The 71,643-nt window shown below is 35.6% G+C and overlaps 5 protein-coding genes across 7 annotated transcripts; 3 read left to right on the top strand and 2 right to left on the bottom strand.

Annotated features, from left to right (window-relative positions):
- Nucleotides 1-5,972: 5,972 nt before the first annotated feature.
- Nucleotides 5,973-17,366, bottom strand: LOC107037924 (large proline-rich protein bag6-B). Its single transcript, XM_015256757.1, has 7 exons — nucleotides 17,111-17,366; nucleotides 16,886-17,006; nucleotides 13,907-14,024; nucleotides 12,281-12,714; nucleotides 8,651-10,337; nucleotides 7,644-7,810; nucleotides 5,973-6,888 (listed from the first exon to the last, which is right to left on the bottom strand). The coding sequence occupies exons 2-7, from the start codon at nucleotides 16,946-16,948 to the stop codon at nucleotides 6,124-6,126; spliced, it is 3,234 nt and encodes a 1,077-aa protein (XP_015112243.1). The 5' UTR covers nucleotides 16,949-17,006; nucleotides 17,111-17,366; the 3' UTR covers nucleotides 5,973-6,123.
- Nucleotides 17,367-25,019: 7,653 nt separating this feature from the next.
- Nucleotides 25,020-34,737, top strand: LOC107037911 (insulin-like growth factor-binding protein complex acid labile subunit). Its single transcript, XM_015256737.1, has 8 exons — nucleotides 25,020-25,656; nucleotides 26,361-26,529; nucleotides 27,976-28,109; nucleotides 29,068-29,329; nucleotides 29,731-30,003; nucleotides 30,074-30,319; nucleotides 31,630-31,831; nucleotides 33,732-34,737. Exons 1-8 carry the CDS (start codon nucleotides 25,220-25,222, stop codon nucleotides 33,947-33,949), a joined length of 1,941 nt encoding a protein of 646 aa, XP_015112223.1. The 5' UTR covers nucleotides 25,020-25,219; the 3' UTR covers nucleotides 33,950-34,737.
- A 2,982-nt stretch (nucleotides 34,738-37,719) lies between these two features.
- On the bottom strand, nucleotides 37,720-39,929 carry LOC107037910. Its single transcript, XM_015256736.2, has 4 exons — nucleotides 39,660-39,929; nucleotides 39,362-39,583; nucleotides 38,228-38,434; nucleotides 37,720-38,141 (listed from the first exon to the last, which is right to left on the bottom strand). The coding sequence occupies exons 1-4, from the start codon at nucleotides 39,817-39,819 to the stop codon at nucleotides 37,996-37,998; spliced, it is 735 nt and encodes a 244-aa protein (XP_015112222.1). The 5' UTR covers nucleotides 39,820-39,929; the 3' UTR covers nucleotides 37,720-37,995.
- An 891-nt stretch (nucleotides 39,930-40,820) lies between these two features.
- Nucleotides 40,821-43,708, top strand: LOC107037860. 2 transcript variants are annotated; one of them, XM_015256638.1, is made up of 4 exons: nucleotides 40,821-40,984; nucleotides 41,059-41,211; nucleotides 41,989-42,369; nucleotides 43,447-43,708. In XM_015256638.1, the coding sequence occupies exons 2-4, from the start codon at nucleotides 41,137-41,139 to the stop codon at nucleotides 43,588-43,590; spliced, it is 600 nt and encodes a 199-aa protein (XP_015112124.1). In that variant the 5' UTR covers nucleotides 40,821-40,984; nucleotides 41,059-41,136; the 3' UTR covers nucleotides 43,591-43,708. The 2 variants fall into 2 exon arrangements, with proteins under 2 accessions (XP_015112124.1, XP_015112123.1); XM_015256637.1 differs by having other exon boundaries at nucleotides 40,821-41,211.
- Nucleotides 43,709-45,356: 1,648 nt separating this feature from the next.
- Nucleotides 45,357-50,846, top strand: LOC107037819 (TBC1 domain family member 13). Of its 2 annotated transcripts, none has more exons than XM_015256580.1 (10): nucleotides 45,357-45,499; nucleotides 45,583-45,889; nucleotides 45,964-46,037; nucleotides 46,921-47,046; nucleotides 47,116-47,426; nucleotides 48,308-48,506; nucleotides 48,578-48,779; nucleotides 49,297-49,419; nucleotides 49,485-49,542; nucleotides 49,608-50,846. In XM_015256580.1, exons 2-10 carry the CDS (start codon nucleotides 45,870-45,872, stop codon nucleotides 49,683-49,685), a joined length of 1,191 nt encoding a protein of 396 aa, XP_015112066.1. In that variant the 5' UTR covers nucleotides 45,357-45,499; nucleotides 45,583-45,869; the 3' UTR covers nucleotides 49,686-50,846. The 2 variants fall into 2 exon arrangements, with proteins under 2 accessions (XP_015112066.1, XP_015112067.1); XM_015256581.1 differs by having other exon boundaries at nucleotides 45,357-45,526.
- The last annotated feature ends 20,797 nt before the right edge of the window (nucleotides 50,847-71,643 follow it).

Here is a 71,643-nt window from a genome sequence, read left to right as displayed (position 1 = left end):
ATACAATTTGAAATTTCATGACCCCTCCCCCAAATATTTAAAGCCCCCTCTCAAAAATGACTAATCAAATGTCCATGAAATACCGATTCCTCCCTATCATCGCGCACACCAATATGAAAGGAACTATTACCCCCACAACCGCAGGGCTTCACCCACATAAAGAGCAAGAGGGCTTTATCGCCACGGGTTTGATTCCCAATAGACGCTCCTATATGCAGCTTTACCATCGGAAAGAGTAGATCCACCAACACACTCGTATACGAGTTTAATATTCGGTGTAACATCATCCCAGAAAGAAAAGAGGAGGGGAATTCACAAAAACCTGGCCCTTTCAGAATGGAAAAAAGCGAGGGTTCTCCAATAGTCCTCAACATTTTTACCCGATAAAATTTCCGGGCTGACTACATCAATGCCTTTGACCCCCTCGAGTGCGCTGGAAAACTGAAAAATATTCCAAAGATCCAAGGGAACGAGACGAGTTGGAAATAATTGCGGCGGGAAAACACGGTGAAATCCCCCTCTGCCCACATAGAAGTGACTAATTCTCTTTGAGACCCTTGCGGTCACATACAATCGATTCCGTGAGCCACGTAATAAGCGAGATAGACTCGCTATCCTCTCCCGTATCCCTTGGAATCAGCGGGATACGCAAGAAGAATCCTGGAGATGAAAAAGAAAGGAAAAAAAAAGGTATGAAAGAGAGAAAAAAAGAGGAATTTATATAGAGAAGTGAAGCCAGCGTCTCGAAACGCTCCTCACTGATTTCCTTCTCTAAATATGGCCGCCTTCTCTCCTTTCTTTCTTCCTGCACTCGTTTTGTACTCTCTCCCCTTGTCCCACTTGCCCCCTCAACGGCTTCGTAACCACCCATAACCGCCCCTGCTTGCCCGAAGGTTCTACTTGATTGCCGAGGCATCTTAACCTCGGCCGCAGAGTCCGCGCGGACTCTTGTGTTTTCATTTTCCCCCGGTCGGTATGTACGAGTCACTCTAAACCTATAAGGATCCTCAATGAGTGTCATCCACCAACAAGCATACAGAAAAATTTACCCCACGCCCAGGTGGAATAAAGAGGCGTAACAACGCTGAAAAAATACCAATGACATTTGTGTTTACTTTACCATCGACCAATGAAATTTCACGAACTAGAGTGTGACGCTCGTGCGTCGAGTCCGCGCGGACTCGGGGAAGTCCCGACCTTTATTATGCTTTATATACGGATATACCGTCGATGCCTTCCAGTCCCAGAGAGAGTATACGAGCCCAAAGTCTTCGGTCTTCGGGGTAGTAGCGGCAAAGAAGAGAGGAGAAAAAAATATGTTGAGGGGGAAAAAAAATTGCATAGATCGAACGTTTCCGTGACACGAACTTCAAGCCAACAAACCGGTATACCGAGCATCACCGAACATTCACGACGCATCGACGCATCCCCCTCTCAACTTCTTTTCAACTAATTAATACAACCGCATACAAGATAGTAAACGCTCTCGTTTTTCAATCAAATCCAGGATTCGCGGGGTGGTTCGTGATATTTGTAGTCGTACGATGGTTTAATGTCTTGGGGGGAATTTTTTATTGAATAGAGTCGTGGAGGGTCGATGCATTTTTGACAGCGCAGGAATTTTCCGTTTTGTAAAGCATTCTTTTTTTGGTGGTTGCAGGGATGAAAACGTGTTTTCGTTCGTTTTTTGGAGTAATCGAAAAATTTAATGGAGTAGTTAGTACGAAAAATTACAACTAATGAATACGAGAGAACGATATTTTTCCATTTTGCGTGGAATTATTCATTGAATAAAGTTATGAAAAATCGAGTTGTACGGATTTTGAAAAAAAAAACATCTTCATTGTGTCAGAATGGAGAATTTTCATTTTTTTTAACTCATTCATTTTTAATTACTAGAAATCATAAAGTACGTATCCAATATTTTTCATTCAATTTTCATCTTCGGGAATAAAAAATTTTTTTATGAATTTAATGAGAGAAGAGATGAAAGGTCATATTATTCCACCGAATTAATTCAAGAGATTTACAATTTTTTCCTGGGATGATATTCGTATTTTCATATTTTTCGATTTAGCATAGAATTATTCATTAAATAAAACCATTAAAAATCGAAAAGTTTCAGTTAATTTCAGAAACATTTATAATTCATTGATCTGTAATTACTTATCAAAATGATAAAATACGTGTCCAATATTTTTCATTCAATTATCATATTCAAGAATTTTTATTTTATATGAATTTCTTGCATATGCCTGAGTAAATGTCGGCAGAAAATAGACTGATAGAAGAGGTCCTTTCATATTATTCCACTGAATTATTAATACAAGAGATCTACATTTTTTCCATGATAGAAAAAATTAGTTCTGCCGAAAAATTACATGTTCCCCTGAGAACTTTTCTCGTATTGAGCCAATTTACTTGTGGACAAAAAAGAAAGTTTCCACCAAAACGAGATAATTATCAACAGTTCGAATTCTTCGACGTATATTTCTGATGATCACGACAAAAATTCAATTTTTGTGAAAGATATTAAATTTCCTCCTCTCAATTTGGTTAACTCCCTCAAGTAAATCTGTTCCACTCCATCAAATTTCTCAGTGTACCCCACGCAATGCAGAATTTTTCACCCTTTATAACTCGTTCATTTTCAATTACTTCTGGAAATAATAAAATACGTGTCCAATACTGTTCCTTCAATTTCCACATTCCCGAGTGAAAAAATTAAACGAATTGTCGTTTATATGAATTCCCCGCATATGCGTGAATGAATGTTGGTGGAAAATAGACCGAGAGAAGAGGTCCTTTCATGAAAGTACATTTCACATATCCGCGAATGAGTTAACACGACGTCAAGGTGCCAATTATCATTCTATCATCCGTGCAAGCTTCTGCCTGTGTGAATCTTCCCAGAATTCACTTGACACTATGAAACAAGCCTTTTTCACAACAGTTGGCCTGTCTCTACTATTCTGTTAACCATAAGTTATATATGTGTACCCAACTTTCAGCCAAGTTGACAAACGGTTCCGCTAATAGACCACCACACGTAACTTCCCGTCAAATATAAACGTGCGCTAAGCTACATGGGAAAATTGAGGACGCTCTGATATCTATACATACATCGATGATTTTACGGGTTAGTATGTATGTAGCGTTTATCACTGCGCTGGCCCGAGTGGTGTGTCTCGCCAGTTCGACGCCAATTTTGACCACTGCTATAATAATAATTGCTGGTTGACGAATTATTTGTTCTGGCATGATGCCCATTTGCTTCGAAAATCGGGTTTTATTGGCAGTACGTTTAGGAAGGTCTTTCCGCTATATTGAAATCAATGAAACGGTTTATCCTTCATCGTTTCAGCACTGTTGATTGGACTGTATCGGGTATTATTAGGGATGGGCGACGCCAATAAAAAACATCGATGTTGTGAATCAATTTTTCAGGAAAAAACATCGTTTATTTGAAAAGTCGATGTTTATCTCATTACACAGGCGAAAAAATTAATTCTTTAAATAATTTTTTTCTTCTCGTCTTTATTGAAAAATTTATATTTAAAAAATACAATCCGAATAACTTGCGTTTTGGTGATGAGTACTGCTAGAGAGTTGAATCTTGAATCTTGAAACAGGGTTTTTGATTAATTAAAAAAAATATATTTAATATTTTCCGTTAGCTGCAATAATTGTTAAAAATTTAAATTTACAAAAACAATAGATGACTGAACTTGTTCACTTATCATTTTTAACATACATACTGTAGAAAATAATTATTTCTGATTGCGCATAAATTATTACTTTGTTTATTCTCAATCAATAAACATTATTATTCGACAAAAAAATGAAAAATTTTGAAACATCGATGTTGGGGCATGAAAAATCGATGTTTTCGATTAATCGACAAAAATCGATCATTCGTATTATTATTAGGGATAGGAACCTACAGTGACGGAGGAATGAAAAAAGTTCTCAAAAAAGACTTGTTTGGACCAAAAAATTGCGAATCAAAAATTACAAAAAATAATTTTGTTTTTGATTCGAACACGAGACGGTGCCCCTTCTGGATGAAAATTCGAATATCTATTGCTGTGTATTTGTTCTTCTCGTCCCTAATAACCACCTTCATGTACCATCGTCTCCTTCTTTCTTGTTATTCTTTTGTATTTGTTGTTCCTCCGTGGACGTGTCATTTCTTTTGTATCTTGCCATCATTTATATTGCCCCAAATTCTTTTAAAAAAGTAATTCATTATTAAATGACTTATGATGATTTGCTAATTCATTTGTGTCTTTTTATCGTTTATTTCGCCCCGAATTCCTTTAATAAAGTCATTTTTTATTAAATGGGCCCATTCTTTACGCTATTATATCAATGAGGAACGTTTCGTGAAGCTGTTTTATATCGAATTATATCGAACCCGCCCGACCATTGACCCTCAATTCTGATTGGTCAATGAGTCGCGTGAAATCAGTCGCTAAAAAAACACGCGGTATTTTCAAGTGCTTCAAACTCACAAATTAGTTTTTGTGTCATAATTGTAAATTTTTTCGTGTTTATCATGCACGAAATTGATGAATTCTTTCTTCTTGGATTGTCATTCATCATGTGTTTTCGTGAATCTCATTAATTTCAATTCCTTCAATTTTTCTTTTTTCGCGAATGATGTAAATTTGATTCTGTTCCATGTTTTGACTAGCATTTCTATAGGATTTTCGTATATGATATTCGGATATTTCTATACGGATATTTTTATACAAATTATTTCTGTACGATTTCTATAGGTTTGATCCTATACGACCCACTGCCAGAGCTATAGAAACATTTCGTATGGAGTTGCGACATTTCTCTACGTTTTTCTCTGGAGGGTTTAGACATCTTTCGTATGAAAACAAAAATTTATGTAAAAATTTATGAATAGAAATAATTCATATAAAAAATATCCGTATAGAAATATCCGAATATCATATACGGTAATCTATAGAATTTCTATACGCAATCCGTATAGCAAATTTCTATACGATTTTTTCATACGTGCGTTACCTGCAAATACAGTTCTATGGCTCTCCTGTAAAATCACGATTTATCGACTTATCACCCTTTACCGCTTCGCTACTGAATTGAAAATTCAGTATAATTTGGTACTGAATATCCACATTTCTATTTATAATTCAAGTAAGTTGCGGAATTGTTGTCCATCGTTTGCTCAAAAATTTGGAATTTCCTTTTGGAAAAAAATTGCAAATTCTGAAATATCAGTGGAAAATGTGAAACTGAGCTCTATTAAAACAATATGTTGTTATAAGAACATTTTCACATGGCCATCAAGTTCCCCATATTAATGAACGTATAATGCATTCAGAACTGATGAAAGAACCAGAATAAAAAGAAAGCAAATGGAATAATGGAGATGAAGATTAGCAGAATGGAAGAGTAAGGGAGTGGAAGAAAATTGCAGGTGCCTATGAGCGATGCCCTATTAGAGTTAACTCCGGTAATGGAAATATTATTTTCATTTTTTTTCCCCCTCTCATTTGCTCGCCCTCAAGCTGACCGCGTTCGGCTCCCACAAATTACTCGCTTCCACCCTCAATTGCTCTTTTTTCGTTGAGGGAACGGGCGAAAAAATTTCAATGCCTTTTTTGTCCTGATTTTTCCTACTCTGCTGAATATTGATGAATATTCCTAAATTGTGAGGTCCGCCTTATAAAACAAGTTGAAAAAATTATTCTCAGGGTAAACAATTGATTGTTTATAAATTATTTATGAAAAAAGATTTTTCTTATCTACCAACAAATTGTTAAACATTTCTGGCTGAAATATCCATTACATTATAGTTTCACTGAAATTTCAAGCAATTTCATCTTCGAAAATTACAATATTGGAAGCAACAAATGAATTAAAACTCCCGAGTCTTTCAACACATTATTATAAAAAAATTAAGAAGGATTAGGAAATAAAACAGACACCTCAAGCACCGTTACATTAATTTAATTCACACGTCTTACGCGTGGGATATTGAACTTCCTCAAAATACAATAGGTATGACAGAAAGAATAGTTATTAAATTATCAATTTTGATGTAATAAAGTTTTTCATTACAAGAATATTAAATATGCGAATGTCCTATTGTTTATCATGTCTATCATGATCGCTAAAGAACCTCGTAGCATTTGGAAATCTGAGTGGATCTGGAAAGTCAGGACTTTGATATCTGTTTGGATGAAGGCATTCCCTGATAGCCTCTCCAAATGCACGTCTGGCAGTTGAATCAGATGCAACAGCAGCAGCTGCCCCATCAACTTCCTCGACTCCAGCACGCCCAACACTCTCCCTGATCAGACGCTCCATGGAAGCTGGTATTGCTGAACTATTAGACGTAGGACTCGCCAAAAGCGTTGGCTTCTGCTGCTCCACCAATTTCCTTCGTTTGCTTGGCATTGTCGCCAAGTATGCATCGCTCAGTGTCGTAACACTACCTCCAGATAGGCCAAGCTGCAGCTGCCTCCTCTGTCTAGCTCCATCGCGTGCTATTATTGGAACCCAATCAGGCAGAAGATTTTCGTGACCTGGGAATGTCGTTGAAACCTCCTCATTCTCATCCAGCATCAGTGGATCTGGCCCTGAATCAGTCTCCATTGGCTCTGGTACTGATTGAGCCGTTGATTGGGGTGCTGGGGCCGATGACACGGTCGATGTTGCCTGGCTTGCTGCTGGCCATGCCTGAGATGGCCTCGAGTTTGTTTGGGGCTGATCCTTGTAGCACAAAAATTTCGTTATTTCCTCCGTCGGGGGAGATTGCACTGTTCGAGCATAACGACAAACCCATGTCAAAACTGTTTCCATAATCCACTCACGGAACAGTGGGGGCATGCCCTGTGTCATTTGATTCTGAAATCATAATTTAGTCCGTTTCATTCATTTGTCGTTAATAGTTATTCATTCTATTTATTTACTGGCCATATTCATGACATATATTCGTAGATTTTCATTGACATGAGGTATTCGGGGAATTTATAGGGAATCAAATGGTCAGGGATGAAACACAAACCATCAGAATGATTTAATGATGATGAATAATAAATTGGAGAGGCTTTTACAAGGGGAGAAGATTACAAGCATTGTAATCGTCCAATTTTCATATTCTCTAATTTTGATTGAAAATGATGTAGAATAGTCTGAAACGTAAATATATCTAAATGTAAAAATAAGTTTGGCGATCATGGCAATTTTTGCCAAATTGAGTAATTAAGTGGCTAAAATAATTCCAAAAAATCTGAAATTTTGGCAGATTATAGGACTTAATGAGAACTAACGCTGCGCAAAATTTTAATCCGATCGATGTAATAGTTTTTGAGAAAAAGCCATTCGTTTTTAAATTGTTTTCCGCAAATATCTTTAAAACTACTGGACCAATTTCGATTATTTCATTTTCAAAATATTCAGTTCGATGCCTTCTACCTAAATCAATCAAAACATATATACCCGTCCATACAAAGTTTTCGAGAAACTCCCGTTTTTGTTTTTTTATAAAAAAAAAACTTTGTGCGAAACTCGAGATATCAACTTTTCTTTTTCAGATCGAACCGCTTGGTAGGAGATATTGACAATGGAAGATGGAAATGTGTAAAAAAAATTTAACATACAGCAAATCGAATTGCGCATCTCTCAAATACATTCGGGCCAATTAGAGGTAGGGGTCCCACAAATTCATTAACACCACTGCTCAAAGTCAGACGACAGACTCCAATCAGATTACTAGCCAGTGCTTTTATGGGTTCGATGACAGCCTCAACGAATGCTGTACTCGTATCTGCAATGTGAAAGAGTAGTACTTATTTCTCAGGATATAAAATTGAAGGGGTGCAATAAATATACAAATGATACACAATTTTTTGTCTGTTGGGAATATCTTCAAAAAAATAAGGAATGCTTCTTGATTATTTGCATTCACTTTCCTCTTTCAAACTACTATCTTCTCGCAATTTAAAACATTCTTGTATGTCAACGTAAAAGTCATATTCAAACATAAACAAACTTCTAAAGCTTGAAAAAATTCTGTTGATAGGGAAGTTGCTGAAAAATGCAGTTGATCGAGAAAATCACGACAGCACTGTCGAAAAAATATTGTCCAAAATTTCCAGTACATTTCTTGACAATTTTCACTCCATTATAACTTTACTGAAATTTCAAAGAATTTCGTGATTAAAAATTCGAAACTTCATGGAAAAATCAATGGAAACTGCAAATTCCACATCAATTCAGTAGCGAAATAGTCAAACGGTTGAAGTCAATTTAGTCTTTAGTTGAGTTTTCCAGCAATATTTCCCAATTTAAGGGAAATAGCGAAATTTTCATAATAATCTTCATTGTAGAGTGAATTGAGTGCTACTAAAAAATTGTGTTATGAGAAAAAATTTGGTATCTCCATAGATTTCGAGATATTCCTTGAAAAACCGTTTGACCACTTCGCTACTCAATTACTCCCTGAAAATTGATATAAATCAGAAAAATTCAATTGACAATTTAACGTAATTTGATACTGAATATTCACTTTATTTCTTCCCACTAAATCACCTTCAATGTCATTCTCCCGAAAATGACTCCACTGAAACTCTATTATATCTAAAAGAAAATGGATGAAGATATTTACCATAATCAGTGAATATACACCTCACAATTTCCGCCACATGAACGTTCAAAACATTCTCAACAGTCTCCCTTAAAGCGACAGCAGCTCCCCGTTCATCATTGGCTATCCCCCAGTTAAAAGTGTACTCCAGATATCCCCTCAACTCGCGAATAAGCGTCTCAGCAATACGATTAGGTAAATCCCCCTCAGAAACGGAGGTGTTATTCTCTCGAAGAGCAATACGCAGTTTCCTCTGGATGCGGAGACTCAGAGGAGAGTAGTCCCCCTCAACAATTCTATACCAATCTCCAACAGATAATCCCGAAAGTACTCTATATATACTCATGTGAATAGTTCGTTCTGCTAGCCTAGTCGGAGGTAAATCTACAGACAGATAAATCCCCCTACTGGCTAAAACATCGCTGATCGAAGTACCTAGCGTGGGTCTCACATTGGCCATGCTCTCAGCCAAAGTGGGAGCACTGGAGTTGACGAGCTGTACCCCAGTTATCGTGGCAAATCTGGGCCCACGAATACCCCCAAGTGTTCCACCAGCTTGATTCTGCACAGGAGGATCTCCACCAGCCCCACCAGTCTGTGTCGATGCAGCTGTACTGGTCTGAGCAGGCTGACGACGCACGTGCTGAGATGTGCAGGGCAAAAATGGATCGAAGTCAATGCTGTCAGCAACATCCAGACCAACGCCAAGTGCCTGTGCATGCTGAAGCACATGAGTCCTCGACGTAGTTCTTGTCTGAGTCGAAGTTGTTGGATGAGTGTCTGTATTTCCCCTCGGCTGTGAGCTCGCTGATTCACCAGCAACTGTCCTCGGACGATGACGAAGACATCCAACTGTTGGAGTTGCTGATGTAGCTGTGGATGATGTTGTTGATGGAGCCCCTGTCGATGGAGCAGGCATTGGCACCCTTGTCTCTGCCATGTAGCCTGCCACTGCCTGCATCAGGTGTCTGATTATGTCAGGGGAGGGAGCTCCCCAGGAGAATCCAGCACTCGTGCCAGCGGCATTCGAAGTGTTGTTGTTATTTGCATTTGTGGTATTGTTGTTGTTTGTGTTGTTATTGTTGTTGTTGTTGGCCCCTTGGGGCTGAGGCTCAGAGGAGAAGCTCCAGACTCGTGGAGCTTGTGGACTCATTTCCATGACAACTTCGACGTTGTTGGGGAAATTGAAGACTTGACCGAATGGAGAGTCTGATTGGCCTGAACGCTCTGGATTGGATTGTGGTTGGGATGTCTGGGTTGATGAACCTGTTGCCTCGGTGTTGGCTGATGTTGGTTGGGGGGGCTGGGTGGGGGGTGGGTCGTTATCAGCGCTGTTGTTGTCGGTTTGGCCGTGGAGACTGATGTGGGCCTCGACTTGGATTGGCAAGCCAGCCTGGACAATTGCTGGGGGTCTGATGTTCATGGGACGACAACGCAGGGTTCTGGGGGGCGTCTGCTGCATGTCGATGCTGATGTTGCTGAGGGCGTGCTCGGCGTGAGAGAGAAAGTGAAAACACTCGGAGACACCGTCCATTATGCGCTGATTCTCCTCGGGGGTTGATGATGTTGGGGAGAGGATTCGATCCCTTATGTAGGGCGTTAGGCGATCCCGAGTTGTCAAGAGCTCTCTCACGAGTTCGGAGAGCTGACGAGGCAGTAGGCCTTCGGTTGGGGTGGCTTCTCCACTTGTCGCAGGCTCAGGCTCGTCCTGGACCTGGACCTGGGGATCGGATATCCAAGTCAGCGGGATTTTAGTGGTTTTCGGATGGAATTTCATGGATAACTGAAGTTTGTTTATTTTCGTTGAGAAGTGAAAATGCATAGTTGAAGTAGTAATTACAATTGCCGACTGATTATTGAATAAATAATTGCTTCTTGAGGGGAGTTTACTACCTCAGTTTTAATGGTAAACTGAGAAAAAATTTGGTTTTGATTTTGACATTGAGTGGAACGAGGCTTTACAGGAATGCAATCTTCAAAATTGTAGACATGACGCAATTCTCAAGCGATTGACTCAGATTTTCAGNGTTATTGTTGTTGTTGTTGGCCCCTTGGGGCTGAGGCTCAGAGGAGAAGCTCCAGACTCGTGGAGCTTGTGGACTCATTTCCATGACAACTTCGACGTTGTTGGGGAAATTGAAGACTTGACCGAATGGAGAGTCTGATTGGCCTGAACGCTCTGGATTGGATTGTGGTTGGGATGTCTGGGTTGATGAACCTGTTGCCTCGGTGTTGGCTGATGTTGGTTGGGGGGGCTGGGTGGGGGGTGGGTCGTTATCAGCGCTGTTGTTGTCGGTTTGGCCGTGGAGACTGATGTGGGCCTCGACTTGGATTGGCAAGCCAGCCTGGACAATTGCTGGGGGTCTGATGTTCATGGGACGACAACGCAGGGTTCTGGGGGGCGTCTGCTGCATGTCGATGCTGATGTTGCTGAGGGCGTGCTCGGCGTGAGAGAGAAAGTGAAAACACTCGGAGACACCGTCCATTATGCGCTGATTCTCCTCGGGGGTTGATGATGTTGGGGAGAGGATTCGATCCCTTATGTAGGGCGTTAGGCGATCCCGAGTTGTCAAGAGCTCTCTCACGAGTTCGGAGAGCTGACGAGGCAGTAGGCCTTCGGTTGGGGTGGCTTCTCCACTTGTCGCAGGCTCAGGCTCGTCCTGGACCTGGACCTGGGGATCGGATATCCAAGTCAGCGGGATTTTAGTGGTTTTCGGATGGAATTTCATGGATAACTGAAGTTTGTTTATTTTCGTTGAGAAGTGAAAATGCATAGTTGAAGTAGTAATTACAATTGCCGACTGATTATTGAATAAATAATTGCTTCTTGAGGGGAGTTTACTACCTCAGTTTTAATGGTAAACTGAGAAAAAATTTGGTTTTGATTTTGACATTGAGTGGAACGAGGCTTTACAGGAATGCAATCTTCAAAATTGTAGACATGACGCAATTCTCAAGCGATTGACTCAGATTTTCAGACATGCGTACATAATATGTGCACAAACATAACTGAGTGAGCTTTTTTGACAATATCTGTTTTTGAAATTTTGGATTTTTTTTTCTCTGAAAATGAAGCCATTCATTTCAGAGAAAAAAAAAGTGAAGGAAAAACAGCCAAAGCACTTGGATACCCTTAATTGAAAAATTTCATAATTTCATAATTTTAACGTTTCAAAATTTCACAATTTCAGAATTTAAAAATTTACAAAATTTCCAATGAAAAAGAAAAAATTAAAAAAGTTCAAGTGAACAGAATGTTTGAAGTTTGCAAGTCTTGAAAATAGCAAGTCCACTGTCCGTGGAATTCCATTTTGTTCTACCAGTGTGACTGTTATTGCTAATGTGATAACCTAAATTTACTCAACATGGTTAAATGATTTCAGTAGGGAAGTGGTAAAACGGTACAAGTTAATTTTGACTATTGGCCAGTTTTGAATGAATATCTCGGAATCTAAGGGAGATAGCAAAATTTTTGTTATAACCTTTTTTGTAGAGCCGATTGAGAGCCCCAACAAATATAATCACGAAAATTTCGCTATCTCCCTCAGATTCGGAGATATTCCTCAAAAACTCAACTATAACTATGAGATAAGTCGATTTAAACCGTTTTACCACTCCGCTACTGATTTAATTCGAACACTATGATTATACCGGTGTTGGCTGTGGATCCTCCACTGGCGTCGGGGTGGATTCAGCAGCTGCTCCATCACTTGGGGCAGACGTCTGCGGTGTTGTAGCTTCGTCAGAGGTGTCACTGGCGTTCTCCAGACGATCGATGACTCGATTGGCTTGATCCAGCATGCGACGAACCACTGTCAAGTGGCTGTTGGCGAGGATCCCACTGAATTGGGGAGTTGGCCACTCGGCGTCGTGGCGGTCCAGGACGTCAGCTGGGATTGACACTGATCCCACGTACATGGGGTTTCCATGGAACTGGGTTTGACGGTACTGGATCCTGGGACCTGACTGCCAGGTACCACCCTGGGAACTCTGGCTGTGAGAGTTATTTTGGCCGGCATTGTTGGGCCTCTGGTGGAGGGATGGGGGTAAACGCTGTACCAGGTGGATCACCTTGCCATTCACGTCTTGAATATAATTACAATTTGATCAGTAAACGTGGTATTTTACTCATAATACGGCGGTCCAATTTTTTTTCATATTGAAATCGACATTTAGAAATATTGTCGAAAGATTTGGAGTGCATCTATGATGAAAGGGTCTCTTCGGTGAGCTCTCAAATTAATTGAAAAGTTTTTATAATTTTTTTGCGGTAAAATCACTGAAATAACGGTAAAATTTTCGCAAATATTCCCACTCGTGAAATAATTTTTACGTAATTTTATTGAAAAATTAATGCAAAAAATTGCTGTATAGTTCTTCGTAATTGAACGCGAAATCCTTCAAGATTTCTAGAATCTTCCCGAGTCCTCTGGAACGTTCTGCATCGGAAAATTAGAGTTTTCCAGATGATGGGCCATGTTTCCAGAGGATTCTGCACCGTTCTGGAGATTTCTTGAATTTTTTCGAACCTTCCATGAATTTCCGGAGAAGTGATAGTAAGATTTTACTGCACACCGAGAGAAAAACGAACAAGTGCTCAAATAACTCTTGTTTGAGCCAAAAAATCACAAGTTGACAATTACATTTTCAAGTTTTAGTTCGGATTTCCGGTATAATTCGTGAAAATTTTTATCAAAATTCAGATCAATATATTTTTTGATTGAAAAGTCAAGTGAACTGCGCAATTCGCATTTCTGTGTTGCTCAAAAATGTAAAATTTCATTAAAGTTTCAGTGGAATTTGAAATTTATATTTTTTTCTGACAATACTAGTATTTTTCATTCAATATTCATATCCAGAAATTTGAAAAATTCATGCAAACCTGTCCCGAACATTTGATATTCCACAATCCGTGATAAATCAATTTGTTACACCTCAAGTCCAATTCACCAATCACTCAATCATATCCTTTGAAAGACTTTAGCAATGAGTGCTTCTAAAAATTAGACAAGAAACATTTTTCGTAACTGACTCACTTTCTTACAAAAAAATCTGACAATTCTGTGAAATCCTTCATTGTCTAAAAAATTTGTAGTTTAACATCTGAAGAATCAACTTATAGACTTGACGAATGAATTTCTCCACAAGTAAGTTATGTCAGCACGAAATTGAACATTTCATATCCCTCAACCCCAAGTACATCACAACAAATTCTCATAAACAAGATGTATCGCTTTTAATTTCAATAAAAATATCCCAAGTTAAAATCCTAATTACCGTATTCATTGAGATTTTTCTCATCTTGCAGCACACGGCCACAATAAATCAATCTCTGAAGGTCAGCTGGAATGCTGACAGTCTCTGCTATGTGTTCTTTGAATTGTCTAACTGTGATCTAAAAAACCAAATCGTACAGCTGCATTGGAAATGTCTTAATTACCGAATTAGCGGATGATGAAATTTGACAATTTCTCAGGACATGCAAACAGTTTGTCAATCCCTGAAAACTATTTGGACGCCATAAGAAATTATCTAAAATGACTACCGTCAATGTCCCAATCAGTGTCACTCGGTGATAGTTAAATTATTAATTTCTTTCATAATTCGTCAACTCGACGCACCAAGTGGATAGTTGATACTCTTTTTCATCGTTTGAGATAGTTTTTCCTTCAAACGAATGATTGAATAAATAAATATTTGAAAAATAGACAAAGTCCACCGTGTGCCGTTGATAATAATCATCGAAATGACATAGATTATCTATAAATTGCAAAATGAATCGAAAGCTGTCACTGATTTTCAGGAATCTATCAACAATTATTGCTGATACCAAACATGAAAAAAAATAATAGAAAAACCTGGCGCTTTCTTTAAGAACTTCTATTGGATTTCTATTGGAACTCTATAAGAACTTTCTTGCAGTTTCGTTCGAATTCGATTAAAAAATTGTATTCATTTCTTGCGTCATTTCTACTTGAGAGAAAAAAGTCAATAGGTTTTTATTGTTCTGGAGAAATTGTTGGGCGTAAATTTTCCAAGTTTTTTCCGCTGTTTTTTAAAATATTTTTTCAAATAGTAAAATTCAAGAAAAAAAATTGGGAAAATCTGCATATATGTCCTCCATCATTATAAATATATCATTTAGCTAACATATTATGTTAGCTTGCTTTCAAATACGAATAGCAGAAATGTGGACGTGCGTAATTGTGACGGGGAAGGGAGGGAGGGAGGGATGTGCCCCAGTAAGTGCCACTTTTCGACAGATTGCACTCTTATTTAATTTTGAATATTTGTAGGGTGAACAGGCCAATTGCTGGATAAACGAATGACCTAAATGGAGTTATAATAGCTTGTATATCTTCAGGAATGTTTTAATTAACACAAATAAACTATTTCAAGTGAAAACAACGCAACAAACAATAATTAAATTAAGAAACAGTTGAATGAGGCCGAAATCCCTAATTTCTGGACGACTGGGCCATATTTTTTTCAATTTATTAAATGTCGATCAATAGAAAAATGACTGATCACATGATTATACACGAGAAGTATTACTGAAAGTTGAAATAATCAATTCAATTTTCATTTTATTTATGGATTTATGGAATATTCAACAATAAATGCAAGTTCAAATAGTCCAGAAGCGAATCCCCCTTCATAAATTGACCTGTTTACTCTATTTAATTTTCAATATTTGTAATTCTGCTATTACAATTTTTTTCTGGCTGGGAAATAAAAAATTCCCGTTGTCTTAAGATGATTTGTATATTCTTCCTCGCTAAATTTTGAATTTTATTGATTAAAAAGTTGTTGAGTGTTGGACATTGACGGTACTGCGCTAGTAGTCCAGTCAAACTAGCTCTGAAAATGTCGTTTACATCGAAATTAACCAAAGGGCACCAAATTACACCAATCGATAGCTAAAAGTGTAATTATTAATGTTTTAAAAAGTATATGCTCAAATTTGCCGGGGTTACCCTCCATTTGTTATAAACAATAGGGCATTGCCGACAGGCCGTCTTCAATCCTAGATATCTTAAGTTAACCTCATCAGATGGGAAAAAAAAAATATTTCTTTGTAGCTGAGAAAATGTCCTATCGGGGGGAGTTAGGAACTTATAGCCCAAAATGTACCGTTAATTTACTATAAATTATAATAGCAATTTCGGAGCAGTCGGCGCAACGCGTCAGCTGTTACCCTCCCTGCGACAGTGCCATGAGTCACGTGATTGGCGCCATCCGCAACTTATTCAAACCTCCCAAGCAGCACAGTTCCGGAGGGTATCTGCAAGTATACCAAAAAGGCTGTCTAATGTCTGTCCAAAAAGATAACTTGTGTCTAGAAGTTAACTAAAAGTTATCGTATGACTGCAAGATACCTTTTGGACGGACATTAGTCAGCCCTTTTGGTATTCTTTCAGATATCTTTCGCAAGGTTTGCTACTTGGGCTCCTGCTGCGCTCAACGCAATAGCCCTCAACTGGATTTTTGATGAATATCTCTGAATCTGTGGCTAGTAGTCAAATTTTCATTATAAACTTTTTTGTAGATCTTTATTTGCTCTATAAAAATGGTTTTGACAAAAATTTTGCTATTCTCCAACGTTTTCGAGATATTCAATGAAAAATTAACAATATTCAAAATATTTTTCATTGAATATCTCGGAAACTTTGGAGAATAGCAAAATTTTGGTCAAAACCATTTTTATAGAGCAAATAAAGATCTACAAAAAGTTTATAATGAAAATTTGACTACTAGCCACAGATTCAGAGATATTCATCAAAAATCCAGCTGAGGGCTATTGCGTTGAGCGCAGCAGGTTTGAATAAGTTGCGCATGGCGCCAATCACGTGACTCATGGCACTGTCACAGGGAGGGTAACAGCTGACGCGTTGCGCCGACTGCTCCGAAATTGCTATTATAATTTATAATAAATTAACGGTACATTTTGGGCTATAAGTTCCTAACTCCCCCCGATAGGACATTTTCTCAGCTACAAAGAAATATTTTTTTTTCCCATCTGATGAGGTTAACTAAAGATATCTAGGATTGAAGACGGCCTGTCGGCAATTCCCAATTGTTTATAACAAATTGTGAATCACCCCGGCAAATTTGAGCATATACTTTTTAAAACATTAATAATTACACTTTTAGCTATCGATTGGTGTAATTTGGTGCCCTTTGGTTAATTTCGATGTTAAAAATCTAATTTGACTGGACTATAGTTTGTTACTCGTGGAACATATGATAACTCACATCGTCGTTCAACGAAAAGGTATGATTCTGAGAATCCAAGGTCTTCACCGTGAGATCGATCATTTTGGGGCTCGTGTAGGGAGAAAATCAGCTGCAACTATTTCCCTGAAGAATCTCTCTACTTCACACGATTAAAAAGCCATAATTCAATTAACTATAAATCCACGAATATTCAGGTGATGAAATTAGAAAGAGTGTGTGTGGCAATATTACACGTCCACTTACCGTATCCAACCGATGACAAGTCCAAAGCTAGAGTGCACTGATGAATATCGAAGGGCAAATAATTTTCACCGGATTACTATGCGATAAACTCATCCACTCGATACTATTTCATCATCACCCCCTTGAATAATTGGCCCTAAATGCACTTTATTCCTCCCTGAAGGTATTATGATGCGTCGCACACGTTATTTTACCCAGAATTCATTTTCTTCCTTGAAAAAACTAAAATGCCATACTGCCAACTCTTATTTTTTCGAGGAAGCAGCACGCTAACGACACTTAGCGGACATTCGCGTTCAGCTCCGGTGGTAATTCTCTGTTGTGTAATTCTCTGCATTGCCGACGAATTCAAAACTTTCAATTCGGATGTCGAAATATTCTTAAAAATTTTTGAACGTGATTATGAATTTATTTCATTTTATTTTTCATTTTATCGTGTTAAAAATGAAACATTCATTTGCAAGAATCAATCATAACATTTTGATTAATGTTTAATCATTTTATGATGTTAAAAATTAAACAAATATTCAAGATATCCTTCTTTTAAATATTTGAAAGTGATTACGAATTTATTTCATTTCATTTTTTATTTTATCGTGTTCAGAATGAAAAATCCATTTTCAACTATTCTATCCTGCGTGCCAAATTCTGTCTAATTTGGTAGTGACTATTCACGTTTTGATTGAAAACTCCAGTAAGCTGAAGAATTTCCGTTTCCTTTCTCGTTAAAAATTCGGAATTTCATTGGATTAAATTGAATTTCAGTGTTTCTCCATGGAATTTTAATGTTTTTCTCGTAGTGTATTATGAATTTCGGATGAGGAATCTGCGGCTCTAAAAATCTACGTTTGTTATTAATAAAGTTTACGTAAAATGAAACTCTTGAATTCCAATATCCACTTTCTCCCATTATGAATGTCCAAAAGCGCTGCTAGAATTTCAAATTCTATAAATTCCACTGTTGGGGGAATTTCGAATCCTCGAACGACGGAAAATACTTGGGCCTCGTTTCCGCACACGACTGGCCGTAATGACTCACTCCCGTCGAGCGAAATGATAAGAAAAACCCGAAAAAACGTAAAGAGCATTCCTCCAGGAATATATTCTTAGATTTTTAATCAATTGAAAAATTATTGCCATTTAGTACTGAATGATGTTATTCATATTTTTATTGATAATTCAAGTAATCTGGGGAATTGTTATCTCCCTGCTACTCAAAAATTTACAATTCTATTAGATTATCAATGAAATCTCAAATTGCATGACTTTCCCCCTAAATCGAAATTAATTATTCCCTAATTGTCCAATATCCACTTTTCCCATTACAATTCTCGCAAAAGCGCTACTAATTTCAAACTCTATAAATTCCACTGTTGGGGGAATTTCGAATCCCCGAACGACGGAAAATACTTGGGCCTCGTTTCCGCACACGACTGGCCGTAATGACTGACTCCCGTCGAGCGAAATGATAAGAACAACCCGAAAAATCGTAAAGAGCATTCCTTCAGGAATATATTCTCAGATTTTTAATCAATTGAAAAATTATCGCCATTTAGTACTGAATGATCTTATTCATATTTTTATTGACGATTCAAGTAACCCGAGGAGTTTTTGTCTGCCTGCTACTCAAAAATTTACAATTCTATTAGTAGATTTTCAATGAAATCTCAAATTACATGACTTTCCCCCTAAATCGAAATTAATTGTTCCTTAATTGTCCAATATCAACTTTTCCCATTACAAATCTTGCAAAAGCGCTGCTATAATTTCAAATTCTATAAATTCCACTGTTGGGGGAATTTCGAATCCCCGAACGACGGAAAATACTTGGGCCTCCTTTCCGCACACGACTAGCCGTAATGACTGACTCCCGTCGAGCGAAATGATAAGAAAAACCCGAAAAAACGTAAAGAGCATTCCTCCAGGAATATATTCTTAGATTTTTAATCAATTGAAAAATTATTGCCATTTAGTACTGAATGATGTTATTCATATTTTTATTGATAATTCAAGTAATCTGGGGAATTGTTATCTCCCTGCTACTCAAAAATTTACAATTCTATTAGATTATCAATGAAATCTCAAATTGCATGACTTTCCCCCTAAATCGAAATTAATTGTTCCCTAATTGTCCAATATCCACTTTTCCCATTACAAATCTTGCAAAAGCGCTGCTATAATTTCAAATTCTATAAATTCCACTGTTGGGGGAATTTCGAATCCCCGAACGACGGAAAATACTTGGGCCTCCTTTCCGCACACGACTAGCCGTAATGACTGACTCCCGTCGAGCGAAATGATAAGAAAAACCCGAAAAAACGTAAAGAGCATTCCTCCAGGAATATATTCTTAGATTTTTAATCAATTGAAAAATTATTGCCATTTAGTACTGAATGATGTTATTCATATTTTGATTGATAATTCAAGTAACCTGGGGAATTGTTATCTTCCTGCTGCTCAAAAATTTACAATTCTATTAGATTATCAATGAAATCTCAAATTTCATAATTTTCCCCCTAAATCGAATTTAATTGTTCCTTAATTGTCCAATATCCACTTTTCCCATTACAATTCTCGCAAAAGCACTACTAATTTCAAATTCTATAAATTCCACTGTTGGGGGAATTTCGAATCCCCGAACGACGGAAAATACTTGGGCCTCGTTTCCGCACACGACTGGCCGTAATGACTCACTCCCGTCGAGCGAAATGATAAGAAAAACCCGAAAAAACGTAAAAAGAATGCCACCGGGAATGCACGGAAAAGACAGATAGCGTGATATATACACACAAGAGATAAAAACTCGTAAGGCAGAGAGGGGTTACGTTGTGGGCCATCAAGGAGTCGGGTCCATCAGGCGCCAGAAGATGAAAAAAATAAAAAAGAGGAAGAAAATACGTGAAAAGGAAACGAATAGAGGGAAAAGAAACTCGGGGGGGGGGGGNGGGGCACGCCTCATAATGATGTAGCTGTCTCGATTTAGCTCTCGTTCCCTTGTCCGTCCAGTGGAGTACTTGGTTGGGGTCGTATACGCCTTGTTTTTCTCACATAGCCCGACTGTCCGGCTCCTGCGTGTCCGCCAACGGTTCCGGTATACACAGTGGCTTGTACGAGTGAAATGAGGTGGAGTATCGAGGCAAGTGGAATTGTCATTTTTATCTCCTCTTATTTATTTATATTTTTATTTAATGATCTTTTTATTAGACGTCTTCTTGTATCGAATGTACAGTTTTTCGATGTTACGCACGAACGGTAGGCGTTCATGCGGCTTCACTCCCAGTTCGTGTTTCGTTATGCGCGATCGTCCGTGAGGCGCCCAACAGCCCCTCGTGTACGTTGGCGCCAGGCTGCATTCTCGCATTTGTTTTATAACCAACACGCGAGACTCTTATTTTAATGTCTTTCTCTTTATTTTTCTCTCTTTATTCTTTATTCATTCACATTGAAACAAGGATAACGCCAGGGCCTTATTTTTCGTCTTTTGGAGAATTAACATTTGTAAATAAATATTTCAATTTTATCCGTTGTTCCTGTATCACTGATTATTTTAGTGGATTAAATGGAAAATAAAAAGAAATTATGAAATATGAATTTTTTTAGCTTTATTTTCATTCATTTATTTATTTATTTCTGCAATTTTATACGTAATATTATTTATGTAGGGGAGTTCCTGCTGCATAATTAATTAAAGTTAATGGTAATAATAGAAGTAACGTAAATCGTGGTGACAGATCATGTCCGGAAATTAATGATTGATACTCTGGTTTAGTTTCTGAGATTTTGTACTTGGAATATTTTTATTTTGAGTTATATTTGCATTTATTTGAAGTTGCGGTTGCGTTATGCGTTAAGTCTGTAACTTTCTATTTTTGTTCCTAATTGGCTCAATCACTGGACATTTATCTTTATTGTTTATTCATTAAGATTGAAATGAGGATAACGTCAGCGCCTTATTTTTCATCTTTTGCAGAATTAACATTTGTAAATAAATATGTTTCTTTATCCGTTGTTCCTGTATTACTGATTATTTCAGCGGATTAGATTGGAAATAAAAGGAAATAATGAAATATGAAGTTGCTTTCATGTCTTCATTTCATCACCGTTTGCAGAATTAACATTCGCGAATAAAAATTCAAGTCTTCACCCATCGATTCCTGCATCATTCACGATCCCAATAAATTAAGTTGCCAATGAAAATAAATACTGAAACATGAAATTTGATTCGCCGGAATTTGTACATGTAAAAATGGGATAGATGAGGATAGAGGAAAAGTCGACAGAAAAAAATTCTCACCGTTCCTAAATAAAAATTCAATTTCAATCCCTGGACTTCTGTATCACTAATAATTTCATTCAATCTAATTGGAAATAAAAAATAAAATAATAAAAATAAATAATGAAATACGAAAAGTTTCATTCAGACCTTTTTCTTTTTTCAGTCTTTATTTATTATTCATTCACATTGAAACGAAGTTATCGTCAGGACTTCATTGTTCATCACTTTTTGCAGTGAACTAAATTGTAACTAAAAAAAAAATTAAATATGAAGTTTCATTTACGGAAATTCCCCTCACGGATCCGTATATGCAGCAATGGGACGGATGAGGATAGAGGAAAAGTCGACGGAGGAAAAATTCTCACCATCCCACTAAATCATGAGCGATAGAGTAATGGAGACAGCAGTCGTATTTCCATTGATAAGGAGTATTCACGTTGCTCAACTTTTGACCTTTGTTTATAACGTATCGACATAACTGTCTAAGAAAATACACGATAAACTTTCGAGTGAAGACAACTCAATGGTTGACAAAATACAATATCAAGAAGAAATATCCCTTTGATAATTTCGTTTTTTTTTTCGGTAGTTTTTCTGCGTGAACACGATATTTCTCCGGCGTTCCATGCTACTTCGATCAAGTCAAAATACATTTTCTCCAAACTTCATTGTAAATTCAACTTTTTCGAGTCTAATTTTTTCCACCGAAACTTTCACCTGTTTTGAATAAAAAGTTTTTGTGCACTTCTTTCAGAAAATTGATATTCATCGAATTATCATTTTTGTTTACATTTGTTTTGTTATCATTTTAAGGCATGCTTGCAACATTTCTACATCATATTCAATTTTCATCGTAATCGAAGAAGAAATGAAAAGAAGGATAAATGTTATTTTTTGTAAAGTAATTATTTATTTTATTTGTATGACGTTTATTGCTTCTTCGCAGAGGGGAAGTTCTTGTTTTTATTGTTTATAAATAAAGTAATTGTTCGCAAACAAACGTTGAAATTTCCCCGCATTTTCCTCCCAACTTTCCCTCGATTTTTGTTTTTTAAATATTTTTTTTGTCAGTGGAATGTTGTGCCCACTGAATTATTCATTTATTTATAATTTTTATTTATGTACTCTCGTTTAAATGTGTCACGTGTTAGGCATTCCATTCCAAAAGCTGGGGACCATGTGAGGACGGATAAAGAACCTCAAAAAAGAATTTGAAAAAGAAAAAAAGAAAATAAAAAGAAAAGAAGAAGAAACATAGTAATAGAAATACAGTTCGACGTCCGCAAAGAGTGCGTGGAATGTCCAGTGGGTAGGAGGTGTCGTACGGCACACATAAATTTTCTCTTTGTTTTGTCCACCCAGTAAATTTTCGGCCTGTGACAAAAAAGATAAGAGAGAAAGAAAAAAATAAAATGGAGATAAAACAATTCGATGGTGAATTTTCGGGGTGCGTGACAAGGCGCGTTTGGAATGTCGCTTCCACGACGCCTCGTTGACGCCTCATCGTTTTTCTCGGGTACAAAATTCTCCTCCTGCATGTTGACTATTGTAAAAGGTGTTGTCTTCAATCGCTCACCATTTATATCAGTCAATGTATCTGGGCTCAATTGATAATCGAGTTACAATTAAGCCGATTAACCCTGAAGCCCTTTTACCACTGGTTCGTACTACGAATCATTTCCATCATCATTGAATAAAAGTATATTGACATAATGGAATTAGATTCTATGGAAATCACTTAATGTCGTAATCAATTTCACTCAGGTATTTTTTTTTTTTCAATTGAATCAAGTGCATTATTTATTTATTGGATCCTGTCATTTAGGAAAATTGCGAGGAATTTAATGTGTGAAAGAACAAACAAATAAATAGAGATTGAAAATATAAATTTAAGGATATCCAAGTATCTTTTACAGTTTGATACAGACTGCACAATAGATTTATTGATTTTCAATCATCAAATTTGTCTGTTAAATTGCGTAAGAAAAATTTGAAAAAAAATCATGAAAATTACGTTTTGCACAGAATTATTATTTTTTCAAACATTCGTTGTTTATAAATAAATAACTGTAATTGTTTAAACTTTTGGAAACCTTAATTTTTTTTAATTGCAATTTTTCAATTATTTCATCAATTTTCCTTAAAAAGTAAATTATTTAATTTGTTTTCAGATTTTTAAAATGTTTTTTAACGATTCAATATCGAGATTCAAATTCAAACCTGCAAAGTTTAAATTAAAAAAACTTTGTAAAATGCCTGAAAACTAAGGGTCAAATAGGGCTCAAATGAAAGCTCTGATGTTTAATACAAAATTAGAGATGCATTTCACTAGAGAAAAAATAGCTAAAGTACTTCGATGTTAAGAAGAAATTCACAGATGAAAAATTTCAAAGAAAAACCTAGCGAATTCGATAGAAAATGTCCAACAGAAACTATTTAATTGAAAAAGTCAGTAGAATTTCACTTTCCGCGCAACTTTTTCTATTGACATTTCCTCTAGCCATTTCTCGACATGGATTTTCTGTTCTTCCCACTCTGCCTTTCTCCCCTCATCATAAAAAAAAAATCAAACAAAAAACTTTTGAGAAATTGCGCCCAAGAATGTCTATAAAAAATATTCCACTCGAACAGCTTGTTGTCGTATCAAATTCAATTGGATTTTTTATAGAATATTGTCCATTGAGCATGTTCTATACAAAAAATGTAAAAATAGAACCAGCCAAAAACCAATAGAAAATGCAATAGAAATCCATAACAATGTTCAAGCGAATTTCCTAGATTTTTCAATAAAATTGTTCTCCCCGGATTAGTTTTGAGTCGACTTGTCGTCTCTATAATCAACAAACTGCAAACCAAACAATAACTAAACAAACAGTTGCGCCTAAAAATCGTAGAAAGTCTTTCCCGATAAGACAAGTTAATCCCAAGTAGCCTCCAATCAACCATTTCCCCAAGTCTTTCCCGCAAAGGTCCCATTTCCCATCGGCAATCAGTCCTGTTTGTGTTTTCGTACTTGCCATACAAACCTCGTCGGCGCAGGCTATAAGTAAGTCCCGCACGGCCAGCTACGATTTAATGTTGTCGGTGCGTTCGTGGCGCCAGCAGTTTGAAACGCACGCGTGACGAATTGCCTCCCATCAATTCCCCCGTCTCAATAATTACCCAATTACCCCAAAAAACCCCTACAAATGCACCCCAATTCCCGGATCCCCCTTAAACCCGAGAAAATTCAAAGTGACAAGTGGCTTAATCCTCCAAATCTAATAACCGTGACAATCCAAGTTGAAGTGTAACAAGAGTTGATGGCATGGAAGTTAAAAAATTGAACAAAAAGAATTGGAGACAGTAATAAAGAAAACGCACAGAGAAGAGAGTGAGAGGGACTATCGGCGTTGGGGAGAGGGAAAAAAAAATAGTGAGATAGAGGAGAGTGAGAGGGAGTAGGAGGTCAGGAGGATTGTGCCGGAGGTGGGGGAAAGCAGACTACTGGGCAAAGCGAGTCGGCTGATTGATTGTCACAAGGGGAAACACGGGGGGTGGGGGTGAGCCCGCAGGGTGGATGAGCCAAGGGGTGGTAGAAGGGGGGGCCGGGGTAGAATCGACGAAGATACTTGTCGGCAATTGGTTGTTTGCGGGGGGTGCGCGCATGGTCCGTTCCGGAATCATTGCGGATGGGGACTCTTGGTTGTTTGGATGGTGATTAGGATAGTCGGTAGCATAACGTTGACTAAGAGAGTACAATTACCCATCGGGCTGTATTGAATAATAAGTTTTGAAGGGAGAGAGAGAGAGAGAAAGAGAGAGTGGAAAAAAAATAATAAGTTGTTGATACAATGTCTGGTTTACTTTACACTCTACTCGGACTCGCCGCCAGTTCGAGTCTACATTGTGCTGTTAGACGTGAGATAAGTCCATGCACATGCAGACAGGAGGATTTTTCAAGTCCAGTTGTTGTTAATCCAGTATCAGTAACACCATCCACTGATCCGGGTAATGTTGGTGTTATTGTACCGAGTGGTAGTGTCAGTGGTGCTAGTGGTGGTGGTGTTAAAAATATTAATGCACATGGTCATGGTGAAAGAATTGAAGTTGTGTGCGAAAGAATGGAGTCATTTGGACAAGTTGCTGATGCACTCAGGGGTAAATTCACTGCTGAACAGCAGATTACTCTCAGAGTTTCGCACTCACAATTGCGCGATATATCGCGGCATGGTTTTAAGGAGCTCAGGATGTCGATAACACGGCTTGAATTGAATCATGATCATCTGAGGTAAGTGTCAACAGTGTCATTCATGTTTCGTGCCATTTGTTCGGTCAATATCAACTGCAAATGAGTGACCACTGCGTTGGTCTCCGTCAGCGTTTTCTCCCTTATTTTGTTGTAAATACAAATGGACAGAAGGTTGTACCACGTGTGTCTGACTATAGCATACACACCACTACTCACTTCACTCAAAGATGTGATAAATATAATTTTTCGAAGAAACTCTCCATTCATCTCCGACTCTCCCATAATGTGAGACGTGTGAATTACCAGTGTTGGGCCACATGCAGAGAGCACGTGGTTTTTTCATGCCCCTGTCTAGTCGAAAACAACAATAACACCACGTAAACCACATCGTTACACCGAGTCTGTTCATAATTCGAGATACCTCGGAACGAAAAATAAATTTTCGATAAAATAAAGCGTCTGCCACAGGCCGTTGCAACTTCTGGCGCCTCACAATAAATAAAGATAGGCTTAATCGTGCCTGACCTTTTTCAGATGACTGTGTAACGTGTTTATGTATGCATTTATCGCACTTATCAGTGGCAGTAATTAAATAATAAATCACAATGACCCTTAGGTTTGAAGTTTGTAAATGAGTCGATTATGGCTCCGGAAGTTTTTACCGAAATTTCGTATTTTTCACTGGATGAATTTTGAGGTAATGCCGATGGAATTGACGAGTGTATGAGGAATTTGTTTTCCAGTAATGTAGATGGGGAAGTATTCGCTGGATTGAGCCGCACGCAATACTTGAGTCTAGCCGATAACGAAGTATTGTCGATACCGAGGCATATTTTATCGCATCTGTCACTGCTTCGTACACTTGATCTCAGCAGAAATCGCATCAGTCGCATTGATTCTGATGATTTCAAGGTAATGGTTCGAAATTACTTATTAGTGTCGTAAATTATTCCTGAATTTTGGTGAAACGGACTTTCTTTAATCGTCAATGTCCTGATTAAGGCGCATCCCGAGATAATACCACCCAAAAGTTCGTCCCTATGGATTTCCGGAAAAAAAGTTTGAATTATTTAACTTATTGCATTCTCATAAGTTATTGATGACGACAACAATGACTGTTAAATAAGAAATTAAATTAATTAAATAAGTAATGATTAATTATTTAAATAGGTAGATAAGTAATGATTTCACGAAATTTCCACTTTTTAGAGTTGAATATCGCCGAACCTACGCAGTATAAAATTTTATAAAAAATTCATTGCATTTGAAATTTATTTGGAATTCATTGAATTTATTGTTTGGGGGACCCATAACTCCCGCTTGGTCTCTCTGAGAGGTAGTATAAACATTATCTATGAAAAACATGGGGACAATCCTGAGAAAAACCTGTTTTTTTAGAGATATACCTTGAATAATTCATGTCTCATTTTGAAGAAAGAATACCTTAAAATTTTTTTTTAAATGAGAAATTTCAATCTACTGTTCTCGAGATATTACGATTGAAGCATTCGATGCAGTAAATGTCTCACAAAAATAAATCCTTGAATTATCCCTTGAATTCTAGTTCAATATCTCCTGCTTAAGGTATATATCCCAAGACAATACCACCCAAAAGTTGGTCCCTAGAATTTCCGGAAAAAATTCTAAATCACTTGATTTACATCATTCTCATAAGTCATTGAGTTTTTCTGTCCTCATGTTTTTGGTGAAGGCAACAATAACTGTTTGAATCAAATGAATTATTTGTTAATTAATTGTACAAAAAACTGACCTTATTCGGAATTTATCAATCTACCCCGAAATCCTTTTTTAAGAACATCGTAAGAACCATTCTCTCATGAGATGGAAAAAATGAGTTCGGGGGACAATAACTCACGTTTGATCTTGCGTGCTAAAAGCCCGCGTTTCATTATTTATTATCTCCCAAGCTGTGTAGTACAGCTAGTTAGAATTTTTTCAATCCCTGGGGAATGTTATAAACATTATCTATGAAAAACATGCGGACAATCGTAAGAAAAACTTATTTTCTAGGGATATACCTTAAATCATGCGTTTTCAGTAACTCAAAAATGGGGAATTTTCATTTGGTTTTGATGCAGTAAACGTTTTACAAAAATGAGTCCTTCAATTATCCCTCGAATTAATAAAAAAATAATTATAATGTTTTCGTGAAATTCTTACTAAAATTGAATTTTAGGAAATGACGTTTTTTGTAATACAACAATATTTTCGTCAATTTTTTTACTAAAATTCAGGAGTAATTTGTGACGAATGTCTTCTCTCTCCATGTGTTTGATATGCGCTAATTCCCCAGTGTATGATGCAAGTGAACTGCAACAATCGCTATTAAATTTTCAGTACAATCCGACACTCCAGCATCTGTCAATGGCCGGCAATTCGATATCGGAAATGATACCCGGTTCGCTTCCACCACTCGTTCGACATCTTCATGTCGGTAGAAATCATCTCAATTCACTGAATCGAACCCTCCGGTATGTACAACATAACATCACTCTTAATATCCTGTTTACAATGTATCTCGAAGATGTCATTGGCTGATGAGTTAATGAGGGACAATTAAGCTTCCTCCTTCAAGACGATTCCATTAATCTTTCGCTTGACGTCTTATTGATTCAAAATGAAAACAATGTTTGCTTCTCTCACGTTCACAACATCACGTACGAAAAAATTTCATAGAAAAATTTAGCGAATTTTGTGAAAAATTCTACTGAACTTTTTATCAGTTTTTCTATTGAAAAATTATTTGCGTTTTTTTTTCAATTGAAATGTTCAATTATGAATATCCTATTGAGGCATTTTCTTTAGAAATTGGTAGACTTCATTTTTTGTTGTTATTTAAACTTGGAAAATATTAATTTAATGTCGAGGAATTTTTACAGAAAATACCTCAATAGAAAAAATTGTTTACAAAAATGAAATTCCACTCACGTTTTCTGTGAAATAGTTTCCATTGACGTTTTCTATAGAAACATTTAATAGAAAAAATTTATAGAATTTGATTTTTCTATAGAATTTACTCAGTAGATATTTTCTAGAAAAATTCCTAGATTTTGTCTATGACATAGCTTCTATTGGACATTTTCTATTTAAAAAAAAGGCACAATGAAGCTGTGGAATGATTCAATAGAATCAGCCAAAATCCTATAGAATTTCATTCTTCTATAGAATTTAGTTCACTGAGATATTTTCTATAGGCATTCCTAGGGTCAAATTTTCTGTTTTTTATTTAATTTGTTTTAAGGGAAAAAGAAAAATGGAGTAAAAAAAATTTTGAAAATTCACGTCAAGGAATTCCTACAGAAAATGTTTCCTGAAGATGAAATCTTACTGATTTTATCAATAATATAGACTCTATTAAAGATTTCAATTATTCATGATTTGCGCATTAATTCCACTTTTTCTAACTCAATTTTATTAAATTCCCACTAGCGATCTGAACCAACTGGAGTGGCTATTCCTAAATTCAAATGAACTCACGTCTTTGGACGGTGAACTACCAGCTTCTGGACACAATCTAAAGATGCTCTACGCCGCTGACAACGAATTGACTCATCTCCCAACGGAATTTCGTTATCTCCACAGACTTGAAACATTATTCCTTCAACACAATAACATTCACAGTCTCGATGGAACTCTGCAGAAGGCGCGAAGACTAAAGTTCTTAGAATTGTCTTATAATAATCTGCAAGAGGTAATTGATTCCCAAAAACTATACGCAGAGAAAAATTTACATAAACAATTCTTTTTTAATTTTTTTTAAATGTAAAATGTGAAGGACTTTAAATTATTTAATTTTCTCTGCAATTTCGAGATAAATTCCCATAAAAATGTTGTCTATCTGATAAAATAATATATCAACAAATATTCATTTTAAATATCAATTGAAAGTTAACAGAAGAAGATTTCGTAGAGGCTGTACACAAAAAAAAATTTACATAAAAAATTCCTTTTTAATTTTTTTAAAATATAAAATGTGAAGGACTTTAAATTATTTAATTTTCTCTGCAATTTCGAGATAAATTCCCATAAAAATGTTCTCCACCCGAAAAAATAATATATCAATGAATATTAATTTTAAATATCAATTGAAAGTTAACAGAAGAAGATTTCGTGGAGGCAGAGATGCTTGAAGATCTAGAATTGGGTCATAATTCCCTGAAATCATTGGGCGGTGATACAAGCATTGGTGGCGATGGCAACGGTAGTAACAGTGCTCTCTGGCCCCTGAGATCATTAAAGTGTTTAAATTTGACCCACAATGAGTTGAGTGAATTTTCATTCGCCTTGTTACGTGGACTCAAGGAATTACGTCTCCTCGATCTTTCTAGTAATCGAATTGTCCGTCTCTATCGTGGACCAACTGAGGTATGTCAGGCACACATTTTTCAAGGTTGAAACAATTGTCCCTGATTAATGAATTCATTGATTTACGTAGAATCTCGTTGAGGAGGAGGGAGAGGAGATACCTGGTGCTAGTATCCAAGACATGCGACTGCAGAATAATGAATTGAGTAGTCTAGAGGGCTCATTATTCATAGGAATGCGGGAATTGCAGAGGCTCAATCTGAGTCATAATGCACTGGGGCCAACCATTGGACCGCAAGATCTGAGGGGTCTCGAGGGACTGCGTGTCTTAGATCTTTCTTACAACAGACTTACGACACTTGAGGACACATCGGAGGTGAGTGCATTCCATTATTTTTGCATTCTCTTCTGTTGTTCTCATGTGAATGATTCTTTTTCCCTTCAATGTCGACAATTTTTGCCGGTAATGTCCTGCTACAGCTTTTGGGAATTTTTAGCATATTGTTTCTCTGAAATTTTGAGGAATTTCGTGATTGAAAATGCAAACTTTTATGGGAAAATTAATGGAAAGTGGACGTTAGTAGAATTATTTCATGGCAATTAATGGATGTCAGGTAAATTCAGGTGAATGTATTCTTGAATTTTGAATTGATTGCAAAATGTGGGGAATTTTATTTCATTCAGTTCATTTCTTTTTTATTTCGTAAAGAGCCAACAGGAGATGGCCAATTAAGGGATCAAATTAAATGATCATGAAGGATCATAAAGAAATTAATAAAATGAATGGATCAACATAATAATCAGGATTATTCATTTTTTATTATTTTATTTGGCACTGAATATTCAGGTTTTGACTGGAAATTCAAGGAAATTGGAGAATTCTCATCCTCCTGCGATTAAAAAATTTTGAATTCCATTCAAGTATCACTGAAATGTGAAATTTTATATTTCATTCCTCTTGAACTAAATTTAATAATAATTAATTAATTGAAACCCATGAAACTTTCAATTGGTGTCAGAACGCATTTGAGCACAATATTATCTATATAATATATTGAACATTCAGGGGAATATATTCTTGAATGAATATATTTGGTACTGAATATTCATGTTTCGACAGAACATTCAAGTAAGCTGGGAAATTCTCATCTTTTTGTTGTTTAAAAAATTGAAATTCCACTGAATTCTCAGTGAAACCTGAATTTTCATGATTTCTTTTCCCCTATATCTAATTTAATGTCACTTTCCTCACAATTTTTTCCTAATAGTGTTCGTTCTATTTGCATTCTAATGCAAAAATTAATGGATTGAAAAAATTGGGACCCAAAACCCAGTATTATCTATATAATATATTAAAAATTCAAAATTTTACGAAAAAATGGAAAATTACGGTTCAATTATGGAAAATGCAAGTAAATTCTCATCTTTCTGCTGTTCAAAAATGTGAAATTTCATTAAATGTTCAGTAAAACCTGCAATTTAATGATTTCTTTCCTCCTAAATCAAGTTGAATGTCACTCTCCTCAACTTTTGTTTCCACCAGTGTTCGTACCATTTTCGTAGCAATGAAAATTGATGAATTAAAACCCACGAGTCTTCCAATTGATGTAAGAATTGGAATTCCAACCGAATATTATCGAATTCCTTTTCAACAACCGCTTTATTCTCTTTCATCACTGTTTACAGACGTATTTGCCAGCTCTAGAGGAGCTCAATGCATCCAACAATCGTCTGATAACACTATCAGAACGAGATTTCCGGGGTTTTCCAGGTTTATGCTGGGCAGATGTCAGTGCCAATGAGATAAGATCATTGACACCGGAATTGGTCGCTAATACACGATGCACAGTTCATGGAGTGCCCGATGTATTACGCATTTACTTACAAGGTAAATACTTTCATGATTCATATCACGCCACAAAACAAGACCAAACGATCGCCGCTCTGAGGGAATACAAATTTCAAGAGTCGTGTAGTGAATTATAATAACAATACTGCCCTTGTTATTGTGATTAATTGGTGTACAGGATGTCTCAAAATTGATCTGACATATTGTGACCCTCACAACATGAAAGCTCGGGGGATTATTTGAAGACGAATGATTTCCAGACATCAAATTTGTCAATTAAATTGCGTGAGAAAAATTTGAAAACAATCATGAATATTTAGCGTCATTATAATTACATTCTGCAGACAATTATTTTTTTTAACATTTGTTGTTTATAAATAAATAATTGAAATTGTTTAAACTTTCGGAAGGTTTCGGTAAAATTCTGAATATGAATAAATTTGTTTCGATTCCGAACAAATGATTTTCATGGTAGAAAATCGACTGTTTATAAATTATTTACTGAAAATGGTCGTAATTTTCAAACATTGCCATTTTTTTATTATTTCATCAATCTTTCTCCAAAAATAAACTATCTAATTTGTTTCTCAGATTTGTAAAATGTTTTCTAACAGTTCAATATCGAAATTCAAACTCAAACGTGCAAAAGTTGAATAATAAAATAATTGAGAAATATCCGAAAATTTCGAGTCGAATGGGGAAAAATAGCTGAAGTCCTTAGATATTCTTAAATGGAAGACGGAGTATGATCTACTGCCCTTTGCTCTTGATACCTTGTAAACAAAGCGTCGGAGACAGAAATTTTAAAAACTTTCATCTCCAAATGACCTTCCGCGAGCTACACTGAGAGAAAAACAAACACGTTGTCAAACAAGTCTTGTTTGGGCCAACAAAATCGCTAGTTAAAAATTGCCAAAAAAGAAGTTGTTTGGTTCGAATTTGAAAGTCTCAAACATGAATAATTGTTCTGCTTTCGACAGCAACAAAATATTTGGCTCAAGAGGCGGATAATTCACACCGGACGTTGCCTTTTCAGGATGAAAATATCTCATATAGAGGAAAATTTATCAACAAATATTTTATCCCTAAGTTACAAGATTGCTTTCATCTCATTATTATTGTTTCATTTAAGGGTTCATTTCTTGTCTGTGATTATTAGACAGCCGAAACGAAAAACTACTATCCCTTGTTCCGCATAAAACAAAGATGTTTCGGGAGCAAAATACCTATGGAAGTATCGAATAACGAAGGAGTAGTGCTAGAAATGACATTTCTTGCGTGTACAGAGAATGCAATTTTTTTTTAACTACTAAATCTATGTTCGTAACAAAAATGTTTCATTCCGACGTACTCTCTGCATGTTTGGCACAAAAAAATCCTTTTTTGATAATTTTCAAAAAGCTATTTTCTTGGCTCAAGTAAGACTTGTCTGAGAACTTTGTCGTTTTTCTCTCAGTGTACCCTCACGATACGTCAAATCCGTTTCGATTATTAAATATTGCTACTCATTGGGAAATGAATCTGCAGTTTGTTTTATGACATTTTCATGCCACCATTCATCCAATATTATTTTTCACTCGAATTTATTAGAACGATTAGATACCGGAATTATCGTTATTTCATGACGCCAGAGCCACAATAAGTCACTAAAATCACGAGATACGACACTTAGAAAACTATGAATGCGAGATAACGAGTGATTACTGAAGTGTACATTACCATGTATGAAGTTTCATTCAAGCGGAGTTTGACCTCGGATAAGGAAAAGGGGTTGCCAAATACAAAGATTCAAGAGTTACATCAATGTTGTCTGTTCCCTCCACCATTAATCCCCCTCAATTGTCCTTCCCTCGGCTCGACCCTTCCTTATCTTCATCATCCAAAATGATAAATTTTCCAGAAGCAGAAAAAAAAATAACAATAACACGCATTTTTACAGATAACCCAGTGTTGTGTGACGCCGGTCTGGCCGACCTAACGGTTGCACTGGAAGTCAACCATGCAAAGGTCTATGGGGTCACCAGTAACTGTCCAACGACGATGAAGACGCCAACTGAAACAACATCTACCCTGCCTCCATTACCGCCCACCCTTTTTATTGCGGCTGCTGCTGCCGCATCTGGTGGTAATGTATCATTTGCTGCGACACTCGAATAAAATTATGTACTGAGAGGATGAGAGGAATGCAGAGAGATAATGAAGCTTTAGTTTTTAGGGATGTTTTAGTGATTTTACAAACTTTAACGTACGACGAAAATTTTGTTGGGAAACGTAGGGCGTTCGATAGAAAATTCTACCAAAAACGTCAATGGAATTCGATTTCGCTGCACAAATAATTCTGTTGCCATATTTTCTAGTGAAATTCCTCGGCTCAAATGTTCTCAATGTTTTTTTGTTGGATTTTGGTATGAAAGAGAAGGAAAATAGAGTAGAGAAAACTCGGGAAATTCATGTCGAGGAATTTGTAGAGAGAATGTCTCGATAGAAAATAGTTTCTATTGGTCATTTTCTTTAAACAAAATTCAGTAGAAATTCAATCGAATTTGCTGTTGAATTCGCTAGGTTTTTCCGTGCTATTTATATTTTTTCGCGCGTGTTATTATTCATTTTTAGGGATTCTTGACATTAACTAGAATGACCCTAAACTTGAGGGATTCAATCGCTGAAATGTGGGGACAAAATCACACGAAGAATCATTGTTCAATCTAGGTAATCGGAAAGTGAAGTTATATTTTGCGAATTTTTATTTGAAATTAAGGAAGAATTGTGAAGCAAAAGATAAATTTATCGTTTAAAATTTTTTCGCAAATACTGTTAGAAATTTTGGCTTTTTTTCTGGTAAACTTCCGGAAAATGTTCATCACATTATAATTACTATAAAATAATTGAAGGAAAATGTAAATTTCGGTTCAATTATTCCATGAAAATGAATTAAAATCAGAATAATTCAGGTAAAAATATTCTTGAATTCTCAATCGATTGGAAATTCAGTTTTAAATATTCATATTTTCATTGAAAATTGAAGTAGGTTGGGGAATTCTCGTCTTTCTGTTGCTCACAAATTGGGAATTTCATTGAACTTCCAGTGAAATCTAAAATCTCAATGTCACTGAAGATTACTAGTCAACTGCTGATAAAATTTTAATTCTTTTCTAAAAGCGAACCAACAGTAAAATTTGTGAGTTATTCGTGAAAAACTACAAGAAAAACTGGTTAATTTTACTCCATTTTCGGCAGATTTTTTCATTTCTACTCTATTTTCTTTGGAATTCTTCGTTGATTTATTTCACCTGTCTCGGGAAATTAGCGATAAAATCACATCATTCTAGCATTTTCACTCATTAAATTTCAGCATCAAATCCCTAAAAACTAAAACTTTTAATTTTTCTGCGATAAGAAAGTCAAAACGATGGAGAAGATTCAAATTTATGTCGTGTGAATGTAAGAATTGTAGTTGATTATTATTATTATTTAGGCACAGGCATTGTTGTAGACATTGTAAATAGTTATCATTTTTTCCCCTATACATGTTTAAATTTAGGTTTCAGATATTATTATTTCCTAGTATAAACTTCACGCCTCTACTATCCAAAATGACGAATATTTTAGAAATAACTGATAGTTATTATCGAGGGATCAGATATAATAACTTGAAGCCAGAAAATATTGTGAATCAATAGGTACAGTTTGAGATAAAAAAATTAATGGGAGAGAACTCATGACTGCAGGTCAACTGATGAGTAAAATGAAATCTGTCAAATTGAGACTTGTTCAATTGTCAGTGGGCGAGATGTAGTTGACCTCACTACTTGACCCCGTGCCCATAAAAATGATTTGTTATTGACTCGGGCATTGCATACGTAATATATCCATCACAAATATTTCGAATTATTAATATTATTTATCATTCTTCATTCCTGTTAATTCGTTGCAGGCGAGAAAATTGACAAGTTGAAAATTTGAAAAATTCATCGTAAAAATCTCTGTTAAAAATGTACTACTGAAATTTCTGGTACAATTATTGAAAATTGAATTTCGTCATTGAAGTTTCAGAATTTTATGGAAAAGTGAATGGAAATTGTTAATTTTAGAGTTATCATTCCGTGGACCTTAACAGAATTCAAGAAGATTGAAGGAAATTAATTGGCACTATATATCAGCTAAATATCAATGTTTTGAAAATTCAATCAAGAAACTCAGGAAATTCTCGTCTTCCTGCTGCTCAAAATTTTGGAATTTCATTGAAATTTTAGTAAATTAAAACTTTGGGATTTATTTGCCCTTGAGACCAATTCAATGTCACGCTCCTGAGAATTACTAGGGGAATGTCCATGAAATTTCAAATCTTTTCCAAGAGTGATCAATGATATTGATTTTTAATAAAAATATCTTCTCAAGTTAGTTGTTAAAGACCGTTAGTTTAGGTATCCAATGACTTGTTGAAAGTTTTTTTTAATTCATGATTGAATCTGTTGAATGTCTTTGACTGAAATTTCTGGTACATTTGGAAATTTTCGTCACATTACAGTTCCACTGAAATTTCAAGGAATTTCAAATTTATTAAAAATTCATAATTTCATGGAAAAATCAATAGAAACCGTGAATTTCAGTTCGATTACTTCATGGAGATTAACAAAAATCAGAAAAATCGAAGTAAATACATTCTTGAATTTACAATTAATAGAAAATCTGGAATAATTTGGTATTGAATATCAATATTTTAATTGAAATTTCAAATAACTAGGGAAATTCTCATCGTTCTGCTGCTAAAAATTTTGGAACTCCATTAAATTTTTAGTAAACTCTAGACTTTTGGGATTTATTTCCACTTGAGTCAAATTCAATGTCACTCTCTCGGAAATTACTAGTCAACTCTCCCCGAAATTTCAATAGTTTTCTAACAGTGATCATCAATGATATCAATTTTTGCCCTGAAAATATCTCCCCAAGTCATTTTCTAAAAGCCATTCACAAAACTACTGAATCATTGGCTGAAAATTAAAGAAAAAAATCATCACAAGAATCACTATTAAAAATTTTGACTGAAATTTCTGGTACACTTCTCGGAAATTTTCATAACATTATAGTTCCACTGAAATTCCGAGAAATTTCTCTCATTAAAAACTCAGAAGTTCATACAAAAATCAATAGAAACTGAATTTCAGTTCAATTACTGCGCAGAAATCACCAGAAATCCAAGTAAATATATTATTGGATGTCCAATTAATTAAAAATCTAGAACAATTTGGTACTGAACATTAATGTTTTTACTGAAAATTCAACTGAATTCTGAACGTTCCCGATTAATTTCCCCCTAAATAAAATTAAACGTCGCTCTCCCGAAAATTACTAGTCAACTGTCCCTGAAATTTCACTAGTTTTCTAACAGTGATCCATGACATCAACGTTTACTGGAAATATCTCCTCAAGTCATTTGTCAGAAGCCATTCACTTAGGTATTGAATCATAGAATATTCGTCATAGTATTCAAAATAACTCATAGTCTTATTTCATTCAACAACTGGGTTATAAAAGTGAATGATACGACGAGGAAAAAATTCAGTAATCATGAATGATCCGATCAGCTTCAATTATCCAGAAGTCAAAGTCAGACCTATTGAACTGTTAAGTATTGTAAGTGAAAAATTATTTCATAGCGCTAACCATCGGAATACATATATGCATACATTACATCCATAATCTGAAGACAGATGACTCCAAATGAAATATTTATACACATGTGTGCATATATTGATACGATATGTAACATTCTTAGCTTCTAAGTAATTTATCAACGCTGTGATTTGCAGTTTTTTGCTTTTGTTTTTTTTTTTAAATCAATTTTCTTTTCTTCAATTCGAAGGTTCATGTTGATGATCGTTAATGGACCTCTAAGTCTAAAGAAAAATTGAATGGAATGTGAATCTATTATTGATCTCTGATAATAGAGAGATAAATAAAAAAAATATTATTGCAAAATAACGATAAAACGTTATATTTTGATAAGAAAAGCGTTCATGGTTGATCAGTGGATAAAATTTGACATGTATATGTAACGAATCGTGTGTCTGTGAACATGGAAAGGAAACAATGACGAGAGAAAAAAAAACAAAGTTTCTAGATATCCTAATTTTTATCAATAAAGGCTTTACTCTTCTAAAAAATATGAGTATTTCTTAATGTTCATTCGAATCAATAAAGTATTATTTATGGCTGACATAGTATTTTAAGAAAGTACTTCGTATTTGACATATAAATCTTGCAATATCGAGTGTCTCGTAATCTCTCGATAAATTCAATTTCATTTCGGTAAGATACTTGTCTTTCAGTGGTGGTTGAATGTTCGAGACTGAAATAAAAAAGTATCTCATTAAAACCTAAAGAGGATCTTTTATTTGTGTAATGCAAGGGAATGAACGAATGGTGGAGACTCACCTCGCCATGCTCCATGGGAATTCTGGAGGACTATGTAATAATTGTCTTTGTTGGGATTTGTGTTGAGGAAGAGGGTCACAGTTAATGTGTCGTGGTCGTCCTGGTGCTGAACGTCGATGTGGATGTTCAATTTCTCTTTGTATACTGCTATTGCCATCTTTATGGCATTCCATTCCTTCTTCTTTGCCTCCTTTTGCTTTGACAATTCTAGGAACAAACGAAAGATGATGTAGTTCCATTGTATGACTGTTTCAGGGACAATTCAATGACGAAGTTCATTGAAAATTAGTTTTTTCAGTGAATTTCAAACTGTAAAATGCCATTTTTTTTCAGATATTTTTTTTCATACCACTATTTTTCATAGCTGGAAAAGTAGAAATTTACTTTTTATTTTGAACCCTAAGGATCCTGGGAGCAGTGAATTTAGTTTAACGTAAGTTTCAGTTTAATAATTATGAAAAACTACTTTTAAAAGTGTTGAATTGGAAAGTTTTGAACTTCAATGAAAATCAAATGCAAAAATAATAATTTATTAATTGAATTTAAAATAGTGGAATCGAATTATTTCAAGACATTTTCTTTCATAATTTTTGGTCATAGTAATAAAAACAGAAATTCGGTTTGAGACTTGAGGATTCTTGGAATATTATATTAATAATAACATAAGGCATTATGGAAAAATGTCTTTAAAAAATGTCCTATTGAATTTCAAAAATTTGAACTGACTTTCAGCCATTTCCTCTCACTATTTTCGATAGTACAGTGGAAAAATAGAAATTTATCATGAGACTCGACATTATTGAAGTATTAAATTGCAATTAATTTGAATCTTAATTCAAAAATATCAAAACAACTAAATTTGAAACCTTGTCGAACTTTCAGGCTTCAACTCAATTTTTTTTTCGATGAATAAATTTTAAAAACTTCAAAACCTTAATCAAAGTCGATTTTCCTCACTCGCATTTTCTTGAACCAAAACATTCGAAAACTCTCCCAATAAATATTATTTAAATAATCATGTTATTATTCATTCCCCTCGCAATACTTCATAAATTGAAAATAAAAATAATTGACACTGATTTCCTAGAAATTATGTTAAATTATTTGAAATTAAATTAATATTAAAATAAATACCTTGTTGTAAATCAACCATTTCCAGTGTGAGCGCTTCCCTGCGAGCTTTTTCTTTGCTGATGTCGTCATCCAGACTTTCTTCAAATGCGATGGCATTAGCGATTTTCTTATTCAATACTTTTTGGTCCAGAAGCAAACTGTCCAGTTTTGTTTCCAGGTTTCTGGTCTCATTGGACAATTGTGATATTAATTCTACATTCTGCTCCAATTTGTTCCAAGTTCCTGAACAAAACAGAAAACATGTTATTTGCTATGAATTTTTATTCTATTAATTTGATGCCTAAATTCTATCACTTACCTTTATAATTATTCAACTCTTCTGTCAAAAAATGAGTTATTTTCGTTCGACAGTCATGCAGGTATGTGTTTAACCTCTTGAAATATGCTTTCTCCTCGTCAGGGCAGGAGAAAAGTGTCTCTACATCACACTCCAATCCACTTTTTGCCATCTTACACATTGTTTCATGAACATGGAATTACCGAAGTCAAGGAATAAAACAGAAGAGTGATTGGACAATCAAAATTGACAAGATAAAACTGTAGACATCCACTGTAAACACTCAACGGTTCATGCAGTTTGAAAATTCACTAGTGATTATCACCAACTCTCGAGAGGTGAATAACCCTAGGAAATTTTATAGGGATTTTATTTCAGCGCCATTTTTCCGCGGTTAGTTTTAAATATTTGCCTCCAAAACCCATAATGCTGAATACTTTCAATAATTATTTTAAACTCATCATTTATTTAATTATGGTATTATTTAGAGTTTGAAACGTTGTATATTTTAAGAAACAATTTCGTCAGAAAAGTCGGACGATGGTTGAGACAATCCTCACTTGTTGAATTTTTTGTATTATTTAGAATTTGAAATGTTGTATATTTTAACAAAGAATTTCTTCAGAAAATTCTGTCGACGATTGAGAAAATTCTGAGTCGTTAAATTTTTTCTCCAAGATCGGTTAGATAAAATTAGTAATTAAAAAATGATTACAATGATTAGATACTCTTGCACGTATGATTAAAGACGATTAAGCTAATGACTAGATACGATTTTTTTAAAATTCACTATGAGTTGGGAACGAATACCAACACTCGAGAGTTGAATAATCCCAGGGAATTTCATAGGGATTTTATTTAGACGCCATTTTTCCGCGGTGATTTTCAAGTATTTGCCTCTAAAACCCATAATTCCGAATACTTCCAGTAATAATTTGAAATTCATGCTTCATTTAATTATTTTATGATTTAAATTTGTGAATTTAGTATATGTTAGTGAAACTATTTCTTCAGAAAAGTCTTTCGATGGTTCGAGACAACTCACTTGTTGAATTTTTTGTCCAAGGTCGGGCTGATAAAGGCAATAAAAATTATTACAATCATTAAATATTTTTGAACGTATACTTAAAGACACGATAAAAACCGAACAAAGATTGACACCTGCAGAATCGGTCTGTTTTGCGGTATTCGTAAGGTCTGATTTTGTTGATAAATAATAAAAGAACATTATTCTTTTATTCTTTTTATTATTCTTCGTGATTCCAAGAAGAATTACGTCGCAGCTATTCAAATATCTGATGAAACAGTATAATTTGACAAACAACCGTGGGGAAGTATTTTGACTTGTTAATATCAAGGTTTTAGATAAAACGTATTTGCACAGATGTGACCTATATAACGTACATTTTGTCGAATTTAGGTGCAAATAGGCAGCGGCTTTCGGATCCAATAGTCAGTGGTTACTCAATGATAGAGGAATTCGGATTGGAAGATAAAAATGATTTTTAAAGTGTATTTCGTTGTTCTTCTTGCCTGCACTTTCATCCATGCTGGACCTGTGCGAATAAAGCAAGTGAGTGTCAAAGAAAAATCTTCAATTTATTCAGAATTTTGGGTGTTACCTCCACTTACAAATCATCATTATTGAGGGGAAGTGAGTCGGACCGCATTTCGCGGTTCTAATCCCCACCTCGCGGAGACTCATGATATTCGGCTGGTCCCCTCTCAGAGGTATCATTCATGATTAACTACAATGTTAGAAATTTCTGGAAATTTCAGTCACATCGTGATCAGAATTTTCGATGTTGTGAGGTTGAATTCAATTTCAAATGAAAAGCGTTCACTAAATTTCGCATTCATTTTAAAATTCAAGAAAATTGGGCTTTTCATGTTTAACAATCATTGGTTTTTCAATGAAAGCTTGAATATCCAAACTCATCGTGAAAATTGAATATCACATACAATTCAATTTTCAATAAACTGAGAATTCAAAAAAGTTGTTGACTGAATTTTCAAAAATTTCAAGGTTGTTCAGTGCCGTATGGACCTGAAAATCGAGAATTACTTGAACATTCAAGAAATTAACTGATTCACCAATGAAGAAATATCCAGAAATTTCATGTAACTTTGTCGTTGTTAAAAATTTCAAGTGTTTTTGCTTGAAATTTCCAGAGTAATTTTCGGAAGCCTGAATCCTATGGCATTTTAAAAAACTAATTCGTAATTGTTATTGTGCACATTTTTTCAAAACTTTGAAAAAGCGTCTGCACCTCAAAAAATGGAAATCAATACTAATCCAATAGAAATCCATTTCCGATTGATTTTCTTATGCGTATGTTCTTCCTACTAGCCCTCATCGCGAGCAATTTCGGTATTCGATGATGCCGATACCCATGTTATTGAGAATCTTGAAGATCTTCAAAGCAACACGTCCACAAAAGATGCTAATTCCGATAAAGAAGTCTCCAATGAATTCCAGACTGGATTCCCAATTCTGCCAGGATTTAATGATCAAATGACTGAGGCTCCCCATCCAGAAAATACGAATAAAAATGACATTGCGGTATCGGAGGAAAATACAAAACCAAATGTAAACCCAGATGTCAATCGAGTACCTGTCCAGGAAAGCCAAAATCCTCAGATTAACAACACCGCTAACAGTGAAGATGATGAAGATGGCGAGGACTTCGACTTCGACTTCGATTGGGGAGGGTCTGAAGACGAACCGCAGGTAATTAATCAACGAGAAAATAGCGTATTTCGATACAACTTTTCCAGATCACATGATCCGACTCATGCACGGACAGAAATTTTTGATAAAAATTATCCTACCGTTCTATAAAAGTGTATCATGAGTCATCGTTTCCTCATTTCTATCCCAAAATTTAGTAAAAATTGATATATGATGATCAAATTTTATTCTACGTTAGAGGACTTTTATCCTGACGCATAATAAATTTTACCTTTCCAGTCTAATAATTCTTATGTAGATACCAACGAAAATTCTAGAACGGTTGGTAAATTTTACCCTAGGGGTACAGCAATTTTTACTCTACCGGCACGTTAATTTTTATTTTCATCAGGATAAAATTTCTCTAACGTAGAATAAAATTTGATCATCATATATTAATTTTTACTAACTTGCGGGATAGAAATGAGGAAACGAGGACTTATACACTTTTATAGAACGGTAGGATAATTTTTATCAATCACTTTTTACTGGATGTTCCGTACTTTTTACCGTGACTTTATTTTGACGCTCGATATTAACCCCCTAAGGTGAATTTCAATATCCCCCACTCTACGGCCGTCTTAGCGGAATGCCAGCATCCCCACTCGAGCGCCCTACTAGAGGAGGGTGTGCCTGTACCGCTCAGCGGGTAATACCACTCCCCCGATTTTCTCCGCAACCATCAACTTAAAAATTTCTTTCTGTTGAGCCCAGGTTAGGTTGCGGCTCGAGCGATACACGCAAAACCCTGTGAGCGGCATTGGAATCGTGCCGAGCGGTATTACCCGATGGCGGGTAGTACCGCTCAATAGGCTCTCTCTTTTATTTTCAATCAATTTTGTGGATTCTAGGGAGAATTAGGCGTCTACACTTCGAGAATAACGAGTTCAATAGTTAAAGAAGTCTCACAAATACGTTTTTTATACTCAAGTTGAAATATAAAATATACAACTGGCATTTCCCCTTAGGTGGGCGGTACAGGCACACCCTCCCCTACGCTTTACTACGCTTTTCACCTTAGAGGGTTAAGGAAATCCCGTAGAATTGTTCATTCATAGATCTAATCCCCTCGAATAGGAACAAGGTCCAGTCTCAGGCATCCTCAATGAAATCGCAGACGTTGTCGAGCAATACATCCAGTCAGCGGTCAAAGTTGGGGAAGACATTTTTGGGTCTGAGAAGGATGATAATAATGGAGATAGTGATTATACTTTGCTCTGAAGTAATGGATTTCTCATCATGCCGTGTGTCAAGTGACATTCTTCACGCATCGTGATGTATGAGGTGGTTTTTCTCATCTCCCACACATTAAAAACCACTTTTCCACACTCGTATCGAAATGTACTATATTACACGTGTAAACCTATATTTCTACATTTGTTAATGAAAATAAAGATGTTTGTATGAAGAAGATTCAGAAATGAGGAGTTTTACTTATTTATCAGGAAATTTTAAGACTTCCAAGGATTGCTGGCGCATCATAAAATGAAAACTTAATTAATTTTCAAATTAAAGAAATGTTGATTTTTTTCTAAGACAGTGAGAGTCCCATTTTGAAAAAAAAATCGAATAAGTGTAAGTTTTTATGGAAGTATGCCGCCATTTATTATTAATCATGATATTTTTGAGAATCATAACAGATTTCATTCGTTATGTTCATGGTTTTCTCTGACTTAATAAATAATGCAAATTGTATTTTCGTTTAATTATGCTCAATTTCTTCGCTTTTGTTTTCCGCATGTTTTTTAGTAGTGTTAAAAAACTAGTTTTCGGGTAATTGTTTGTAGTTTTTGAAACTCTTTCAATTGAAAAATAACTTCCAGAGGATGGAACTTCAAGTGACATGTGAATCCTTAAAGTAGTATAAACAAATTGAAACAAACAAAAATATTCTGGTTGAGTTCGTGCTCAATTGGCAGTCTAGTATTATTGATAAGTATCAATAATTAATTATCAACTTTTAAACAAATAATAATTCTGTGTAAAATGTGATTTAAATGATGCTGAACACAGGGAGAAATTTTCTAGAAAAATTCTAGTATGAGTACTGGAAAAAATCACAATCCACCGGATGTGAAAAATTCTGGTGCTGTTAAGGTCAAATTTCTTGGTATTTCTGGTAAAATTTCTGAGGATTTCTGTGAAATTTTCACAGAAATACGAGGAAAATTCACGTTTTCCTCAATAAAATTTCTAGTGCCGGCATTGGAATTTTTTCCTGGCCGTCACTTTGCGCCTCTTTTCCCGTGCTAGCACTAGAATTTTTCTAAAAAATTTCTCTCCGTGACTATTCATGATGTTTTTTAAAATTTTTCTCACGCAATTTAATTGACAAATTTTACCACTGAAAACATTTAAAACTATAGTGTGGTGTGTACCGAAGTGTAAACAATACTTGGATGCCCTTAAGGATGTTTACCCAGTGTCGGTAAATTGCCGGTAAACGTATTTTTTTCATGGCCAAGGAAAATGCAATTTTTTCGGCTGACAGCAGGACATATAAAGCTAACTTTTCTAACGTAAAAAAAAAATCGCAATACTCTCGGCAGAAATGAATGAACTAATTTTTCCTTTTACACGGACTCTTGTGAAATTTATGTTCAAATCGATAATTCACCTACTAGAAGACTCTAAAAATAGAAATAAAAATAGAAGGTAATGTGTAAAATCATATTGAATCCAATGGCCAGAGAAAAATCTGGGGTACCCGGACAAAGAGGAAATATTTGAATGATTCTATCCCATATAAGCGCATGTTAGCGCATGCATTTGGTGCATTTTATCTATTTAATTTCTAAATAATGAACATGGGTTGGTGGATTGAAATTTTTATCAAAGTGAGGAGAATATCTCCATCTCTCAGTTTTAAAAAAATCTATTTTTTTCAAGTACATGCGATTTTGGATAAACTTCCTTAAAAATTCGTTCGAACCGTGAAGATGCGGCGCGTTCGCTCGTGGCGCCAGTTGTACGAATGAAGTAGTGAAGTTTCGAGTTGTTTTCGTTGGACAGTGTCAAAAGTGTCAGAAGTAATAAGAGCATAACGTGAGGGTAATGAGGCTGAGGAGTTCAGCATAAAAATCCGAGGAGACTTCGATGCAGATAACTCGGGGTCAATGCCCATTTCAATGTAAATACGCAAATACAACATTAGGAGGTACGAAAAGCCACGATTACTCAGGTTATGTTGAAATAATATTTTTTTTTTCAAAGTGACACTAATTCGAGGCCTCGTGATAATGGACATATGGTCGTGATAAGTCTAGTAAATCCATGATAAATCCTCACATTCAATTAAGATGAAGTCTGCTTTGTGCGCTGTGTGGATATGGTGATACTATTATCTGTCAAATAACAGAGGTCCGACGCGAGCCAATGTCCATCGGGTAAAATATTCCCTCATTTTTATTTTCTTCCTCTTGATTTCATTTATTCCTCAATTTTGGGATTTTTATGCGCTTTTGATGTGGATAAAATCTGTGGATTTATGAGCCGTAAACATGAGCATTTTGAGAAAAAGGTGAGTGATTTTCCATTGATTGTTTTATTGAATCGTCAAGTGTGAATGACGTTTAATTGACATCCCATTGACAGATTGATTGAGTTCGAGGAAGCACTGAATGAGGAGGAAATTGATATCTCCCATCTCAAACGAATATGTTTTCACGGTATTTATTGAAGAACTATTCTCCTTTTTTTATTAGGTAGACGCGTATTTACAAAATAGTTAGAAAACTTATTGCGTTTGCTGGAAAATCGAGTTCACATTAAGTTTGAAGTGAAAATGCAAATTTTTTATTTCGACATTTCTGTCTCCTAATTTATTCTCTTACGATTTTTTCAATGAGAGAGCCGTTCAGCATTTCCCAGTTTTTATTCTTGGATTTTGTTATGAGAAATGAAAAAAAATAGATTAAAAAATTCAATATGAATGGCAAATGAAATGAAAATATCTATTGAATTTTGCCAGAATGGGAATAATTTTTTTTCTATTGTTTTCGATATCTCTCTAACGTCTTTTGTAATCTTGTTAAAATTCTATTAGAAATTTCATTTGTTTTTTTTTTTGATTTCTCCAAAAAATTCTATCGTTGACCTCGCGAGTTTTTAAAGATAAATTTGGTGGAAACACTTGATAAATTTCCATTTTTATACACAACTTATTCTGTTACGACTTTTTCTATGAGCGAATTCTTGAGAATGGATTTTCCCATTTTTTTCTCGGATTTTGTCATGAAAAATGAAAAAAAAAAAAAAATTTTAGAGGATCGTTACAGAATAAATCATGAATGGCAAATAAAATGAAGCCATCTATTGAGTTTTTACCGTCAAATATGAAACCAAAAGAATATCAATGGAATTTCCACGTGAATTCCAATACCAATTCGATAGAATTCTCTAGCGAACGCTAATTCTATCGAATTTGTCCATACACTCATGCGAACTAATCTCCGTCAATTAAAAAAATCATGCATGTTCTCTGCTCGCTAAATTTTTCTATAAATTATTCTCCGAATCAGTTATCACCGAACTCCCCCCACAAAATTTCAGGAATTCCTGACGAAGGAGGCTTGAGATCTCTCTGTTGGAAATTATTACTCAACTACCTCCCATTAACAAAATCAGATTGGGAAGAAACACTCAAGCGGAAGCGAGATTTATACAACACTTTTATAGGTGAAATAGTGCATTCTCTCTGAATATCATCTCGTCTCATTTTCATGAATGAAACTTGCCCCTTTTCAGCTGATTTAATCGTAATGCCAGGTGAGAAAACTCACGATGGCGAAAGAGTGGACGTAACTCTTCACGATCACCCCCTGAACTCGAGTCCTGGCAGTAAATGGCAGACGTTCTTCAAAGATAACGAAGTTTTGCTGCAGATTGATAAAGACGTTAGGAGACTGTGCCCCGACATATCGTTCTTCCAACAGGGCACGGATTATCCTTGTCAGGCTATTGTTGATGCGAATGGGCCAAAACGCTTGCATTGCAGAGTGCAACATACTGTACTGAGAAGTGCTAACGTTGAGAGAAAAGGTTTAGGTGTGACAAAGGTAACGTGTTTTCCTCATTCATGTTATGTTCTTCTATACTAAGATGAAACGAACGGTTGTACCTCTATTTATTATGGGACAATTTATTACACCAACTTATTACGGAGCAATTTCTTATGGAACAATTCATTATGGAACAATTTATCAACGGCACGATTCATTTCAATAGCATTTGATCGCAGCTCATTCATTACAAAACCCGTAGAAAAGAAAACAAATAGAAGTTTCATTAATCAAAATTCAAGACAAATTCAGTCCCAAATCTCATACTCACAAGTACAATAAAGTAAACAAACAATCACAAAATAACTAGAATTTAAAGCCAAACAGATCCTTCTGTAAACAAGGTACAATTTCAAGACTTAACATTGTGGGCTACCCCACGCAAATAATCAAGAATGTCACGATCCTCATTTCAGTCGATCATTGCAGCGAAAAGACGAGCATCATAATCCACGTATTTTTTTTCTTTTTTGTCGTATTACTAATCGACCAGAATCGAAATGTAGAAATTCAAATGACATGGGAATGACAGCATCCTTAGAACAGACAACTAACATACATATGTAGCGATTCACCTGTTTATTATATAATAAATAATGCTGTAATGAATTGTCCGAGTAACAAATAATACTGTAATAAATTGTCCCGGTAATAAATAGTATTGTAATAAATTGTCCCTGTGAAACACATGTTGACATTCAGAAGTGAAATCATATTTGCCTATTACTTCACAAAATTAAAACACTAATCAACTTTCGTTCACAACCATTGCTGTGGAAAGCAGCAGGTAGAGTATGCACCACTGAATTCCCCCAATAATTTCTAAAATGTGAATACAATGGTCTTAGTTCCACATCAGTTGTTGAAATTGCTTGTAGATCGCAGTATCTGTTCGGAAAGCCCCGGAAGATTATGCCCCATTGACCGAGGGTGGTGAGGCCCACTGGGAAGTGCTAGAGAGAATTCTGTTCCTCTACGCGAAATTGAACCCGGGCCAGGGATACGTACAGGGTATGAACGAAATTGTGGGACCCATTTATCACGCATTCGCATGTGACCCGGATGCCAAGTGGCGTGGTGAGTTCATTCCCTCTAATCTACCCTTACTGAACGCTTATTCAGAATGTTAATTGTTCTCTGGAATTCAGAGTGGGCTGAGGCTGACACTTTTTTCTGCTTTACCAATCTCATGGCAGAGATCAGAGATTTCTTCATCAAGTCTCTGGACGAGGCTGAGTTTGGGATTAATGCCATGATGATTAAACTCAGTCAACAGGTCAAGGCCAATGATCATGAGGTGTGGATGAGACTGCAACAGCAAGATCTTTGTCCACAATATTACAGTTTCAGGTAAATTTGATAACTGAAATTTTCTTAGGTAATTCAATGGTAACACCTCTATTGAACACAGTTTTGTGGTGTTACTGGCCAATTCATCACTAAAAATAGGGAACTTGCATAATTTTTTCTCTTGCAAAATCCTATATCATCCCCTGGACTATTTACTCGGTCAAACCTTAGATGTTCTTAAGGTATAAATTTTAAATGGAAAGCAGGATGCTATGTCATCTTTCAACTTTCATGAATGTCATCAATTGAAATTTCGATTTATCCTTCGATTTATCCCCTTCGATTTATCCTAAATTGTTTCTTAATTAAACACAACCATATGAATGGAGAAAGAACAAACATTTTGCATGTATTGCTATACAATTGCGATTCCGCAAATAAAATCTTTGTGTAAAATCTCAATTTAAGTTATTTGATACTGCATTTTAAACAAAATGCAGCAGTTTCCATATTCAAAATAATACTTTGATCGATTGAGTATTCTTCTTCATCTATGAAATTCTGATAATACCAACAGATGGCTGACACTGCTACTCTCTCAAGAATTCCCATTGCCTGACGTTATGAGAATCTGGGATTCCCTCTTTGCCGACGAGAAGAGATTCAGCTTTTTAATACACATTTGTTGTGCTATGATACTGTGAGTAAAAATAATTTCTTCAAATATTGAAACAAGCGTCTTAATAATTTTTACTTTCTTCGTAGATTACTCAGAGATCAGTTGTTGGATAATGATTTTGCTACCAATGTCAAACTTTTACAGGTAATGACCAGTATTTAATTATAATTCATCTCTCTGAAGTTAATGAGCGTTCTTCTTATTTACAGAACTTTCCGTCGATGGATATTCAGATCGTACTGTCCAAAGCAGCTACTCTGGCGGGGAAAACATTGGATACTCCTTAATTATGCTCTCAAGATTTATCAAATATACATATATTTTTTTTCCACCTGAATACCATATTTTTTGTATATAACTTGGAACGATTAATCTCGAAGATATATTCGTACCATATGATACTTTCTAACTGAGATACAATTTCTTCCAATTGACTGAAGAATAGTGTGTGCGAAAAAAATTAATAGCAAAACTTACAGAATTCTGCAGACAATTTCATTGGATTTGGAACTGTTCAATGGAGAGAGTATTCTATAGAAAAAATCAATGGAATCAGCTATTTCTATACAACTTATTCTTTTCAGATATTTTCTACACAAAATCCTCTGCTCCAATTTTCTAAGTTTTTGTTTAATGTCTTTACTGAAAAGAGAAGCAAATTAGAGTGAAAAAACTTGAGAAATTAATATCGAGGAATTCCAGCAGAAAATGTCGCAATAGAAAAAGTTGTGTAGAAAGATGAAATTTTACTGATTTTCTGTCAAATAGTTTCTATAAATCTAGGAAAATTGCGGAATTCTTCTGTAGAATCGACGAAGAACTAACAAAAATCCAATGGAACTTTCAATCGCATTCGCCACGTTTTTCCATGAAATTTTTTCGTTCTTGATTTGTCATATTTTTTATTCAAATTCACTTCAACGGGTGAACACATCGTATTGCTTTTATGTTTGAACCGATTCCCTTCATTCATCATTGTTCAAGAATTTCAGAATTACAAGAACGAATCAATTGTTTTTTCTATAATAAAGAAACCATGCTCAAGCCGAATTTAAGAGACGATAAGTTAACTCTGCAAAAATTTGAAGTGATCTTATTCATATCATCGGAGACTAGAGCAAAGTAGTAGCGATCATAACAATCGAAACATGATTGCACGTATTGTGATCTAAACCAAAACACGTCCGAATTGAAAAGTACGAAGACGGTGAAATTATTGCATGGGCAATCCTCGCGATGTCCTCATTCGTCATTTCAGTTTTACTCAATTTTACACGTAATTTTAGGAGTAGAAGTTATCACTTTCCTACAGAGTATCGGTTACAATGAATGCTAGGTATATTGATGAGTCGTATGTGATGAACAGTTTTATTTTTGGAACGCTCTAGCGTTATTTACTCCTTTACTTATGTTTATCGTGAAATTAAAAACATTGTTTGAAAATATAAGTCATTTTTTTCAGTATTTATTCCATCCAATTCCTTAATATTCCCTTAATATTAATAGGTAGGAATGTAATTCATCATCAGTCTCGTGTTGTAATATGAAACGAAGGAAGTGTGCCACGGTTTTCAATAAAACCGAAATCACACTAAACTTAATAGTTCATAGTCAACTGAATTCCGTTTGAGTTCAGTTTTGAATTCATTCTTTGTATCGAAGTAAATCGTTACTCTTTAGTTGGAAATAAATACAGCATCTTAAATTGCTGGAATTGAGTCCATATTACTCGACCATTCTACCGCTTTATTTTTCGCAATAAAAAAGCGTATGAAGAAATCGAATGCGTTTAAAACCTCAAATAAAAATTTATTGAAGTTCTATATTTTTTGCTGATTTCTGTAGGAAATTATGTAATTTTCCCGTGCCATTTTAGGGATTTTTCCCGTAAAAATTATTTAGTGGCCATTTTTTAAATTTCGAAACTCCTTTTCTCCGATTTTTAGTGATGCATCACTACCGATTTTGTATTGAGAAAAAAAATGCCGTGGACAGAAGTTGAAAAATATCCACCTAAAGTTTTTCAATATGAAAAAATAAAATTCATTGCATTTTCCCATAGATCGGTATCAACCATTACTTTAGTGATATCATGAAAAATTCCACCTTACGACAATAATTAAGTTTCACCTTAATTAATAATTAAGTTTTTACTTATCTTCATTGAAATTTGAAAAATAATATAATAATTGCTAATTTAAATTTCTCAATTATTGGTTGATGAAATTCGGAATTTGAATATTTAAATTGGTGGTTAATTTAATAATCAAAAAACCGGTGAGTAATATTAACAATTGACTTATTCAAAATTCAACTCTAATTAAAAATTACGGTTATGTCGATGTCTGGATTTTCCCAGCAATTGTCTGCTGGAAACCACTAACTCTTCTATTAAATTTTTCAATTATTTTTCTTCAACAGAAGTGAAAAACCCCGCGTAGTTTTTCACTTCTGTTGATGCAACAATGTGTCATAAGCATAGCGAGTCGAATCCCCGGTCATGCGCCGTCGTATATCTGCAAACTTGCAGAATGGCCAAAAAAAAGAATTCGGTGGACCCAACCCTTGGCGAATCAAACAGGCATAAAAATCGTCCAGAACGCTCTCAAAAATGTTTAATCGGCGTAGGTGGACATTTATAGCGGTTGATTGCTTGATTTACGATTCTCGGAGATTCGAGCATCCGTTCTTGCAACTTGGTAAGCTCTCTGAATTTATTTATTTTCCTCGGTCAATGAAAAGGGATGCGACAACCCCTGAGGCGATCAAAATTTTATGAGAGGCAGAATAGGTTGTCGACAAAAACTAGGCGACACGGCGTCTACTGAACACGCCCTCGTCATTAAAGCAATCATCCAGGAGTCTTAAAATTTGCACACTTTCTGATGACGGTATTGCAATTTTTTTCGTCAATCCTTCGTTTATCCTTTTTTCTGGGTAATCAGGGATGGTAAGAGGCTTTATGACGTACCTTCGTTAGGTTTCATATGATATAGAATCATTGGAAAAAAATTACAATAAAAACAAGATGAATGTTAACGATCCTGAAGATCCTCCATTTTTTGCATCATCCGAGCTGTTTTGATTTACTGAATGAATCTTCTAACATCGTCCGTATCGGAGGAGCAGCGGTCTCTCGCATTTCGCCATATGACCGCACTCTTGTCTCTTCTTGGGTTGCCGATCGAGAAAATCTTTTTATGTCGTTCGGCAGGAAAAAACCGCGATTCTAACCTCGCTTCGCTCGGTTAGATCGCGGTTTTCAGGCCCAACGACATAAAATATCGTATGCCACACGGCGATAAAAGCATTATCTGGCGAATGTGGCATTATAATCCGAGCCAAAGGCGACAATACTTTTATCGCCTGGTGACATAATATACTATTTCATCACTTGTTTTACGCACTCGTATCGAAATATACTAATTTTTTTATACCGTCCTGAAGAGTTCACTTTTCAGAACGGTTTAGGGTGCGTAAAGCTTCGCATTGCGCACGACTTCGAACTTTACGCAGTCCATGCATGAAAAAACTTATAACTTAACTTACAACTTGAACTTATAAATTAAGCTTATAAATTCGCAGTAGATAAATAAATGTAAAAGGTACACTGAGAGAAAAACACATTGTCAAACAAGTCTTGTTTGGGCCAACAAAATCGCTGGTTGAAAATTGCCAAAAAAGAATTTGTTTGGTTCGAATTTGAAAGTCTCAAACATGAAGAATTGTTCTGCTTTCGACAGCAACGAAATATTTGGCTCAAGAGGCGGATAATTCATACCAGACGGTGCCTTTTCAGGATGAAAATATCTCATATAGAGGAAAATTTATCAACAAATATTTTATCCCTAAGTTACAAGATTGCTATCATATCATTATTATTGTTTCATTTAAGGGTTCATTTCTTGTCTGTGATTATTAGACAGTCGAAACGAAAAACTACTATCCCTTGTTCCGCATAAAACAAAGATTTTTCGGGAGCAAAATACGTACGGGAGTATCGAATAACGAAGGAGTAGTGCTAGAAATGACATTTCTTGCGTGTACAGAGAATGCAATTTTTATTGATCTACTAAATCTATTTTTGCGACAAAATTTTTCATCCCGGCGCACTCTCTGCATGTTCGGCACAAAAAATCCTTTTTTGATAATTTTCAAAATAGTTATTTTCATCACAAGGTCCACAAAGTATTTTCTGACGAATGTGATTATAGAGCCACATTACAAAGCCACATTCGTCAGAAAATACTTTTGGACCGTGTGATGAATGCAATTTTTCGTCAGAAGGCCCGTAAACCGCGATCAAAGCGAGCGAAGCGAGGTTAGAATTGCGGTTTACCGGGTCTTCTCACGAAAAACTATTTTCTTGGCACAAGTAAGACTTGTTTGAGAACTTTGTCGTTTTTCTCTCTACTTGGATATCCTTAAGGGGAGACGGAACCCCTTTGTCTACATCAAATCATAGAATTGTGTTTCCTCCTACAATTATTAATTTCTATCTATAAAATTACTTTATCGACTCGATTATCGCATTGTTAAGTCAATGGAAAACTTAATGAATAAAAAATAATAATTGCAGGAGAAAACACAATTCTGAAGATTCATATAAACGCAGGGGTTCCGTTTCCCCTTAAATCCTCTAAAAACGAGGTGATCACGGATTAATCGTTACGTACGAAAAATATGTTGAGAAAATGAAATGAATATTGAGCCATCCTCAACCCCATTCACACCACACTCACATCACACGTGCTAATGTATTGACCAAAGGGTTGTGCGTCGAAAGTAAATTAGTAGTACGAGTATTCCACGAGGCCCCAGGGATCTCGAATACTTGAATAAAACCATAAAGGTGAAATTTGAATGCATATCGCATTTCAACGAGCCGCACATTACTAAATGAAATTCCCTCCGCAGACGTAGGTATAATGTCAAAGGCAGCTATAGGGATTGAATTTGAATTGATCAACAGAAAATTGAGGTCCCCTTTTTCCCTGCAGCTCGGCATTTTGAGTGATCGGTGGTTAATGTACATTTCTCACTCGAGAAGAGGTATCAAGTATTGGGTGAAAAATGTCATCGTTCTATCAGACAAATGTTTTCAACAATCAAAACTGACCTTATGAACCGGTGTAATAACGCAGCACATTCGTTTCTCCGTTATACGACTCTCGTGTGTGTAGGTGAAATTGACGAATGTGCCAAGATCACGCAGTGGTGACTGGCACAATTGGCCACGTACGGGTCTTCCCAGATTCGATCTCAGCGGTGGTCTTCACGGTGTTTCTCTGACTGGTGGAAGACGAAACCATTTTTGAACGAGTAGATATTGATGAATGATTCAAATTCAAAGAACGCGCTTCTCAGGTATTTTATGAATTTTTTAATGCATGTAGAAAGTGATAGATTCGAGGCTGACCTAATAGGGTCAATGCGTCATCACCAGCAATTCTGGGGGAGAGGACGTTGAGGAATCTGCTATTTATCGTCGTAGTGAGCTTTAGGTTGAAGGTTAGAGGAATTTCTTCAGTGCAAAAATCAATGCAAATTGTTAATTTCAGGTTAATTATTCCATGAAGATTAATAAGGTTGTAATCCTGAAATTGATGTTACAAAAAGACTTATCTAAATAACATAAACGCTTGAATTGTAGATAGTGTTAAAAAAATTTGGCGCAATTTCCCGGAAAAAGACCTTGAACTCGATTTAAAGAAATCCATTACAGACTGAACCATTTTCAATCATCAAATTTGTCAATTAAATTGCGTGAGAAAGATTTGAAAAAAATCATGAATATTCAGCGTCATTCAAATTGATAGGCGGAAAAAATAGACCAGGAAAAAATAGCTCACACACCCAAAACGTGCCAAAACCCACCCAACTAAAAAATTTCCCTTGGTCTGTTTTTTCTTTCCCTTGGTTTCTTTTTTCCATGGTCTATTTTTTCCGGGATTCATTCAAATTACGGTTTGTACTGAATTATTATTTTGTTAAACATTTGTTGTTTATAAATAATTTATCGAAAATGCTCGTATTTTTGAAAAATTGCAATTATCAGATTTTTTTTTTATATTATTTTTTTTAACTTTCTATTTTTGTTTTTCAGATTTTTAAAATGTTTTCTAACAGTTCAATATCGAGATGTAAATTCAGCCCGACAAAGTTTAAATAATAAAATCATTGCCAAATTTCCGAAAACTTCGGATCAAATGGGGCTAGAATGAGAGTACTTGGATATCCTAAAAGGGAAAAGTCTATAGAATTTAAAAATTCTGCGAATATTCAAGGGAAGTCCCATTTTTTTAGAGGCAAAAAACGGAACTTTCATAATTTACATGAATTTTCAAGTGAAAATGAATATTCACTGCTAAATTCCCGTGAAAATTCAGAGAAGTCTTCATTCGAAAAAAATTCAGGGAAAGATTTCTCAGAATTTTCCTGGTTTTTCATTAATTTTCCCGGAATAAATAAACAGAAAATTACAGTACCGACCGATTTTTTCATGAAATGATGAATTTTCAATGATGAAATCTCTTGAAATTTCATTGCCATGTTGTTCAAAATTTCCACAACGTTCAGACTAAATTAGTTGAAATAATGTTAAGCAGGAAAATCAATGATTGAGAGAAAAATAGAAATGAATGCAATTGGATTCCGAAATTCCAATTGTACCAATGAATTTCGTAATTGCAAAATAACAATTTAATGAAAAATTCAACATAATTCCATGAAAATCAACGGAATAAAATCCTCAACTTTCTGCAACAAAAATCAGTAAAATTCAGATAAAAATATCCGAAAATAAGGAAATAAATCCTACGTGTATTTCATGTTAAAACGACCCACCCCCGGTTTCATCCTTCAGCCCCCAAAGTTTAGTCGATCTCTAATGAACTGGCTCGACCGTTAGTTTGCCGTTTTCGCTCAGTACTAGGTACACATCAGCGAATAGAGAAAGCTCACACGACTAACACACGTCCTCTCCTCAATTTCCTATGTCTACATGGATCCCCCAGTGATACATTCTAACCCGATGTAAGTACATATGTACACTTGTTCTCACCCAACTCCCTCATTCTCGGATACAAAATAAATCCCGTTAGTGTTTCATTCCTTTTCCCATACGCGCACGTATCGGTGCAGAGGCGAAATATACGTGAGCATCTGTGAATATTTGCCACTGCCTGTCTTTTTTTTTGCTCATTGCAGCTTGTAAACCCAAGTGCACACAGGGGATTGTATATTTACATTTTTACGGGATTAATGCTGGGCCCTTGAGGATTAATCGCACTGTTGCAATTGTCATAATAGACTTTCATTCCCGCTGTGCAGTCTGCTATTCTTACTATTTCCTTCGAACCTGTAAGGTTTCAAGTTATCTTTTGCCTTTAATTATTGATTTTTCCTATTTCACATTATTTTAATTATTGTTAATTCAATTTTCTTTTGATTTAATTTCCATTATCTTGCCTTACGAGATTGTTAACGTAAAAGATGATGATAATTATGATGAAGATCTGGGAGACGACAGCTATGGGACTGTTATATACATGAAAAAGAAAATAAATAATAAATAATTGAATTAAAAACAAACAAAATACTAAAAAACAAATCCGCGAACTAAATAACGAATGAAGACTAAGAGAATTAAATGAAAACAATATTGTAATAATGTTAATAATTCATAAGATTCATTTGTAATAATTGTTTTTTTTTTAGTTTTTTCTTAGCGGATTTTTGTACCTCAGGGAAATAATAAATTGCTTCTAATCTAATTTGTATGAGTATTAATTTCTATGGAATTTTGAATTTACAGTATTCATGGATTGTTCCATGAAATTTTGAGTTTAAAATGACGAAATTTCGTGAAATTTCAGTAGTGCGATGATCTGATGAGAATTTTTGACAAGTGGAGCGGAAATTTCAACAGGACAGAGGAGTGCAGTCCATCTTCTACAATTTTAGAAAAAATTTGAAATTCCATCGAATGTTCAGTAGCAAAGTGGTAGAACGGTTTAAGTCGATCGTGACTACTGGCCAGTTTTCAATGAATATTTCGTCATGACTTTTTTTGTGGTCACAATTCGCTCTCCAAAAAAGCAACTTTCGATTGATTTGTTATGCAATAATTTATTAAGCAACTTTTGGTGCGCAAAATATTCGATAAAAAATATAAAAAAATGTTTCCCCGAAATACAATACGCATCAGTACATCACCAGAATGAACAAGATGCGGGAATGAGGATTTAAAAGGGGTTGAACTCCCCCTTCAAAACTTTCTTTCAAATTGTTATCCACCAGGGGCTCATTTGCTGCCGCCAACGATCGTCGTTTGACAGGAAGTTAAAAGAGAGCGAATCAATTGATGATAAAGTGATGCTAAACTTGCTCTCTTCATTTCTTTTCCGATTTGCATGAAATTTCAATCCTTTGAGAGAAAAAAAGAGGGGAAATAAAACCGCAAACTCGGGTTAAAGGCTTTTGATCTTTATCCGAACTCGTGGATTAACGCGGAAAACTGCATTCGTGTTCTCAGATTAAAGCAGAAATAGAACTAGAAAACACGGAGAGAAAAATTCAATGGAAATTACCAGAAAAAAATGTAAAAATGACGTTGCGAAACGTAATCCGCGAGCGAAGTAAAATTCAATAAAAAGTGTGAATCGGAACTGAAATTGTACGAATCCCCACGTAAATTCTACGATTTGTTTGTGGGGACAACAACTCGTTCCGTAATATTCCCCAACGATTGAGAAATTTTACGGAACGGAAGGTAGAAATAACTCACCAGCTTCATAAAAATTGTTGAACGTTCAAGAATTTTTGATTTTGGAGGCATAATAAGTCGGCAAGTTTCTGTAGGATTTTACTTCGGGAAAAATTACGTGACAATTTCGTACTTTGTTCGGTGATAAACCTCTTCCATTCCTATAAAAATTTCCGGAAAACGATTCCTCATTGCGGATTACGTTAATTGTTCCGTAATGTTTACTAAATATTTCTCTCCGCGAAGGTGATGACGTGATATCAATGACGCGAGTAATTAAATTGTCAATCCTTTGAGTTTTATTTTTGAGGGATGAAAACACGTCTTCCGGGTGGATGACAAATTATCCTTTGCCGTATCAACTATCGCATGCGTTCAGCGAGGAAAAGAGGAAGCGATTGTTACACTTCCATCGTTACATGTGTCAAATGTCAGCTAACCCACCCTATAAGTTGAGGCTACACGGGCGGCGGGGGTCCTGTTGAGAATTACACGATCTGTCGAGCTGGTTAATACAGCATTCAATTCCCCAGAGTCTGGTTATGCGAGCACATTTATGTATTTGCTGTACCGAACGCTTTAATTCTATTTACATCAGATTTGAGAGTCTCGTGACGTGACAACATTGCATTATTCAATTTTTTCAATTTTTTTATATTCATTTTCAATTATTTTTAATTTTCATACTGTTTGTTTTCATGAGTTTTTATTATCATAAATTTTTTTGCACCCAGAAATTAATGAAAATTATGTTAAAGAATGCAAAAGATTAAGGAAATAAAAATATAAATAATAATAAACAGCAGTGCAAATCGACCAAAAGTATGTTATTAAAACATTTATACTTTAGATATTGGATTAGGTAGTCTAGTAATTATCTAGTATAATATAAGCAATATAAATAATCCTTTGCGTCATGAGTATTATTTTGAAGTGCACATTTTAATAATTTCATTATTATACTTCATGTTTATTCAACTTAATCCTGTAATTCTGTAATTGTATTTATTGTACTTGAAGCATCAATTCTATCGACTGTATTATGTTCTGGAATAAATATTTTTAAAAAACTATTCGTTACAAATAATTAATAGCCCAATTTTGTCAGATTTGTTACTTTAATCTTCAATTTTCCCATGAATTTCCATTTCCATTAATTTCTTGGAACCAACGAAATTAAGGAAAATTCTTCATAACTAAGGGGCTTCGCCCCCTGCTCGCTTCGCTCGCCACCCCCAAGGGGACTTCGCCCCCTGCTCGCTTCGCTCGCCACCCCCAAGGGGGCTTCGCCCCCCCGCTCGCTTCGCTCGCTCCCCCCCTTTCTGGTGTGACTGTGCGGACATGACAGCGGAGATTCATTCAAGTCTATTGTGACCCCCTCTTTTTTGTCATATTTTTTTTTTCAATTATTTCGATTTCAATTTACGTTTTTCCATGAACATTTTTTTGTGTCAAATGTTTATTTTGCGTCGATAACGAATGTTATCACTCGAACCACTCAAAGTTTCTGTTCATTTAGATTATGTACCTCCCCCCGAAGGGGGAGGGGATCAGGCTCCATCCAACGCCTGTCCAGTGGGGTACAACCACTCAATATTTTCCATCCATTCATATGTGGAAATTCCATATATATTAGATATGAGATTTTAACAAATATTTAATATATATGGATGAATTTATATTTGTATGGATGGAAAATATGATTATTTACCCCCCCTTACCTGCGAAAGAAAAAATATTAAAGCAAAAATTTTATTTTATATTAACGGAATGACAATTATATAGAAATTGTTACCTTTTCGATTTTTCATTTTTATTACTTACGAAATGGTTGAGTCTAAGAGGCGAAATTTCTTTTTTTTTTTTCATTTTTTCCTTACTCATGAATAGTTTCTAAAGATGAATTTGTCCGTATGAAGGGTTACCCCCCAGACCCTTCAGACTCTAGACCATTCAGACCCTTATGAACCCATATGAACCTGTGAAATGAGGAAGCTTATCCACTGAGAGTACACATATAATGATATGCATATCCATATGAAGGGTTACCCTCCAGATCCTTGAGACCCTCGTGACCCTTGTAACCCTTATGAACCCATATGAACCCGTGAAATGAGGAAGCTTACCCACTGAGAGTACACATGTGATAATATGCATATCCATATGAAGGGTTACCATCCAGACCCTCTAGACCCTTCACACCAAAGTGACCCTTGTGAACTTTGAAAATTTTCAGGTCTTAATTTACAAAATTATTATATAGAGAGAAAATATTAATGAAAAATAAGAAAATATCAGTGAAATGAAAATATAAATAAAAATAAAATAGTGAAATGTTCTCGATTCGAAACAACTTATACATGCGAGAGTGAACACATGAGTACCCTTCCCCACGGGATTTGTTTCACCAAATCTGAAAGAGAAAGAGTAAAAAGTTTTTTGTCTGCAATACAAAGTCAAATCCTACGCAAAAGAAAAAGCGACGAGGTAGCAATTTTGCGGATTATGCACTGCACAGTTCCACCGAGGGAAGTTCATTGTTTCGCGGAACACGAATAGAAGTGAGAGGGTAAAAAAGGGGGCGGGGGGGGGGGGAATGGGAATGGAGAAAAATNGGGGGGTGAATGGGAATGGAGAGAATTAGAGAGAGACAAGATTTTCTTTTCCTCCATCGGATTTGCCGCTGTGGCGGATCGTGTGTATCTGTGAGCGTGGATACGTAACAGGATTACCAGACAGGGGGAGATGTAGAAGGTGCGTACCGGGGGAGAAGAATGGAGTCGGTGAGGGTGGGAAATAGTGACAAGTGAACTACATAATAGTCCTCGAAATAGATTCATCATCATGTTTAAACGTGTAGTCCCTGCTTCTTTAGGGAATTGATGAAATTTGTTGAATACAAAATTTTTCGGAGTACATGATAGAGAGGAAAATGCAGTGAGAATTGAGGATATGTAAGTACTTTGGCTATTGTTTTTCAGTGAATGCTTTTCTACTGGTGTAGTTTAATAACAGAACTTTCATTTGAGCGTCATTTGACCCTAAGTTGCCGGAGGTTTTACAATATTTTTTTATTTTATAATAAAAAACAAATTGTTATTTGAACTTTGAAGGCCTGAATCGCAGGTGCGTCACGTCATTCCGCCAGACGTACACTGGTAGAACGGATTAGTTGTTATTAACGAATGGATTTTCGTTGGAGGTTAGGGTCTATTCGGTCTCACCAAATGTTCATTCGTTAATAGTTAACGAATCTCGTTTGGAATAAATGAATCATTCTATCAGTAATATTGAACATTAAAAAAATCTGAGAAGAAAAATGGAAAATCCACCATTGCAGTCTAGTTTTTTAAAAATTGTAATTGTTAAAGATCGCGAGTATTTTTTATAAATAATTTATAAATTATCGATTTTCAACTGTAGAAATCATTTTATCGGAATTTTATCAGAAATCGATTTCATGCCCAAAAAAATAATGTTTCCGAAAGTTTAAACCATTTCATTCGTTTATTTATAAAAAAGAATGTTATGAAAATAATAATTCTGTGCAAAATGAAATTTCTGCTGAAATAAAATGAAAATTGTAAGGAAATATTTTGTGAAATTAATGGAACTGAGCAAAATTCAGGTAAATATATTCTTGAATTCAAAATCAATTGGAAATTCAATGTAATTTAGTGCTAAATATCCATTTTTATTGTCAATGAATCGATAATTCAAATAAGTTTGATTGTTTTTCCCTCTCGATATCAAATTTAATATTAAATAATAAATGGAAATTATCAAGTGATAATTTCACTGAAATTTTAAGGAATTTCGTCATTGACAATTGAACAAGTTTATGGAAAAAATGAATAGAAACTGTCAATTTCATTGTAATTGTTATATCAGGGAAGAATTATGAAAATTCAACGGATAATTTAGTACAAAATATCCAAGTTGTTATTGAAAATTAGTCTTTAATTCAAGCAAGTTTCATTGAATTTTTTCTGTAAAATGTAAAATTCCATTATTTTTTCCGCTCTATACCAAAATTTAATATTGAATAATCAATGGAAATTATCAAGTTATAATTTCACTGTAATTTCAAGGAATTTCGTCAACGAAAATTCCAAATTTTATGGAAAAATCAACCGAAACTGTAAATTTCACTTCAAATATTTAAAAAAATGAGTGAAAAATGTAATTCTCATAAATAAATGCATAAATAAACAAATAGCATTCATAAATAAATTGGACTAAACAATCCCCAATAATAAAAAAATAAATTCAAAATTTTCTTCATGTTAAATGGATGAAGAGTGAGTGAGACACGTTTGGCATTCACCGTGAAAATAAGAAAGTATAAACTATAGAGTATATTTTAGCTACAAATATACCCGAGCGATAGAACCCAGAGCCAGCCTTAGAAAGACCAGGAGTACTGGCGAGAGGACGAGCCAGAGGGAGGATCAAGGGAGAATCAGAAGAATGAAATGATCGAGTTATGCCTGATTGCCGCTTGTTGTTCCAGCTCGATAAACCGGACCCGCTAGCGGACACAAATTTTCATCCCCTCGTTCATCCTCGGCCTTTTCCCTCTATTTTTCACGATATTTTTTTTTTATCCACCGAGATCAATTCGCAAGTCGCCTTTATCTCCAGTTTCAATGTGAATTAATTCCAAACAATTGTATCTTTTCCTTCAGTTAGTTCAATTTTTTCATCACTTCTCACATGGAAAATACTGTTTCAGGGGGGGAAGGGGGAATTAACGGCTACGATGGTCACATTGTTGGGAATTCGGGTTGACAAAATAACAGACACCTTCACATTGGAGAGAGCCAATCACACACGCTGACACAACATTTTCCATTCAAAATAGTTTGAGAGTTCCGAGTCGGTTTTAGAATATTGATGTTCATTTCATCGGCAGATCCGTGTAATTAGCCGGGACAGGTGCGAGATTGTCATGTTCGTGTATTATCAACGATGAATCTCACGAATTATTCTGCACTGGGAGGAAAAACTACGTAATATCACACGGACAATAGCACGGAGAGAAATATTCAATAAAAATTACGTATCTTTTCCGTAATTCCGGAGCGAAATGTGGTTGTAGTAAATTTTACGGAACTGTCACGGAATTTTGCTGGAGCATTCCGTAATTTCTATCCGAATCTCCTGTGAAAAATTACGATACCATCACTCAAATTTTCTGAGTTGATTTAGGAATCGGTGAGTGAATTGTGAGTTCCGTAATTTTTACTGAAAATCTCTCTCCGTGCGGACAACCGATTTTCGAAACAATTAGATAATTAAAAACACTAATCGATGAATTAAATTTCAATTAATGGCGATCGATAGGGCTCAGCAATACCTACATTTGAAAGAAAAAGATTCAGTTCCATCCATTCGTTATCGAACAATTGAAGGAAAACGTACACACATACAGACGTACGGACGAGGTCCAAAAATTGCATTTTCGGATTTTTGGGATTATACTGGGACAATATAACACACACGAAATATTCAATAAAAATTACATATCTTTTCCGTATAGTTCCAGAGCGAAATGTGGTTGTAGGCAATTTTACGGAACTGTCACGGAATTTTTCCAGAGCTTTCCGTAATTTCTATCCGAATCTCCTCTGAAAAATTACGATACCGTCCCTTACATTTTCTGAGTCGATTCCGTAATCGTTGAGCGAATTATGAGTTCCGTAATTTTTACTGAACATTTCTGTCCGTGCAAAAAACCCAAAACTTAAATTTGAATGATCTCAAAACTTCCTCTCGGAAGCAAAGTAGCCAAAGTACTTGGATATTCATGAGAAATATCAACACAGTTCTTCAACTGGAAATAAATAACAAAAAATATTTATATATTTTTTTGTCAGGAGATGATAAAATTATTCAAAATACTGAAACAAAATGACGGCTTTTTTTTTGAGTGAATGCAGTAGTGCAACGGAAAATCGCTGTACATTCCTTGAAATGATTGAAAAAGTAAAATTTTTAAGAATTACGAGCATTCTTCACAAATAATTGATAAACAATCAATTTTTCACCATAAAAATCGTTTGTTCGGAATCGTAACAAATCAATTTATCAAATGAGATTCAAAAATCGATTTCGTGGCTAAAAAAATGAGATTTCCGAAAGTTTAAATAATTTCAACTTATTTATAAACATCGAATATTCAAAAAAAAAAAAATTTCTGTGTAAAATGTAATTTCAATGACGCTTGAACATTCATTACTCTTTTCAAATTTTTCTCGGCCAATTTAATTGACAAATTTGATGACTGAAAATGATTGAATCTATAGTGAGATCTGTACCAAACTGTAAAAGATCCTTGGATATCCCTAAAACCAAAAAAAAGTGCGCACATACATCTTCGAGGGAGTTCATGCCGGTTTAATTCAGCGTGTAACCGTAGGCAAGATCGAATTAGCGTTAAGATTAAATTCAATTTGTCCTCTTCTCTATCCTCGGAAACTCAGTCAACCGACGGAGACCCATTTAATCCGTTTAGGCATACTCCGGGTGAATGCCGACAGCGAGTGTCAACCAGCTGTACATCCTCGCCTAAACACTTCCCGACGCGAAGGAAGAAAAAGGCTGGCGATGGTTTTTTTCAGATGAGAAATCATTGAGTTGATGCGACTCCCATTTTTCAGTGTTTTATATTTTTGCAGAGATGATTGCACGTCACGGTGTGCAAATGATTCTTGTGGGTGGTGCGGCGCGGAGGCGGTGTAACCCGGACACGCCCCAGCGTCGCGACGCTGTTATCGATCAACGTCTGTCGGTTTCATCGTCCGCGCCTGTCTGTCCTCGGTCTCCATTTTACTTTCATGCTTCATTCCGAATTCCCTCGCAAGTATGCAGTCAACTGGAACGACGATTGGCGAGAATTTTCGATTCGAGTCATTGCACTGGTAGAAATGTTTGGGCGAAATTTTCGGTTGACACACAGCAAAAACGAATGTCTCAATTTCACACAACTTTTGTAGATATTTTTCAGAAACTAAAAAACATCTGAATAAAATGAAAATTTGTCTGAATAAATGAAAATTTCAGACAAACAGGTGCCTAAACATCTTAATTCATGGTTGAAATTCAGACAAATTTTCATTTTATTCAGACGTTTTTGAGTGTCTTAAAAATGTCTACAAAATGTGTGGAATTCAGACATTCGTTTTTGCCCTGCGTTCTGGAAATTTTTCGCAAGTGACGGGTGCACAGGAATTTCAAGGAATTTCGTCATTGGAAATTCATAATTTTTATGAGAAAATGGATGAAAACTGCAAATAGTAGTTGTTCAACAGTTTCAGGAAAATAGATAGAAACACTGTTTAAAAAAATTGACCGAATTTTCCGGAAAAAGATCATAAATTCGATTTAAGGAGAAACAGTCTATGAAATTTGAAGTCTCTCTGGAAATTATAACAAAATCCCAATTTTTTTAGCGGTAGGAAGACAGAATTTCAACAATTAACATGAATTTTCAAGTGAAAATGAATATTCACTGCCATTTCTTTGAATTTTCAGGAAACTCCGTTTCAAATTCTTGGAATTCACGGAATTTTTTAAGGAATTCCCAGAAAAATTTGAGAAGTCTGTAATTCTCTGGTAGAATTTCCGAAAATTTTTGACAAGTGACGGTTACACAGGAATTTCAAGGAATTCCGTTATTCGAAATTCATGATTTGATGAAAAACTCAATGAAAATGCCAAATTTCAGTTAAAGTATTCTATAAAAATGGATAAAAATCAGAAAAAGCCCGGACAAATGAATTTTCGAATTTTCAATCAGTTGATAATTTGGTACTTTTAAATTTGTTTCAACTAAAAATTCAACTTAGGTGGGGCCTTCTGGTCATTTTGCTGCACAAAAATTTGTAATTCCATTAAATGTACTATGATATCTGAAATTTCTTATTATTCTCCTCAATCATTGCTGTTCTTCTGAAAATCACAATTAACCTGGCGATGAAAATCGAATTTTTTATAACAAACGTAATCTGGGAAGTAGCAGAATAAAATTTCAATATAATTCGTCGGTTCCACAAATTTTGTTGATTGAATAAAATGCTAGAATCCGAAAATTTACTGAAAAATATTGGATACATATCTTTATAATTACAAACACGACTAATTAGACAAAAAACCACTGAATTATTACATCATAATGCTGAACTTTTTTATTTCCTATCAATTATAAATTTTATAAATGAATAAATACTTGCGCACCGTATTTTATTTCGTCCAACAAATTAAAAAATTTCATGCGAAACCCCAATTACGATGGATAATGCCTCAACAGTATCATTACATAATGAATCGTCTTGTCTCGTATCTCTCACCGACACACTCATCCATTCTTATATATTCCTAAAGCACATTTCGTATATCTCCCTGGGTAGGCAGGACCCTTATCATATTTATGGGGCCAACTGAAAGTGCATCTACACGGAAACTGCATCGGGCCTCATGCATATTTTCGGAGACAATTTTTTCGGTCTGAAGGGTGAGTCAGGGTGGGATGGACCCCTGGGCGAAACGGACATTTGCGTTTACTCGGTTCAACACGTCATGAGCCTCATGTTGTCTAATTGTAACACTTTTTGACAAACGCAAACACAAAATATTAACTGCTACTGCTTGGAACTAAATAAAAAACTTAGAATATTGTTATGGAAACATTATAAATTCAACATTACAATGTTCAAACTCCAGAGTCATCGAGATAACGTTTCTAGATACAAAACGTTAATTTTTTTATATACCTGTTTTTCATTTATAGAAATAACTGTAACTAATTCTAAATTTGTATGTGCGGTTAATTAAAAACATCGTTAAGCAGAAAAAAGTTGTCGAATACTAATAGAATCAAAATAAAAATTGAAAAAAAAAATTCAAGATGAAATGAATATTACTATTGATAATTCCATCAAAAGAACTCCCTATAGCGCAGGGCAAACTCCTCATCAACAAAGGACTGGATCCTTCGGCGAGGCTAGTTTACCACTCCCTGATCCATAATATTGACAATTCCCTCAAAAGAACCCCCTATCGCGCGGGGCAAGCTCCTCAGCAACCGAGAACTAGGTCCTTCGGCGAGGCTAGTTTACCACTCCCTGATCCATAGTATTGAAAATTCCCTCAAAAAAACCCCCTATCGCGCGGGGCAAGCTCCTCATCAACCGAGAACTAGGTCCTTCGGCGAGACTACTTTCCCACTACCTGATCCATGTTATTGATAATTCCGTGAAAAGAACTCCCTATCCCGCGAGCAAACTCCTCATCAACCGAGAACTAGGTCCTTCGGCGAGGCTACTTTCCCACTACTGTGACGAACCTTCCCACTATTTTTGGCTAAAAATATGTATTATTAATTTTTGTTTTAATTTCCCCTTGTGCTCCGGTGCTTCAGTTGCCAGGGTTCATTTGAGGGAATGCAACTAAAAACGCCGGTAAGTGCAATAAATCATTTCCTTACCAAATTATCCCAGTTTTCCAGATTAACCAAATTTTTACCAGATTTTGCCAGATTTCACGCGATTTACAAGAAACCACATTTTACCAGATACCAGATTTACTTCACGAATTTAATTGTTAGTTATTCTGCCAATTCAGTATAAAGTATCAGTCCCCCAGATACCAGATTTATCCCAGAGAGTTTACTTATCAGATTTTGGACTGAACGTTACACATTTTTGACCCGAATAAACTAAACAATTCCCAGATAATTACATGAGATACTTTTGCTCAATTTCTCTCATGAATTATTTTACCAGACACATGACTCTAAATTCTATTAATCATGGAAACGAATCCCTCAGTTTAGGCCGATTCATGTAGCCTTGAGCGCATCATAGGAATTATAGTTTCCATTACCAGCTTTATTAATAAACAAAATTACCAGTTCATAATGTAAATTAACACTTCCACAGAAATCAAGCAATATCCAAATAATACACAGAATCTTCTCCTTAATACTCAGTTTCAAATTCGTATAAGCCATATCAAATATTAATTTCCAAGTAATTAACCAATAACTCTAATTACACTTTCCCAATTCAGATTTTGGATTTAAAATCCGCCTATACTCCAGTCCACAAAATAACCCTCTGCATCCCCGCCGTTCGGTAATCCAGAACAATGTAAGACCCAGTTTCAAGATGGCTGAGTCGGAGAATGAACAACGTCATTTCCTCTTCGAGATATTTCGCGAGAGAAATAAATTCCCACATAAGAGAATAATTTCCACCCTCCGCTAACGTTCCGTCCCGCGTGGCTCTACCACGACAGTTTTATTGATAATTCCTTGAAAAGAACCCCCTATCGCGAGGGACAAACTCCTCATCAACAAAGAACTGGATCCTTCGGCGAGGCTAGTTTACCACTCCCTGATCCATATTATTGATAATTCCCTCAAAAGAACTCTCTTTCGCGCGGGGCAAACTCCTCATCAACAAAGAACTAGATCCTTCGGCGAGGCTAGTTTACCACTCCCTGATCCATATTATTGATAATTCCCTCAACAGAACTCTCTTTCGCGCGGGACAAGCTCCTCATCAACAAAGAACTAGGTCCTTCGGCGAGGCTAGTTTACCACTGCCTGATCCATATTATTGATAATTCCCTCAAAAGAACTCTTTTTCGCGCGGGGCAAACTCCTCATCAACAAAGAACTGGATCCTTCGGCGAGGCTAGTTTACCACTCCCTGATCCATATTATTATTATTATTATTAATAATAATAATTATTATTATTTATTAATAATAATAATAATAATTCCCTCAAAAGAACTCTCTTTCGCGCGAGGCAAACTCCTCATCAACAAAGAACTAGATCCTTCGGCGAGGCTAGTTTACCACTCCCTGATCCATATTATTGATAATTCCCTCAACAGAACTCTCTTTCGCGCGGGACAAGCTCCTCATCAACAAAGAACTAGGTCCTTCGGCGAGGCTAGTTTACCACTGCCTGATCCATATTATTGATAATTCCCTCAAAAGAACTCTTTTTCGCGCGGGGCAAACTCCTCATCAACAAAGAACTGGATCCTTCGGCGAGGCTAGTTTACCACTCCCTGATCCATATTATTATTATTATTATTAATAATAATAATTATTATTATTTATTAATAATAATAATAATAATTCCCTCAAAAGAACTCTCTTTCGCGCGAGGCAAACTCCTCATCAACAAAGAACTAGATCCTTCGGCGAGGCTAGTTTACCACTCCCTGATCCATATTATTGATAATTCCCTCAACAGAACTCTCTTTCGCGCGGGACAAGCTCCTCATCAACAAAGAACTAGGTCCTTCGGCGAGGCTAGTTTACCACTGCCTGATCCATATTATTGATAATTCCCTCAAAAGAACTCTTTTTCGCGCGGGGCAAACTCCTCATCAACAAAGAACTGGATCCTTCGGCGAGGCTAGTTTACCACTCCCTGATCCATATTATTATTATTATTATTAATAATAATAATTATTATTATTTATTAATAATAATAATAATAATTCCCTCAAAAGAACTCTCTTTCGCGCGAGGCAAACTCCTCATCAACAAAGAACTAGATCCTTCGGCGAGGCTAGTTTACCACTCCCTGATCCATATTATTGATAATTCCCTCAACAGAACTCTCTTTCGCGCGGGACAAGCTCCTCATCAACAAAGAACTAGGTCCTTCGGCGAGGCTAGTTTACCACTGCCTGATCCATATTATTGATAATTCCCTCAAAAGAACTCTTTTTCGCGCGGGGCAAACTCCTCATCAACAAAGAACTGGATCCTTCGGCGAGGCTAGTTTACCACTCCCTGATCCATATTATTATTATTATTATTAATAATAATAATTATTATTATTTATTAATAATAATAATAATAATTCCCTCAAAAGAACTCTCTTTCGCGCGAGGCAAACTCCTCATCAACAAAGAACTAGATCCTTCGGCGAGGCTAGTTTACCACTCCCTGATCCATATTATTGATAATTCCCTCAACAGAACTCTCTTTCGCGCGGGACAAGCTCCTCATCAACAAAGAACTAGGTCCTTCGGCGAGGCTAGTTTACCACTGCCTGATCCATATTATTGATAATTCCCTCAAAAGAACTCTTTTTCGCGCGGGGCAAACTCCTCATCAACAAAGAACTGGATCCTTCGGCGAGGCTAGTTTACCACTCCCTGATCCATATTATTATTATTATTATTAATAATAATAATTATTATTATTTATTAATAATAATAATAATAATTCCCTCAAAAGAACTCTCTTTCGCGCGAGGCAAACTCCTCATCAACAAAGAACTAGATCCTTCGGCGAGGCTAGTTTACCACTCCCTGATCCATATTATTGATAATTCCCTCAACAGAACTCTCTTTCGCGCGGGACAAGCTCCTCATCAACAAAGAACTAGGTCCTTCGGCGAGGCTAGTTTACCACTGCCTGATCCATATTATTGATAATTCCCTCAAAAGAACTCTTTTTCGCGCGGGGCAAACTCCTCATCAACAAAGAACTGGATCCTTCGGCGAGGCTAGTTTACCACTCCCTGATCCATATTATTATTATTATTATTAATAATAATAATTATTATTATTTATTAATAATAATAATAATAATTCCCTCAAAAGAACTCTCTTTCGCGCGAGGCAAACTCCTCATCAACAAAGAACTAGATCCTTCGGCGAGGCTAGTTTACCACTCCCTGATCCATATTATTGATAATTCCCTCAACAGAACTCTCTTTCGCGCGGGACAAGCTCCTCATCAACAAAGAACTAGGTCCTTCGGCGAGGCTAGTTTACCACTGCCTGATCCATATTATTGATAATTCCCTCAAAAGAACTCTTTTTCGCGCGGGGCAAACTCCTCATCAACAAAGAACTGGATCCTTCGGCGAGGCTAGTTTACCACTCCCTGATCCATATTATTATTATTATTATTAATAATAATAATTATTATTATTTATTAATAATAATAATAATAATTCCCTCAAAAGAACTCTCTTTCGCGCGAGGCAAACTCCTCATCAACAAAGAACTAGATCCTTCGGCGAGGCTAGTTTACCACTCCCTGATCCATATTATTGATAATTCCCTCAACAGAACTCTCTTTCGCGCGGGACAAGCTCCTCATCAACAAAGAACTAGGTCCTTCGGCGAGGCTAGTTTACCACTGCCTGATCCATATTATTGATAATTCCCTCAAAAGAACTCTTTTTCGCGCGGGGCAAACTCCTCATCAACAAAGAACTGGATCCTTCGGCGAGGCTAGTTTACCACTCCCTGATCCATATTATTATTATTATTATTAATAATAATAATTATTATTATTTATTAATAATAATAATAATAATTCCCTCAAAAGAACTCTCTTTCGCGCGAGGCAAACTCCTCATCAACAAAGAACTAGATCCTTCGGCGAGGCTAGTTTACCACTCCCTGATCCATATTATTGATAATTCCCTCAACA

The sequence above is a fragment of the Diachasma alloeum genome, unplaced genomic scaffold (genome assembly GCF_001412515.2).
Source record: "Diachasma alloeum isolate Michigan unplaced genomic scaffold, Dall2.0 Dall_scaffold_00271, whole genome shotgun sequence".
Classification (NCBI taxonomy): Eukaryota; Metazoa; Arthropoda; class Insecta; order Hymenoptera; family Braconidae; genus Diachasma; species Diachasma alloeum.
The sequence above is the reverse complement of the archived record's forward strand: the minus strand, read 5'-3'. Positions and strand labels throughout refer to the sequence as shown.

What these genes read in the sequence shown, in the direction of transcription:
- LOC107037924 (XM_015256757.1), bottom strand. Translation starts at nt 16,948, where the DNA reads ATGATCGATCTCACGGTGAAGACCTTGGATTCTCAGAATCATACCTTT. An exon ending in GAAAAATCTCAATGAATACG is followed by an intron (nt 12,715 to 13,906) that starts GTAATTAGGATT and finishes ATTATATTCAAG; the next exon opens with ACGTGAATGGCAAGGTGATC. An exon ending in GTGTATATTCACTGATTATG is followed by an intron (nt 7,811 to 8,650) that starts GTAAATATCTTC and finishes TTCACATTGCAG; the next exon opens with ATACGAGTACAGCATTCGTT.
- LOC107037911 (XM_015256737.1), top strand. Translation starts at nt 25,220, where the DNA reads ATGTCTGGTTTACTTTACACTCTACTCGGACTCGCCGCCAGTTCGAGT. An exon ending in TTGAATCATGATCATCTGAG is followed by an intron (nt 25,657 to 26,360) that starts GTAAGTGTCAAC and finishes TTTGTTTTCCAG; the next exon opens with TAATGTAGATGGGGAAGTAT. An exon ending in TCTATCGTGGACCAACTGAG is followed by an intron (nt 30,004 to 30,073) that starts GTATGTCAGGCA and finishes TGATTTACGTAG; the next exon opens with AATCTCGTTGAGGAGGAGGG.
- LOC107037910 (XM_015256736.2), bottom strand. Translation starts at nt 39,819, where the DNA reads ATGTGTAAGATGGCAAAAAGTGGATTGGAGTGTGATGTAGAGACACTT. An exon ending in AGAGTTGAATAATTATAAAG is followed by an intron (nt 39,584 to 39,659) that starts GTAAGTGATAGA and finishes TGTTTTGTTCAG; the next exon opens with GAACTTGGAACAAATTGGAG. An exon ending in AATGGTTGATTTACAACAAG is followed by an intron (nt 38,435 to 39,361) that starts GTATTTATTTTA and finishes GTTTGTTCCTAG; the next exon opens with AATTGTCAAAGCAAAAGGAG.
- LOC107037860 (XM_015256638.1), top strand. Translation starts at nt 41,137, where the DNA reads ATGATTTTTAAAGTGTATTTCGTTGTTCTTCTTGCCTGCACTTTCATC. An exon ending in GACCTGTGCGAATAAAGCAA is followed by an intron (nt 41,212 to 41,988) that starts GTGAGTGTCAAA and finishes TCTTCCTACTAG; the next exon opens with CCCTCATCGCGAGCAATTTC. An exon ending in GGTCTGAAGACGAACCGCAG is followed by an intron (nt 42,370 to 43,446) that starts GTAATTAATCAA and finishes CCCCTCGAATAG; the next exon opens with GAACAAGGTCCAGTCTCAGG.
- LOC107037819 (XM_015256580.1), top strand. Translation starts at nt 45,870, where the DNA reads ATGAGCATTTTGAGAAAAAG. An exon ending in TTTATACAACACTTTTATAG is followed by an intron (nt 47,047 to 47,115) that starts GTGAAATAGTGC and finishes GCCCCTTTTCAG; the next exon opens with CTGATTTAATCGTAATGCCA. An exon ending in CCCGGATGCCAAGTGGCGTG is followed by an intron (nt 48,507 to 48,577) that starts GTGAGTTCATTC and finishes TCTGGAATTCAG; the next exon opens with AGTGGGCTGAGGCTGACACT.